This window comes from Centruroides vittatus, unplaced genomic scaffold, assembly GCF_030686945.1.
Source record: "Centruroides vittatus isolate TY-2023 unplaced genomic scaffold, ASM3068694v2 contig_10, whole genome shotgun sequence".
NCBI lineage: Eukaryota > Metazoa > Arthropoda > Arachnida > Scorpiones > Buthidae > Centruroides > Centruroides vittatus.
The window spans coordinates 1931915-2004003 of NW_027120658.1; the positions used below are offsets into that span (position 1 = coordinate 1931915).

The 72089-nt window shown below is 25.5% G+C and overlaps 1 protein-coding gene and 1 long non-coding RNA gene across 2 annotated transcripts; one reads left to right on the forward strand and one right to left on the reverse strand.

Moving 5' to 3' along the window:
- Positions 1–8829: 8829 nt before the first annotated feature.
- Positions 8830–10384, reverse strand: LOC136973836 (uncharacterized). The gene is made up of 3 exons (XR_010880563.1): positions 10270–10384; positions 9401–9541; positions 8830–8923 (listed from the first exon to the last, which is right to left on the reverse strand). It is a non-coding gene; the product is annotated as an uncharacterized lncRNA (long non-coding RNA).
- Positions 10385–17486: 7102 nt separating this feature from the next.
- LOC136979638 (histone-lysine N-methyltransferase SETMAR-like) lies at positions 17487–32023 on the forward strand. The gene is made up of 2 exons (XM_067275695.1): positions 17487–18024; positions 31953–32023. The coding sequence occupies exons 1-2, from the start codon at positions 17487–17489 to the stop codon at positions 32021–32023; spliced, it is 609 nt and encodes a 202-aa protein (XP_067131796.1).
- The last annotated feature ends 40066 nt before the right edge of the window (positions 32024–72089 follow it).

The window sequence follows — 72089 nt, forward strand, 5'->3', positions numbered from 1 at the left end:
GTAAAATTTATTATTTATCTTATAATAATGGGGAGAGAGTGGGATAGAGTGCCATTTATTTTAAGATTATATATCCTGTATATAGAATATAATTGTACTTTTATATATTACAACTTACATAAGTCATGTACGAAAATCAAGAATTAATTCTTTATTTTTGTATATGACTTATGTAACTACGAACGAAATAAGAGAATTTAAGAGAATAAATTTACATATGAGGCTTGCAAATGAGGTAATTTTTACAATAAACTATTCGATTTATATATTAATTATACTGTAAACACGACACTAAGAGATAGTCGATAGTTAGAATTTAAGGTTATTAATAAATTGTTATCGAACGTTATAGGAAAGATTTCTGCTAGAGGAGAGGCTTTATGATTATTTCTTCGATCGAAATACAGCGATGTTAAACTTTTACAAGTGCTTGAAGGCTTATAAGGAAGAGCGCAGACAGCAAAATGTTTGGATAAGAACTGCAATGTAACGCAACCACCTGGTTATTCTCACCAAAGGTGATGACATTAAGCTTACAGACCAACAAAATAGATTTCTGTCCCCCCTTTAGTGACTATAATCAACGTCGAGGGCTTTAGGACATTTCTGAAAGCCTTTCGATAGCAGAAGAGATTTTAATACATAAAATATATATTACTAAAAAGTTTCATTTTATTTTAAGTTTAAATATTAATTGGTTATGGTTTAAATGGTATTATTTAATGATATTTAGGGTTTTAAAATAAAGTTAAGACGTAATATTTGTGTAATTTTGTTTTATTATTTATCTTATGATAAAGGAGAGGGAATTAAAAGTGATTGCTAAGAATTTAAAATTTCCGAATTTAATTTGAAATATTTTAGAAAATAAATGGGCTTTATATATTTCTATAATAAATTATAATTTAAAAGAATCAAAGAGATTAAATCTTTCAGGAAAGTTAAAATACATTTTTCTTTAATAAACATCTGAATTGCAGATTATTATTATTTTAGAGTGATTAATATCGATTAAATCATTTACATTAAAGAAAAAAGATCTTAAAACTTTTAATTTTTAATTATTTAATTTTAATTATCCTCATAAATCATAAGATAGCAATCATAAATACTTCTACCTTGATTTACATGTAAATTAATAATTTAAATATTTACAATTTATTTGCATTAGAAAAATATAAAATTCTGTAAAAATCTAAATGAAATTTTATAATTTCTTATATTAATTAAAACATTATATAAATTAATTTTTTGGCATTTGAATTTTATGGTAATAATGCATTAAGCATTATTACCAAGATGAATTTTTTTATGAATTTAAAAAAAAAATAATTTTGAACGATAAAAATGACTTTTATTTTTCAGTTTATTGTACGATGAAGACGATTATTGTTTTGACTCTTTGACTGAAACTTGATTAAGTTATCTTAAAATAAATTATATTTTTTTGGACAGATAAAATTATTTGTCTTATCCTCTAATGATTTCCAATGACCAATACATTTATTGATCGAAAAAGTTCATATTTTACTTTCCCTGAAGTGCACTGTGAGTAGTGCAATCCATAACAGGATTATCATAGATCCTTACAACTCTAAAGATTTTTTTCATACTTATAGAAAATTAATATTTTTCAAATTTTAAGCTTCCAAATATAAAATTCTCTTATTTTTACTTGAAGTAATCTACTATTTTTAAGGTTTCCCCTTTAATTAATTAATTTTTATTCAATTTTTAGTAAAATTTTCTATATAAATTTGTTATTTAAGCCATAAAATACAGCAGATCCCGTTTAACTCCTTCCTGGAAAATCGTCGTTAAACGAGCCGTTGTAAATCGAATTCTAACTTCTCACAGACTTAGCATCATAAATTGAGATTCTATTCATGGAAATAAAGTTTACAGAATATAATATGATACCGAAAACATTCAACAAAATAAGATAGATCTTGAAATATAGCATTTCATGCAACTATAAAAGAAAATCTATCAGTTATGAGCGGGGAAGTTGTAAAGCGAGTGGTCATGCCAGTAGTCATAATTCACAATTCTATTGTATCTGAATCAATTGTACTCATTTATTTCAAGTTATACATCGTAATTATTCGGTTTCTCAAGTATTAATATACAGGATGATTCAAAAATCATCATGCATAGGGAACTGGATTGGTCTTTTGAATGGCCTCAGAGTCCTACTCACTTTAGCCCATTTGATTGTATTAATTGGAAGCAAATTAGAGAAAATATTATAAAAATTTAACACCAGATGGCAAAGAAATGACAAGTCGCATTTCTTAAATAATGAACAATTTTATGCAAATTTGAAATACTATAAATTAAGGTGTGGCTCTGTTTAAATTAATTTAAACAGTCACAACCTTACCAAATAGAGAAATTAATAACTGTTCAAATAATAATTTAAACAGTTATTATTTTCTGTTTTTTTTAACATTATTTTCGAGTTTCTAATTATTTATTAAATAAAATTGGTAAACATTTCTTAAAATGTGGCTTTTATCCCTTTTTGAAATAAAACTTTTTACTTCTTTAGAGAAAGATGCTGATCAAAATGTTTCAGAGATTTGTAGAAACTTCAGGAAATTTGGTCCATCCAAGCGAAGAAAATGTTGAATTAAGGAAAATACAAGTTGAAATGTAGGCAAAATTTAAAGATTTTGGTACATTACAAAGTAAAATAAGGAACTCAAAATGCAATAAAAGTTCTTGTGGATGTAAAAGAGAATGCAATGAAAAATTAGATAGAAGAAAAACACATTTTCTATTCATTTTGAGAGTTGGATCCACAATTAAGACAGACAAAATTCATGTGTTTATATTGTTTAGTTAAGTTTATCCCCAATAAAAGAGCTTACGAAAAGTAAAGGAGCAGGAATCGAGTCGAAAATTTACATATTTGTATTTCTTTAAAGTAAATGGATTCAATGTGCAAGTTTGCAAAGAATTTCTTTCTGTATTGGCCTTGAAAAAGCAACGAAACGAGTATAAAACACATTTGCAAACAAGTATCTAATGGAAGAACTTCTAACGAAGGAGAAAAACAACAATGGACCAAATAAATTATACAAAAAAGAAAAAAAAACATTCCTATTCGTTCCCCACTACATTAAGTCTTTTCTTTTCAACTTAAAATAGTCGCTACAGGAAAAGCCAAAATTTTAACAGAGTTTATCTTCAGCATGATTTAAACATACGCATTGGTAAGAGGGTTTTAATGTAAATTGGTACCAGGAAACGAATGTAAGCAGAGTAAGTGAAGATAGGTAAAGTAGAATCTTTCGTGAAGATTACAACATTGGCTTCAAGTTACCGTAAAGTGATACTTGTCAAACTTGTGCTTTATTTCAGAACATAATAGAAACAAAAGAAAACTCGGAAATTTAAGCGTTATTGTTGAACATTTCTACCAGAAAAACAAAGATGGAATTAAAGTTATACCTAAATAAAATAATTCATTGACTATTTTTACTTTCCCGGCTCTGTTATGTATAGACTAACAGAGGGAAAGTATGGTGATCGGTCAAACAAATGGCCTCCCAAGATTTTTATATTTTTGGACTCGAGGGACCTTTAAACGTCGATAAATGCAAAAAATTCGGAGATTTTTCTGTATGTATGGAGGATAGTATGGACGTGGGGGGCAAGATTTTGTTCACCCAATTTGAAGCTTAATAACTTTCGTGCTTTTTGTTGAAAATTTCTGAAATTTAGCAAGAAAGTTTGTGTAAAGAGCCATTTAAGTTATTAAATTTTAGTGGTTTAGGGTCGCGGAAGTGGGGAGATATAGGAATCGTAATCTCGGATGGGGTCGGACTTAATGAATATTACTTATTACCTACCCTTTCCTTACCTACCCTTATTACCTATTATTATTCCTACCCTTAAATATTAATAATTAATTATATAAAAAGTTTTAAATAAAATACCGTAACAAATGGCACTACATGCAGTTTTAAACGTTTCCTGGAAAGTGAGATAGATATATATATATATATATTCATTTATATTTATAATTAAATACACATATAAATATGCAAAAGTGTCACGATTAAATTTGCTAGAGTTCTTAATCTATATATAACACTTTAAAACATTTTATATATAAAAATACATTCTCGATTGCTGGTGAAATATTCTGAATAGTCATTATCTTTTCATAATTATTTTTATTATATGCACTTATAAATTGTAGGCGATATTATTCTTTTCGTACAATCAAAATCATTTTCCTTTGTTATTCTGGTCTTCAGAGTAAAATAAGCCGGAAAGTGATTGGGGACAACATCCTCTAACATTGTAAAATTAGCATATGTAGCTAACAATAATTCAGAGTGTAATAAATATAGTCTTCTGTGGAGGCCACTTTAAGTGACAAAAATATATACTAACTTGTGTACGCCCATTTAATTAATACGAATTATAATTTTGAATTATCCTTAAGAATTCTCTTCCCCCATTGTATACAACTCTCTATTTACTATTGCGTATATTATATATTACCAACTTATCACGACTTATCACCATAGTAATGTAAATCATACTCACATCTAATTCTTGCGTTATGGCCATCCAAAATTGACCAATATGAGATTAATTGCCACCAATTTTCAAAAAATTCATCCAAGGATTTACAAATTCATACTAATAAACCTTTGGACTTGCCAATGCTGTCTTTTTTAGCCATAGTTGCCATAACAACATAACTTCTTCAAATCTTTGTATTCTTTGTCTGTTAATCTTACTTACCAAGTTTCAATTAAGCCTATAATGCTGAATTCTTTTGAAAATAAACTAAATATTTTGTTTTTAATACCCTAATATTCAAATTAAGTAACATTACTTGTAGCAGTTTTAATTATCTTTTGTTAGAGCACCCTAAATCAAATTTAATTCTAAAAGTGACTTGGTATCTACTAAATACCAGACGTTAAAGTCTGTTATTTTTCATTTATTCTTATATAGATGGAGGCAAAAAGAAATGGTAAGCAGAATTTCTTTTTTTAATAAATTCCGCTTGCCATTTCTTTTTGCCTCCATATAATAAAAAAAAAAGTTTAGCTCGAAGTTCGCGTGACTCTTGAATGAGGTCGGAAATCATTTGCATTTCCTGCTGTTTAATCAATCGATTTTAGGTAAATAAAACGTTGATAACACTTGAGTTTTTTCGATGAAGTGATTTAAATGTTTTTATAATTTTTTAATAATTTGAACTTCAATAATTTTTTCACGTTTTCAATCTTTTAATGTTTCTTTTGTAAATTGAATTAATCTCTTGGTATTTTAAAATCCGTTATAGAAATTCACAATTTATTTATGGTTTTTTTTTGTTATATTGTTTAATTTCCCATTTTCTTTATAAATCCAGAATTTACTTTACCAAATCCATGCTTTTTTCCTCCAACAATCCAAAAATACCAATTCTGAATTGATCCATAAAATCTCTAAATTCTTTGAGTAAAGTATCAATAATATTACACCTCTTTAACGGAGGACGACCTCTCTGAGACGATGAACACGCTCCAACACCGTCCCTTATTGTTAAAAAAAATTAATGTAATCAAAGCTGTGAACAACAGCTACTGATAGGAACATAAAAAATGGTCGTTATTGCAGGTTCAACCGTGCTATTAATAAATAATTACACGAAACTAAATTGATATTAAGATAATTAATAATAAGCGACTATAAAGAACATAAATTTACAATAAATATGATAATTTTATTTATTTTAAAATATATATTAATTTAATTTATATACTTATACACCGTTTTCTTAATATTATAAACTGATAGAGTTTATATTATCTGTAAATACTATAAAGGTGTGAGAGTAAAACACGCAATTTTGTCACTGTAAATTTTAATCAATGATTATTAATAAGGTAATTTAAAGTTTAATTTTCAATTTTTGAATGTAAATTTATAAAATAACAACAAATATTTTAACTTTTAAAAGTCTCAAAGCGTATTTTTTTACCAGCGAAGTGTTAGATGCAAAATTCTACAATAAGGACGATTTGTGTTGACGTCATTGCCATCTCTTATCCACTTGTTCGATAAAAGTGTGCAATTCGTTATGATAGGCAAATGGAATATTCGACAAACGTGAAAATTAATGTCACGATAATAAGAAAACATTTTCTACAACAATTTATTTTTTGTCTTTCAAAAGATTTCTTAATATTTTTAAACCACTTCCTGTTTTCTATTAAATTTTCACTTTTTTTAATTTAAAAAGTTGATTAATTTAAATGTATTTTTATTCAATAATGAATGAAAAATAATATTAAAAAATTAAATTAATAATATAAATCTTTATTTAGTTTAAAATTAATTAAACGTAATTATGATCAAATTAAATCCTCGTTTTCTTCTTTTTTAATTGCAATTAATGTAGCATTTGGTATAGAAAATTTTAAGGGAAAAACGTCTTATTTGACATTAAAATTTTTTAATTTTTAATGTTAATGTTAATTAAAAACATTCAATACAACTCCTCATAATAAATACATTTATAAGGAACCATTAACTTCTTTATTGTGGTGTAATGCGTATATCTAGAATATAGCTTAATATTTTAAAAATTTGATTAAAAAGTTTTTAAATAAATAAATTCGTTTGTACATTAATACAGTAGGGTATTTTAAATTAATAATATTTTTACGAGGAGGAAGAAGAAGAGGGAAAAAATCAATTATTTACATTAAGAATATAAATATTTAATATTTAAATTGTAATATTTAAAATAGTAAAAAGAGATAAATTATCAGGATATTTTTTAAGGGTAAATATAAGTTTATTTATTACCAGTTCAAGAATACTTAACAGATAAGCATATCTTAAACCCATCTTTAAAATACCATCTATCTCAATCTATGTTAGTAATGTCAAGTCGCGGTTCTGAAGCATCGTATGGCTACTGATTCAAGTGAGGACTCTTCCAAAATATAATAAAAATTAAAGAAAAATAACATTAAAAAACAAGAGTTAAACAAAACGCTTTATACTTTAAACTTCAAAAGTAAGTTTAAAATCTTTTACATTGTAGAAAAATATAAATTTTATTTAAATAATTTTATTATATAAATTACTTTTTATGTCTTATATTTGCTACTTTAAATATTCTTTTATTTTTTCCTTGTAAGAAATGAAGATAAATATTAAAAGTTTCAACCCATTTTACAAGATTATAAAGCAAATCAGATTTGCAATTCTCTGCTTTAGAATTCTTTAAATTATAATTTTTTTTTTTTTCTAGATATTATTTAAAAGTTATTATAATTTATTGTCTAAATATATTTTATTCGATTTATTTTAACTTAAATTCTTCAAATACCTTAAATTTTATTCAATTTTGTAAGATTCTTTTAAGAATTTTTCAACTTTATCTTATGTTTTTGAAAAATTCTTATAGAAAGTTGCTGATGAAATTCAATCAATTTTTAAAATATTTCTACATTATTTTTATTTCTCAAAGTCTCATCTAAATAAATCTTAAATTATATTAATTAAGAGAATTTAATTTAAGAGAAGGAATACAAATTATCTTAATAATTATTGTAGGCGCACTTTGGTTAAAGTAAATTTAGTTTACATATAAAAATAATTTATTATTATTATTTTTTCCTAATAAATTAGTTAAAATATTTGTTTATTGATCAAGACACATAGGATGTTTTTTACTTGTTACAAGAGACTTAAAAATTAAGAAAAATGCTTAAACATTATTAAAAATTCTTAAAATGTTTTTTGAATAATAAAATATTCTAAACCTAATATTTTTTATTATTTATTTAAGCTATATCATACAGAATTAATAGAAATTTTAACTGACATTTTCAATAATTATCAATTAAAAACATTTAATTAATATTAAAATGCTCTGAAGTCATATCTTAATCAAAAGAATTAAATAATAAAATTTTTAATTGTTTAATAATATGAAATATTTTAAAATTCTTAAAGTTATTAAATATAAATTTATACTATTTTACATCTAATTAAGCAGGCAAAATAATTTAATTAATAAGTTAAATAAATTATTATGTCTGCTAAAATATCTAAAATTATTTTTATTAATTCCTAAAAATCATATGATATATTTTAGATATTTATAAATAGTTTAAAGATAAATACTTACTTTCTCGTTCCCCATCTCTTAATATCATACTTGTACTCTTTCACTTCCTCCCAATCTCTTCTTTTACTCAGCCTAGATTCTTGAGAGGATCTAATCCTTAATAATAATAATATATTGGAACAGAGTGAGGCTCCAGACTATTCCAAATTCCATTTCACCTCTACGAAACTTTGATTAAGGCTCCAGACTAGTCCAAACTCCGTTTCACCTCTATTAAGCCTTTTATAATTTTATTAATACTTTTTATAGTTTTAATTATGTTATAAACCTGATAACTTATATTTCTATATAAATAATAAAGTTAAAAATTTAGTATTCAAGATGATAGGATCAATGTTAAACATTTTTTAAGAGAATCTGAGCGAGTTATTGTAAGAATTTCACATAACATGTAACTCGAATTTCAATTATAAACTGTTGTCAAAATGTAATTTCGAGTGGTTCATGTAAATCAGAACCGTTAAATTCTTGTCGTAGCCAGCATTTCAGAAACGTTGGATACAATTGGAGCCTAATCATCTAATTCCAAGATTTGACATAATTAGACTACCATCTGCAGATAAGAGAAGACCCAACTTCCTAAATAAAATAATTAAAATTACTAAAGAAACAAACATTAAGCTTGAAAATACAAAAGAGAATAATAATTCATTATTAAAAATTATGCTAAAAACAAGATATTTATATTAATTAAATAATAAATCTGAAAATTCGTGTATCGTTTGTGTCGATGATAAATTAATATTGGAAATTTTTCTTCTTGATCTACCGATAAAATTAATCATCATTAGTACATCTGACAGAAAAAGCTATATATAAATTGATTTTATTATTATTTATCATAAAAACTATATAAATCATTAATTAAAATAATAATATTAATTAGATAAAAATCTATAAAAATGAAATAATATAAAACTTGATCTGTATGGAGCTAAATAAATAAATTTATTCATTAAATGAATAGATATTTTAATTAAATTTAATGAAAAATATATTAATTAGAAGCAAATTAAAAATTAAAACGAATAAAAGTTTCTTTTTTATTTAAGATTTAAATATTTTTTTAATTAATAAAACTAATTATTAATTTTATTCATTAATACAATATTATATAAAAAGGTAAACATGAAACAGGCTATAGAGAGCTTCCGAGGGAGAGATTTATAAAGTAAAATGCTTATAAACGAGATATTAATGCAGATTATTTAATTACTGCACCTCAAGATAATCTTTTCTGACCTTGCATTTAATAATCATTCGTGTTGCCTTTTATTGCTTTCTACATACTTCATCTTGATTGGTTTCTTATCGAATGTCACTTCTTAGAGACGAGAGTCGAATCTTATAAGTTAGAAGAGCCTACTATAACATTCCTTTTATCTACAGGAAAAAAGGAGAAAAAACCTTATGTAGCCTATAATAAAATAAGTTAATAAAATGATTAGATAATCTAATGAAAAAATTTCCATTAAAATAAAAACAAAAACTGATTATAAATTATTGGTTTGTCTTCTATTTATTAGATAAAGTTGTAAGGATCCTGAATGATAATGAGTTAAGGTTATAGGATGAGTTTACTGTCGATTTTTTACTACTTCCAGCAATTTACTGTCAATCATTCGATAAAAAACATGTTGGCTTTGATGGAATTTTAAAAAGATTTTTTACTGAAGAATTCTTAAAATATTTTACCTATTTTTTTCTAAATAAAACTAAAATTTTTACTGTATAAATCGGGATAAAACTACATAAATATTAAACAGAATTTTATAAAATTATAAAATCCCTAATCATAATTTTTATAAAATTATGATTAGGAGTAGAGCCTACTCGAAGGTCTATGTTCAACATAGGAAAGGGAAGAGGGGATGAGGAAGGAACATATAATTTATAAAACAATATTGAAAATTATATAAAATTAATAAGCACCTGGTATGTCATAAGTTTAACGTGTGGGCTTTTATAGGACTTACATTAAAATGTTTTAGAAATAATCAAGTAAATCCGCCTTGTTTACAAAAAATCTCCAGCTATTTGGGGATTTATTTTGGTTTTTATGATTTTATACTGCTTCAGTCATTTCAACAAAAAGATATCAGATTTGATACCATAAAACAAGATCGGATTTTAGTCTGGATTTATTATTTTCATTCTTCTATCCTTTAAGAGATACCAAAGATAACATAAACACATGTTAATAACCTTTTTTCCCCTTTGATTCTGGAGCTAAAAATATAAATGTTTAGATCAGAAAAATCTTGACATTTTATTTATTTTATAACTTAAATTTATAAATATTTAATACATTTTATTAATCGAATCTTATATTTTAATTAAAAGTAGTTTTGAAGTACATCATATTAACTTAAAAATTGGTTTAAAAATAATACATATTACACTTGATATTATAAATTAATTTTATTAAAAATATACAATTTAATAATACATTTATTATATAAAAATGTAATTTAATATATATTAGACTAAAAAAACAAAGATATTTTACAATGAATGTAATTGTAGAAAATAATTAAGAACAAATAAATATATATAAAAGTATAATTTTAATTACTACTTTCTTGTTATTAATACGATTAAAATATTAATTTAATTAGAATATTTGGGGAGAAAAGCGATTTTTACCAAAGGATTAATTTACAAAACCGATATTTTTAAATTAAAAAAAGTAGAACTTGATCTAATAACGACATTTAAGATGAAAACCAGCATTTGGTTGGGCAATTTCGTTGAAAAGCAAAAATCGATTCGCCGGAAACGTAATTACAATTGAAACATTCAATTCAACATTGGATGACAATTTACTGTAGGTGAATTGCCAACCTTAAAGCTTCCCAATGACTATTTATTGTTAAAGTATTTAAAATATAGAAAAGAAATTATTAAATCAATAAGTTTTAAAGTCTATACGTCAACACAATCTTATTTAATTTAATTTATTGAAATAAAAAATTATACATTATTTTACATATTTATATAAAAAGAAATTTTCGGGTTTATATTTTTTAAAATATGATAACATTTTTAGTGGAAAAAATTTATCAAATTTAAGAATATAAAATGTTTACTTGTAACTTGAGAATCTTTTACTCGTGAGATATCCGACTTAATGCTTCTGAATAAAGGTAAAAATTCTGTGCATTATTACATAGGCCTATACTATATTTCGATATATTAATCGAAATATTTTTGTATAATATACATATATATATATATATATATATGTATCAAAGCATCTAAAGTAACGTGAAATTATTTATTAATTTTTTTAGTAAAAAATATTTATAACGCAACTATTTAATTAAAATATAGCTTGTCACTAAATAAATATTTATATTTTATATACTTTCATAAAAATACTAACTTATTAATTTAATACTTAACATTTGATTTAGTATAATAACTATTACCATATTTATTATATATTTGATTATATAATGCTAAACATGGAATTAAATATATATATATATATATATATATATATATATATATATATTATTTAATTACTTATTGATAATATAACGTTAAATTAAAAAATAATATTGATATTAACTTTAACCTTCTACGCTATACGAAAACATTTCTTTAAATAGAAGCAAAACAAATAAACAAGACAACTATATAACTTTTTGAAAGCTATTTTTATTATTTTATTAATGAAATTATATATGTATTGTGTGTTTTCTAAATTTTATGTACTGTACATTGAATTCTTATTTAGGAGATAAAATAAGGTCATAAATTGATTATTGTATCCATTAAAAACATTAATATTTAAAATAATTGCTTAATGAAAAAAATAAACAATATGTATATTGTATAATAAACAATAAACAAAATAAAATATATAAATATAATAATATATTTGTGATATCTGTATATATATTTTATATATTGTATATAAACATACATATATTTTGTTAATCAGTATGATAATAAATTATACATATATATACATACATTTTATCATAAAAATTATAAAATTATTAGCATTAATATTTTTTAAATTAAATTTTAGTTATATTTTATAGGAAATCCATTATGTGCTATCTTACGGTATGTTTATGATGTAATTCTGATTAACACAACATTAAATTTTTTCAAATTTTAAAGTTCTTATAATAATGTAATATTTTATTTATTTATTTAAAAATATACAGGAGTAACATAATGTAATATATATATATATATATATATTATAATTTATTTTTTAATATCTCAAATTTATATGAAAGTTTTGTCATGGAAAGTTTTTAATAGAATATGAATAAAATAGTTTTTAAATAATTCTTTGTTATTTTTAAGTATAAATCCAGGGATCATATGATACAAATAAAAAATTAAATTCAAGCAAATTATAATAAAAATATAAATTTTTAGTAAATAATATTAACAACACATGCACTAAAATCGTTCTTCTTGTTTTATTTTATAATTATAGTTATAATTATTGATCATATTTATTATAAAATCTTATTTGTTCTTTGCAAAAATAATTTTTTAATCATTTTAATTTCGATTCTTGCAGAGGAGGATGAGAAAAATTGACATAACATCATTGCTTAGAACTTTCTCTTCCTGCCATCTGTTGGAATAATTCACAATTTTTAATAAAATATATAAATTCATTTATATAATATTTTTGTAATAATTTTTTATATAAACTTGAATGTTTACAAATAATAAAATATTAAATCAAATATTGTAATTCTGTTAAGTTTTATTTACCAAAATAAAAGTAGTGTACATTTATTAGTATAATTTTTTTTATAATTTATAAAAATTAAAATTTAATTAAAAAATAAATACTAACTGATTAAGCATGAGATATATATTTGGGTAAACTATATATTATCGAAATTATTTATATAATATATATTCGAGTCCATGTGTTCATACGTACTCAATAATATATAGTATCTACAGAAGATATGTTTTTAACATGTATATACATATAACATGTGTACATATATATATGTATATATACCAATAAGTATATGTAATATATATATATTGTTACTGTATTGTCACTACGTAATATACAGTATATTGCTACATATTGTACTGTAAGTATTGTTATCGATTATTAGTTAAAATATTCTACATTTAGACTATATATATGAAATTTGATAGATGAAATCCTAGACCACATATACGAATTTCTTATGAAAACCGGAAGTCACGTGATTTCAATTCAAAAATTTTTTCTGTTAGGAGTTAAATAGATGATGATATGACTCATTGGCTAACAGAAAGATCATGATGTACAGGGGAAAGCCACTACTAATTTGTGGTGGAGAGCATATATTCTAAATTAAATAAAATTAAAAATATATGTTTAAAAATTGCAACACGGAATTGTGACTATGTTTATCTTTAAAATTGATAGTATTTTTGAAGCAATATACTTTGGAGTAAGCAAATGTTTTATATATTTCGTAGTAAATTAAAAGCATATTGATTTGTAAACAATTTATTTACAAAACGAAACCACTTATAGCAATGTTATTAAGATAAAAACTCTTTATAAATCTTGCAAACTTGTTTCCTCGATCGTTTTCCATATTTTTCGGGCACACGTAAAATAAGAACGTGACTCGTGGAAATAAATTTAAATATAAAATATTTTCGAAAAATCTTGTGAGATTAATTAATTCTAATTTGCATTACCACAAATATTTTAATGATCTTAAATATATTAAAAATAAACAGCATTATACTTTTGAATACCCTTTACTAAGTCAATTAAGACCGGGAATTATATTTTTAATAATGTTTTACATTGAACTACGATGTCAGTTTCCATCGACAGTGTTTTATGTCCGTTAACACGGTCTCGAACAGCGACGTAACCCCAGTTTTGACGCCTGCAAGAATTTCTCGGGCTCCTTACAATGTAAGAAGTAATTTTTTCAATACTGTGTTATATATTGTATGCGTGTATTGTTTATTTGTAATGCGGGTGGGTGGGCCCGAAAGCTGCTTGGGCTTACGGGCCCACTCACCTGCATTGCAAACTTTTGTGGATCGAGTCGTACAAAATTTAAATAAATTATTCCTTTTTATATTCCATAATTTAAAACTTCGACCTCGTTCTTTTAATTCCCACTTTTTAAAAGACATAAAATAAACAATCTTGAATGAGATTATAGCAGAAGGGAATACAGTATTTCGTTTCGAATTATATAGTGTAGATTTTAAAAAGTTTTCAGGAAATATCTAGGTCTTTTCTAGAAAATTCTAGAAAATATCAGGTTACTCAAAAGTCAGTTAACTAGGTTTTGTTTTGTGTTTCAGGTATATTTGTGAACGTAAATCACAAACTGGAATGGCGTAATTGGATGAAGCAATACAATACGTGGGCGATCTATCGAGGGGTAGGTAGCTACTGGTTACTTTTATAGATAACTGGCTTTCATTCGGTTAATTGCTTTTTGGGTCGCTTTTTATAACATTAATTTTGTTGTATTTTCTTAAAATACCAGTTCAAAAACAACTAATATAAGAAATAGAAAATAAAAATCGATATTAAGATAAATAAAATAAACAAATTAAGTGTACTAAAACAAAACACTTTGCTATATAAATATAATGTAAGTCACATTAGACAGTTTGAATAAAAAAACACTAAAAATTCCTTTAAATTTTCTAGTAATAATAATAACAAATTGAAAATAATTATAAATTTTTTAAAATTAAATTATTAATTGTTTAAATTAAACTTTTGTTAAAAATTATTGATAATTTGTAAATAAAAATTAATAACTTCATTTTATTTATATATTTATTTTTATAAAATAAAAACATTTTTAAATTTTATTTTAAAAATAAAATATATTTAAAAAATTTTTATTTATAAAATAAAATAAATAAAACGTAATAATTTTAGAAAATTAAAAACATTAAAAAAATTTTAAAATCTTTAATTTTTAAATTAATTTTTGTATAAAACGTTTTATTAATTGATTAAATTAATTATATTTTATAAAATTAAATATATTTACTGATATTTAATCTTGTAATAATTTATTTATAAAATTTTTTAAAAATTTTTAAATATTAAAAGTAATATTTCAGGTTATATATATTTATTATATTATAGCCTATATATATGTATTTAAACAATAGCTTTATAAATGTTTATATTATTTTATTAATAAATTAATTATATATTTTTCCAAAATTTTATAATGAAATTCTTAATAGAAAATTAGCAATTTACAATTTAATATATTTGTATGTTAATAATAAAAGTAACAATTACAACTTATAATTAAAGTTTAAATCACGTATGACGCAATTACATACGAACACGTGAATTGAACTGGATCTCGTTTCGTGCTGTCAATAGCATAACAGCGCTATCTAGCGTAGATAAATAGAAACACTTAACACGTAAATAAATTACTCCTTTCTACTAATAAACATATTTAACTGACTTTGATATTTTATATAATTATAGGAAAAAAATTAATTTAAAATTTTAATTTAATTAAAAGGATGGTTTTATTTCTTTAATGCGTGTTAGAAAAATCGTTAAAATTAATAAAATGGATTTTTTCCCCTACATTTGAAACCTTTTTTATTCATATTCAAATTAAATAAAGAAATTTCAACGAGCAATTAAATTCTTTTTCAATACTTTAAATTAATTTTAAAGTTATACAAATTACATACAGTTATATCGAATTAAATTTTTAAAGTGTTTTTCTCTTTATTCATTTTAACAGAAATTATAATTTAATAAATTAAGTTCATTAAATCATTTAATTTAATCTAATTTAAGATCTGGGTTTTTTAAAATTAATAATTCTTGTATTTATTCGTGAGAAAATTCGATGATTATGGATTATAGACGAATATTAAAAGCTGATTGAGTAAATGAATCCCCATGTTATTTCATTGGTATCAGTTTCATCTAATTTTCAGCTTTACACTTTAATTAGTTAAGAGCTTCGGGAGTAACAAAGTTTAATGCTTTAAATTCTCAAGTACTGAGAAATTTTCTGTTGAAACTTTGTAACGATTATCTCTGAAAACGCTTTAATTAAAAATGTTAAATGCTTAATAAATTCATATTTAATTTTTTACTGTTTATAATTAATAATTTAAACGATAATTTTACGAATTTTTATATTAAAAAACTCATTTGTCTGTTTGTCTGTCCATCTAATGCCTTGGTTCATATCTTGGGCTCTTGGATAGATCTGAGGAAGTTAAATTAGAAATTACATCTTTATTTTCAATAATTTCTAATTCTAACGAGCAATTATTGTATTACGACGACGTCACAATGCCAAGCTTCAATTTTTTAAATATGAAAAGTATTTTTAATTTTTTCAATTTAAAATATATGACCTTTTCATTTTAGTAGAGCCTTGCCCCTGTAATACTTTCCCCGATAACAGTAGAATCATGCCAGTCATCTATAACGTAACTACCGATCTAAACCGAAAGTCACAATATTTTAATTCAAAAATAGTATAGTTAATCAAGGCCTACCTCTCCTACTATTTCCACCCCTGATCTCATTGTTCAACTACCTAACACCATTCTCAAGATTCAGAAAAAAAACAGACAGAAAAACGACAGTGAGAATTTATAGGTCTATTGCATTTAATTTGGAATTTATAAATATGCTGAATTAAATAAAATTAAATGAAGAAACTGTACATAAAATATAATTTTCTTCCATTAAATCGCAAGCTTACAAAGTAAAAAGAAATTATTAAATGAGTTTAGCCTACTAATATTAATTTTTCATTGAATAATTTTTATATATTTATAAATTTCTAAGTATATATTTGTCAGAAATATTAAACATTAACGTTAATTACTAATTTAAAATTTTAGAAATACGGTTATACGGAACAGTTCATAAATATTTATATGTTACAATGAAAGTATCTGTCATAAACCGATTCAAGTCGATTTAAAATATGGAAAATATATAGTTTACAATGTATAATTTTTATTATGTGTGGTACCATACCTTATATATATATATATATATTATTCTATTGAATAAAATTGATTCTTTCAGTCAATACGAGGGCCGTTCGGAAAGTTCGCGGCCTTGCCTATATGCGGCGCTGCGATCAATTTAATTTTTGGCGGAAATTATTCAGACATCTTTGCTAAAGATACAATACCAATTTCCGCTTGATTTGTCGTAAAGTTTTGCCACGACCGCTTAGCAGATAGTTAGTGTGCAAGTGCTTTGTCAAAAATGGAGAAGACAGAGACTCGTGTGGTCATAAAATACCTGACGAAAAAAGGGTTGACCCCATTTCAAATCAAAGCTGACATGGATGAAGTTTTGGGAGAGTCTGCTCCTTCGTACACCACTGTGAAAAAATGGACAGCCGTTTTTAAATCTGGCAGAGAGAGTGTGGAAAATGACCCTCGCAGCGGACGGCCGTCAACTGCTGTCACTGAAGAAAATATCGACAAAGTTCACGATTTTGTGTTAGCAGATCGCCGTTTGAAAACGCGTGAGATAGCTGAGACAACAGGCATCTCTGTCGACCGAGTGCACCACATCTTAACCGAAAATTTGGGTATGACGAAGGTCTCAGCAAGGTTGTTGCCGCATCTGCTGACTGCCGAGCAAAATTGGGTTCGTACTTTGATGTCAAAGGAGTGTTTGAACTTCTACCAGAAAAATCCACAGAATTTCTTGCATTGGTTTGTGACTACTGATGAAATGTGGATCCATTACTACACTCCTGAAACAAAAGAACAGTCGAAGCAGTGGAAACACCACAGTTCGCCACCACCAAAGAAGGCAATGACAGTTCCATCAGCGGGGAAAGTGATAGCTTCGGTTTTTTGGGATGCTAAAGGCATTATCTTTATTGACTACCTAGAAAGAGGAAAGACCATCAACGCTGTCTATTACTGTGAACGTTTGGAAAAACTGAAGAAAGAAATCGAAGAAAAGAGGCAACACTTGAAGAAGAAAAAGGGTTCCGTTCCACCACGATAATGCACCTGCACATTCCGCCAGAATCTCCGAACAAAGGATAAACGAACTTCGTTTCCAATTAGTTCCACATCCACCGTACTCACCTGATTTGGCCCCCAGTAACTTCCACCTTTTTCCAAACCTAAAAAAATTTTTGGCGGGAAAGAGATTTCACTCAAATGACGAAGTCATCTCTGAAGTGAATGAGTATTTTGCACACCTTGACAAATCGACCTATTGTGATGGCATAAAAAAGCTAGAACATCGCTGGAATAAGTGCATTGCTAATAAAGGAAACTATATTGAAAAATAAAAAAGTTTTAACATTATTTTGTTTGTTGTTCTATTTGAGGCCGCGAACTTTCCGAACAGCCCTCGTATACTATAAAATAAACAAATTTCCCTTGAATTTCTTATGAAATTGGATGAATGAAATAAATTTCTAAAGTTTCCTTTTGATTAATTCGATCTTTCTTGCGACTTATCGTAATAAGATTCCAATTTTTAAACGTAACAATTTTAGGTTTATCTAATTTAAAAAATAAGATTAAATATTTTTTTATTTTATATTTCATCTAAAAGATTAGAAACAATTATAGAAGAATTAAATTATTTTATAATTATTGAATTAGTTTTGAAAGAAAATTGTCATTTTTTTCCAAAAGAAAGAAAAAACAAACAGAAATTGGAAAAGAGAAAAATACAAACGAAAGATTTAAGGATTTAGAAGAGATTAAATTCAAATATCTTGAGAATTGTTAAATCTTGCATTTCCTATGAGAAAACATTGGAGTAAAGTACAGATTTATGATATTATAATTGGATCCCATGAGTTTAAATGCAATAATTTGAAAATTTTATTTCAGCTTTAAATTATATTCATTTATTGTTACGAAAATAACTTATAACTTACTTATTAGATAAAAGCATTACAAAACATTTATATATTTATATAAAACAGTAATAATGCTATTTAATATATTACCAATGATTAAGAATATTTAAAAATATATCTTTGTAGCCGAGCGATCTTAACCTTATAAGTGTATCGACCCCTTTTAAGAAAATTTTCTTCCCGTGTTCTATTGACCCCAAGGAATAAATACTGACCCCATTGGGAAACCCTGTTATAGCCAATGAGATGATTTTACTCTTTGTATTCGATGATATTTGGTTGATGCTTAAATATGTGGCAAATAAATTGTATTATTATTAAAACATTTCCTATTTCTGAGTTGAAAATAATAGAGAAATATTCTCTTGTATATATATATATTTATAATAAGAAAACCTCTTAATTTTAGTAGTATATTGCCCCTGTAAATCATACTTTTCCTGTTAACAACAGAGTCATGCCAACCATCTATCTAACTCTGTACAGGAGAAAATTTTTAATTGAAATAAACGCGAGTTCCGAACCAAACCGGAAGTTCTTATATAGTTAATCGGGACCTACTGCCATAAGCTTTCCATGTCTGGTCTCGACTTTCATATATCTAGCTCCGTTCTCGAGATTAAGGATGTAGAGACAGACAAACAGCAGGACGCCAGTGAGAATTTATAGGTCTGCAATATTAATATTTTAGATCATACTTTGAATGTACTGCTCCAAGTTTTGCCTAGTTTTCTCTTCCTTTAATATATCGGTTGTAAGCTAGCCTCAGGATGCTACTGTTCTATTAAAAATTCAGGATTTAGGATGTGCAGCCTAAATCCTGGTTTTTTAAAAGAATTAATTATAAAAGTCTGATACATTTAAAACAGACTAAAGATTTATATAATACAAATATAATATAATATAAAATCTTTAAATATCTATAAATATAAAATCTATAAAATAATATAAAATATAAATTTATATAATATAATATAAAATAAAATAAATAATTCAAACATGATATTTATATTATTAAATGAAATACGTAACTTTAAATAAATATCTGAATTAGTTTCTTAATTTATAATTACGAAATTGTAATAATTTGTACCAAATTATTACAAATTATATTTCCATACAATTAGTAAATATTGTTTCATCTGCAAAACAGAAATAAATGAGTTCATTTATAGAAAATTAATGAAAATATTTTTATTTTCATTAATTTAAATTAAATTCGCACATTTTACGCAAGTCGGGGTGCGCCTTATATTCGATTTACTTATTAAAACTTATTTTATTTTCTAAAAAATGCTGAATTTAAGTTTGTTAGGGACCTAAACTATAACATATTGATAGAAGTGGAATCCCTCTACCAAATGAGGCCTCTCATAGGGTGAGGTAAACATAATGTGAGGCAAATTGGGTCCAAGTTCAGAAGAATTGAAGTAAAAACCTGCAATAAATTATCGTGGAAAAAAGAAGAAAATAATCTATTTATATTTTTTTAACAAAAAATAATCCTATAGTTAATAATATTCTACTTCATATCGAGAATAAATAACCTTTGCCATTAAAAGTATAAGCTACGTGATACACAGGGGAACTAATTTACTTGATTTTTCATCTATAACCGATGGGAATAATCTTAAGCTAATAAACTAGAATTTAATTTTTTTTTAAAAAGGAAAATATATAATTAATTATATATATATATATTTTAATAGAAACATTCCTTTATTCGATTTCTCACTTATCATATTTTTATTAAATATAATTTAATTAAAATCGTTGCTAATACTTAACGTAACGAAATAAATTTAAATATATCATTGGCGTTAAATCGAATGTAGTGTTAAAACGAGGGAATATAACGTCGTTTGTGATGCAAGTAATTCACAGATACTGAAGAGCTGTGTAAAATTTGTTTGGGAAGATCCTGTTATAAGTATTCATTGAGGCTTTAAGAAAGTGGCACTATTTACGGATGTGTTCTATCAGGAGATTTGACACTACTTCTTTACGAATTAATGAAACAAAGAAAATATTTGTTATTTATAAAATACGCTTGCAATTGTTATTAATTTTTAAAGAAATTAATAAATTATGACGCTTATATAAGAAAATATATTTTCTTCTTCACTTCTGTTTATTTGGAAACGAAAGAAAACAAATTAAATCAAGGACACGTTTAAATAATAAGCAGTCAATAAGTGAACCAATCACGTGGTTCGTTTTATAGGAAATGGACCAATCATTGGCTTTTTAACTTACTCGCCTACACCTAGATAAATTCTTAAAGGAAACACGTAACCGCTGCCATCTACCGAAGTAAAAAGTAAGTAAATATTTCCGATCTCTCCTCACATTAAAAAATATATTTTTATCATTTCATTAATAATACTTGAATATATACATAAAAATTATTTTTAAATAAAAAGTAATTATTAAAAATTGTTATTAAGAAAAATATGTTTTTAATGTTTAAATATTAATTGAATATATTAATAGAATACATTATTTTATTTTAATGTAAAAAGTGTATTAATTAGCCAATTTTTGTATAAACAAATAAGTAAAATTTAAAAAATATTAATAAACAGTTGCAGAATTTACTCTCAGATGGCGCTAGAGGATTACTTTTCGTAAAGAGAGAGAGAGCGGTCATACAGATAAGCGCCGCCAAGTTTTTTTCAAACTGCTTATTTAGCAGCAGCCACATACTGTACTTGACAATTAATCCCACATTTTCACTATAACTAATTAGATCAAGAAATATATTTTTTTAAGACACAACCATCTGTTGAGTTGCTAGTATAAAATAATGCAACAGTTTGTTTCCACCTTGTAAATATACCACTTAACATAAACACTATTAAATGTATAGCCAAGTCTGTAGGATTTTTTAATGTTACCTCGCCATAATATGTATTAGTACGTGTATCATAACCAGTGCTTGGAGTTAGTAACGTTTCATCCAAAATTAAAACACATTGCTCTTCTTTATCTGTTTCCATAGCATCAATTTTAAGAAAATCGAATACTTCGTACAATATTCCACTTTAAAATTTTAAGTTTTTCAGTCATCTACGTAAAGTTCTTAAAGATGGATAAGGCAGATTGCATTTGAGTAAGCTGTCATAACCTTTTGAACTATAGCTAAATCTCAATCCTAATGCTGTACATACTGTTCCTTTGGACCATTTTTTAAAAACATTAATTTTAGAGAAATGCAGGCTAGTTGACCATCTTAAATTTTTCTTGTACAGCTGGTTAACTTTCTTATCGTTTTGGTAATCTTTAAATTTTTTCTTCTCTACTCCTAACTAATTTTTTTTATGAAGATTGATTAATTTAAATTGTAATTTAGAAATTATTTTATTAATTTAGCAAGTCCATTTTCGATTGGGCCAGGCCCCCATGGGCAACTAGGTTGACATATTCGGATGGACTAGCACTCGAAAAATTCCTGGGACTTACAGACTATTTACATACATTACAAAGATTAATACACGCTTAAGTAAAAATTTTAGAAAATTACAAATTAATTTTGCTACTGTACGTACGCTATCTATTTTCTCATAACAATAATATTTTAAAAAACGCATGTATTCATATAATACTCTACATCAAGAAATAGAAATCAAAGTTAGAATTTTTATTTTAACATTTACCAATATTGTGTAAATAAATAAAATAGTACAAAGTATAAATAGATGATAAGACGATTCTGTAGATAGACATTCCATATGTCTAACTATTTGCAACCACTTAATTTCTATTTGCCTATCTTTTATGAAGAATATTCAAGTAATGATCAGTATTCAAATGTAAAAATGTCGACGTAAAACAAATGCAAAGACGGTTGGGACCAGTAAATCACGTTTTCCATAATGTATTTAATTAGAACAAATGAAATTCTTTATAAAACATGACAGGACATAGTAGAGGATATTGAAAAGATATTGTAGAGAATATGATAGAGGACATTCGAAATATATAGTGGAACACAGTGCAGATCATTAGAACAACATAAAGGGACTCAGCAAGCACATTTAGCTGAGCACCAAACATTCCCTAACTATTTTGTAATACATTGATAAATAATAAGTACTATAAAGCCAAATTTCTTTTAATAAATGAATAAAAATACCTTCTTTGCATGTTTTATTCATATATTTAATGGATAAGTATGCTTACATTTGTGATAGTTTGAGCCCCCATCTCACTCTCTCAGCTCCTGTTCTTTATCATAAATATGATAATTTCAATAATTTTCAAATTGCACGAAAATCACCAACAGATACAATTTAAAAATGTCGTATCCTAAGCTACTTTTCTTTCTTTTATTTAAAAATTATTTCTTATTAAATTATTCTATGTCGAACTGCTCTTAATACAATTTAATTAACTTGTTAATTAAAAGTTATTATAAATATTTAAGTTTTTAAATTAGCAATTTTAATAATTTCTTCATAATATTTTACACAATCAAATGTATTTATATAACTTATATAATGAATATTATAATCTCTGATAATTAATTTATATTGATATTTACAAAGCTTATAAGTATAGATTTTTAAAATAACAAACAATTAACTAATTAATATCGAGTATAATAAACTTAATTTTAAAGATTAAAGTTAAACAGAAAAACCATAGACAATTTATTAAATTAACGAATTTAATATTTACAAAAATTGAATTGCAAATTGGGCAAATGTAGGCCTATATTATTTTTCAAGTAATATATATATATAGACTCTGCAATTTGTTTTATGAGTCACTCATTATTGTTAATGATAGAATCAATAAATAACGCTTCCTCACTACGGTATATTTCTATCGATGAAATCTATCAGAAAATCATTCAACGAACCAATATTTTGGTTCCACTATATCACATTTATGATAGAGTTTTAAAGCATTATTAAAAAGCAAAATAAACAGAATATAAATGAAAATATTTAATTAAAAGATAATGTCTCCAATGTTCCGACAATATTCTAAGTTGCTCGTGCAAGGTTTCAAAATATAAAACGAATTGCATGAAGAAACCAATTTGATAGAAGGCCCATCAGTGACAGAGTAGCCTAAATAACACCACTAAACACTGATTTGGACGTGGGTTCACACCTGATCAACTGAACATGTGAAGTTTTTCAAGATTTCCTCACGTGTCTAACATTTAGAAAGGGACAGTTTCCATAGAAAGTCTTCTCGGGAGCACCTTCTTGACAAATCGTCCACGTTGTATGCCATCAACAAAACCAATTTTATAGAACAGAAAATGTTGATGGTTTCAATAATGTTATGGTGTTGGTTCTGAAATATTATAATATGTGATTTTTATAACTTTTCTTTTAGTTCTCTGAGAATAAAACTCCATTTATAACATTCTGAGCACTGGGACTGCCTTAATATTGTTGTCTTTATCTCTTATAACAACAAAAATATTGATCGTTTGCACTAAAAACAATGACGTTGTTGAAAATTATGACAAAGCAGCAGTAACTAACACTGTACTAACACTGTATTCGCAGTGATCAAGAATTAACCAATTATCAATCACTTTACGTTTAGTATGTACAGTACAGTACACAATTATTGGTAACCCAAAGGATGCTTTCACCTGAGCGCATCTCAAAATCTAGCACAGATTTTTATCTGATGCCGTAAAGAAACCAGTTTCCCGCTTTAGAGGATCCGGCTTCGAGTTCGAACTGACTCAAAAATTTTCATAGTTGGAATGAACAGAATATATCGCTTTATATTCTATCACGCCTATCATGCTCCCATTGTCAGCGTGGCATTTGTTTTAACTTTCACCGCCTTGTGGGCACTAAGGGGTCTTTTCTTAGTAAGTCAATTATGGGTTCAGCCAGGCCCACAATGAGGCAGCCGATGGTAAGGGTGGATATATTTAATAATACTTTAGGTTAAATTAAACATAGGCTGCAATATGTTTAAAATTTGAATAGTTATTTTATAATTGAAACTTAATTAACTAAATACAGAAAATTAATAATTAGCATATCAATTTGTTAATAATATTACTTAATGAGTTTTGCCATTATTTTATTTACGTTAAAGAAAATAATTTATTATAATTATTTATTCATTTTTCTCATTATATAAATCCAGTAAATTTTTTTTCTTTACGAAACATCAAAAATTTCGTCTTATTTTCTCGAAACTAAATCTTGATTATTGCAAATCTAACGATGATGAGCAATCAATTATGCAAATTAATATTAATATGCATAGTTAATGACTGTTTATCATCAATAGAATTAATTTATTAAATTATTAAAATATATTATATAAAAGAATTCACTTTTCCCCTTCTATATTTATGAATTACTAAATTTTATCATTGGTAAAGGCTTTCAGCTGAAATTCTATTAAGAAATCATATCTTTTGTACCTTACTTTTTGTAATATTAAATCATATTTTTAAAAACTAGACAAAATAAAATTAGGATTACTGTTAATTTATATCTAGAATATAAAATAAGGAAGAAGATTGTTGTAATTTTAAAATTAAGATTAAATAGAAAAAAATTTCATGAACTGATCATTCTTTCATCATCACATCATCACCATCAGCAGCATCCTAACAAGTACTAGAGATTAAGATCTGTAATGGTCTCATTCCTTCTCCTTGGAGGGCGTAACTCTATCTTTTCCTCCATAGGGTTTAAGATTTCCGTTAGACAACCTGTAGTATCCATTCGATTGGTAACGATCCAAAATACTCATATATCAGTTAGATATGAAGTTAATTAATTAATCAATATTGATTAATTAACTTCAAATTTGATATAAAACCTAAAACAAAAGCTCAGAAGATAATTTAAAAGTGAGATATCAGAAATATCAACACATTGCAGAAAGCTTGAAATATCATAATAAGACCTAGTAGGAGATGGTGTCTAAAAAGCAAAAGTACAGAAACATCAAAGATGCCGACTTTATTTTAAAAACAATAAGGCAAATTTTAAAAGATGTAGTATTAATAAAAGTATTTTTCAGAGAGTTAAAATTCAATTTTATTACGCTACTGTCCATTTGTGGAGTCAGAAGCCAATCAATTACAGTATTAATTTTATTTTAACTACGTGAACGTTTATTGGTAAACTCCTGATTCTGATTCTTTTCTCTGTTATAAATTTAGACAAATCTAACAAATAAACCAGAAACACGTTCCTCAACTATCCCCGCGACATTTAAAATTTCGGTGGCGCCATCTGTTATCATATTTTTATATTTTTAATTATTATAAAAAGCAGAAACCTTAATTTTCAGGGTAGGAATGAGTTTTATAAAAAATTTTAATGCTAATAACGAGTAAAATTGTCATTAAGTCCGACTCTATTGGAGATAAATACGACCCTTTTATCTCCCCACCCCGATCTTTAATCACCAAACTTTATAGGCATCAACACCCTAATAATCAAACCTCCCTGCAAGATTTCACAAATTTTCGACAAAAAACACAGGAGTTATTAAGCTTCAAACAGGGTGAACAAACTCGTTTCCTCTAAACACACGCGAACATCCATACATACAAAAATTACCCCCGAATTTTTTTTTGCATTTCTCGACGTTTTACAGTGTCCTAAGTCCAAAAATGTAAAAATCTAGGGGGTCATTATTGACCGATTGCCATACTTTCCCTCTGTTATATATAACAGCCAGGAAAATAAAATGGCTTATCTAGAGACACCATTGACTGTGTGCATAAGACTACCGGACACTTGTATTTAGTCGCGGGTTCTTACCTGACACTAACGAACTGGCCAAGTTAAGTTTTTCAAATTTTCTTCACGTGTCTAACATCTGAAAAGGGGTCGTTCCCCAACGCAGTCCTCTCTTGAGATATTCTCATATCTCATCATAATGCCAATTTTGTTAGCTTCAATTTTAAAAGCTACATTTCCTCAGAATTTCTACATAAATTGTTTGCATTTAAATCATAGAGATTAATCCTTGAAGATAATAAACTTAAAAGTTGTCAATGACTTCTATCTTCAATTACTGAACAAAAAAGTAAAGAAGATCGTCTTATACAAGTCTCAAAAGAAAGAACCAACAATTGATTATAACATTATTTCTAGTTCACGAAACTCTTATTTAATCGATTAAATAAGAGGTTTATCAACCTTCCTGTTTATGTTAATTAATAATGATAATGACCTATAAAGTTTCGAAATTAGACTACAAAAAGTAACCAAGACAATCTTTATTGATTTGTTTTAATTATTGGATTAATTATTATTTGTAATTGAAAACTACTATCTTGAAATCGTAGATAATACCCAACATACAAGTCTCAGATTTTACTCTTTTCAGGTGGACAAATTTTCAATGAAGTGGGCAACATAATAAAGGGATAGTCTGCGAGATCCCGATCCGAACAATAGAAAACAATAAATTAATTTTGAATATATTTTAATAATTTATTTTTCTGTCAACAGATGGCGCTAAAACGTTATAATACAATAATATGTTCTCAAATAATGTACATCTTAAAGATAGGCTACGTATATCTGTTTATCTTGCGATATGTACAGTACCTCTTCTGGAAAATACACCTTATAGGTGTACTTTCTCTAGAAGGAGGCGTCCCTTAGGGAAATGTCTCAATTGGTTACTTGACACCTACCATACAGAATGTGTAAAGTGCTTCCCAAGATATTTTTTCAATTGCTTTCTTACTACATATAATTAGAATCTACAGAAGGAAGAGAGATTTAAACACTCATCAATATGTTAGGATAAAAATATTAAACATCCATGACTGCAGAGATTAATGATTCCACATTTTAATAGACTAACATTTGCAAAATTAATTAAGATTTCAAGCGTTATATTTATTCGATGCCTACTTGAATCTTCTACAAATCACATTTAAAAACAATATGAATCAGCTATTTGGGTAATAATAACCAACCTTCGGTAAGTTATCAAGTACAGTACCTGATCGAGTAAAACATTACCACATGCTCAAAATGCTGTTGCTTTATCAAGTGCTACTAAAATAACCTGTTGAATCCCAACTGTTTTAGCAGCGTGGTGAAGTATCTAAAGGCGTTCTCCGATATGGAATCTTGTAATCATAAGTAAATCTTTCAATTCCATCGGGTTTTTGGTGAAGGAGTGGAAGAATGAACCTTCCGTTGGAAACATGATGATGATCAATGGGGATGAGATCCGGCGAATTTGGGACCAATGTAACAGGCCACACGCTCGTGTGTTGCTCAAACCACTCCTTGCGGAAAGGTATATTGTCCAGTTGAAAAAGTCTTCTCTATCTGGGAATATTATGAAAAGATGCGTCTGGTCTGCAACAACGATTAGGTAGGTGTATCTTGTCAAAATGTGATCCACAGGAAGTATGGGACCTAAGGCTTCCCAACGGAACGTTCTCCAAAGCCTTACACCACTTCCACCCACTTGTTTTTGTCCAATAGTGAATTCTGGTGCCAGTTCTTCTCCTGGACCCTGCTTTAGAATCACATATCCCAATGCAAAAAAATCTGAATTCGTCGGACCAGACATCCTTCTTTCACTGATCCAAGGATTTAAGATCGATGATCGATGGTTACGTGTTGTATCAACGTTGCGTTGGTGTTAGTGTAGGCACCTTGATGGCCAAAATCTGCGTATCTAAACGCACAACAGTGTTTTATGCACTATACATTCGGAACTAGTTATCGTCTCCATTAAATTTGCTTCCAATTTGTGCCGCATTTGTATTTTGTCACTATAGCCTTTGTTTCCCTCTAGTGTCAACGAGACGTGATGGACAAACTCCAATCTGACGGTTGGAGAATTCTCCTCATAGGTGCTCACCACTGCTGTTATTTGCTTATAAAACAGTTGATATTTGCATGTTCGAATGAAACCTGCCTCTATCATTCATTACACCTTAGAATGATCAGTAGACAACTGTAAATCATTGTGTACTACATGCTATTGTTTATAGTATTATTGATTATTCTGTCGACATAAATATATAATATCATTCATGACATCTCGAAAAATAAATTGAATTTCTTAAAGAATAAATAAAAAAAAATAAATCCTAGAGAGTAAGTTAAAATTAATTCAGTATTCAATCTATTAAAAAATTGTATTGCAGCATTATTTTTATAATTATTAGGGTGTAGAGCTTAGTCAAGGGTCCAGGATGAGAAAAGGAGGACAATAAGGGATGAAAAAGAGTATAAGATAGAAGAGAGACGATTACAGTAGGGCACTGAGCAGATATAAGTTAAATAACCATACTTTAATAGAACTATAAAATTCTTAAATACAGTAAATTCATTCATAATATACACTGATGCAAATGTTAGTTAACACAGAAACATTTATTATTTCGAGATTGGTTAAAACCGGTTCGAAAGAGCTGCATGTTATTATTTGTGATTCTTACAAATTAGTTTTAAAAAATAGCTCTCTTTTGGCCAATTTCTATATACAATCCATAACGAAAATTCTTTAAAGTATACATTTTTTAAACAACATTATTTATCTAAATTTCATAATAAAAATTACTTTAAGTGTTTTTAGATAAGAAAACCAAGACCTATACTTTCAACGTAACTTTCTAACTATAAATTAAAGAACTAAACTCGAAACTTTACCTGAGAAACCTCTATAAAAACTGTCAAATAAATAATATGTACAGTACGTACAATCCATCTATAAAATATATTATATAACATTAAATTTATGATATACCTCTAATGTTGTTTATAGAATTTACTGTACATTTTGTTTTGGCAATAAAAAATATAAACTAACAAGGTATTGAGGAAAATTCAATGGTAAACTAAGGAACAGCATTTCTTATTATATAAAAATGAAGTAAAATATATTTTTTAATTAATTTAATAGTACAATTAACATAAGTTGCTATTATATTATTAATAAGAATATTAATCATATTCATATGAAAATTTCAATAATTAAACTCCAAGATATAATATGATTCTCAATCATATTATATCTTGGAGTATATAATAGGTACATATATGATAGGAACATATATGAAAGGTATTAAAGTACAATTTAATTATTATTATTTGTTCAGCTCTTGGATATCCCCTGTTAAGTGAGAGTTGCACAATTAACTTAGGAATATAATAGAAAATTAATTAGAATTTATAGATTCAAAATGTATATATTGGTCCCTTCAGTATAAATGATTAATTTCTCCTATAATTTCTAGTAATTTTTTAATAATAATTTTCCTTTCAATTCTTTGCCTTTTATTTAATTATATAAGTAGATATAGTACGGTTTTTTCCTATCTTTAGCGCATAACATCTCGTTTTTGTTATTAATTATCATTAAAAAATATTTTTGAATTCTTTCCCTCTACTCCACAAGCGTTAATTGGATTAGTTTATAAAACTGTGGTAAATTTCTTCATAATTAATTACAGTTAAAGCCCTGTAATCCGGCACGCACCGCACCGAATTATACCGGATTATGGGGAAATGCAAGATAATCAGACCCGAGTTGATTTTTGCTAGATTTTCTTAGATATGGCCTCTAAACAATTCAATAATTATTCTATAGGCTGCCTTTTATTCACTCTTACAATCGTACTAAGTATAGTACATAATAGAACAGCTATCTTATTTGTATAAATGTATTATACATATGAATTGGCTGTACATACTTTGATTTTTGAGTTCCAACTAAGACTCTCCAGTTTAATTATTAATTATTTATTTATATTTTTTTGACGGTCCATTTCCTTATTATGGTATAACACTCACGTGGTATCTCAGTCTAAGTGAGTCTCTACGCGATTGGCACCATAGTACCAATCTCAATCTTTGCCCAGAGACTCACGTGGTTGCTATTGTATTCTTCTTTTGAATATAAAATAAAATAATATATATATTTGTATATATATTATATTTTTTCTCTTGGATTTATTCCATTATTTTTTAAACCCATAAATCGAAACAGAAATCGAATTTTAAAAAAACGTTATTATTATTATATAAATATGAAAATTGCATTTATTTTAATAATAAAAAAGTATAAAGTTATAATATATTTAGAAAATCACTTTAATTCTCTTGGATATTAAACATTCATATAATTCTTGATATAAGAAATATAAGAATTTAAATAGAAAAAAATGTTAATTTTGCAAAAGAAAAATATATATATTTTGTAAATCTTTATAAATTCGAATATTGTTGATTTGTATATACTTATTTATAATAAAAATTTTTTAAAAATTTATACATTTTTTTAAGAAATAAAAGTTCTAAATTAATACACCAGATGGCAATATCAGTTAAGTGAAAGTGAATGTAAAAGTAAAAATTTTGATTATTATTTTTATAATTTTTTATTTAAATATTAAAACATTACTTAAATTAAATTTTTCTTTAACGTTTTGTAAATTATTATCACTGATTAAATTTCAATCATTAAATATATATATATATATATATTTTTTTTTAAGGTATTTAGATCTAATCTCTGCATTGTAGTATCAAATTCAATACTGCTAAACAATAAAAATTTATATTAAAATAATTTTTATAACATTTAAAAATATATTATAACTAATAATAATTTTATTATTTAATTTGTAAGAATTATCTTAAAATTTTAGAAATTTCTAAAAGGTAATCTAATATTTAAAACTTTACCTTTAAATCACATTTTTTATATAACTAAATAGAATTTTAATTGAATTATTTTTATGAAAAGGTGGTTATATAATAACACTTGCTGAAATTATTTACTTGAAAAAAATGGTTATTTTCCTAATAGAAGCTATAGAAAAAGGAGAATTAGATAATAAGAAAAGATCAAAAACATTATCCAGCTGTATTCAACATTTAAAGTTTAATCTTGTCTTTTATTTGTAATTTTTTTATATCCAGAAACTGGTTTAATGAGTGAAATAATAGGAAAAAATAAGCAAGAATTAGGAATAACAAAGGCTATTGAATGATCCATTGTTAAAATGGACACATTCAAAAAGGTTTAAATTATTCTTTTGTTTTATTCTCGATTCCCTTTCCTAGTAAATAATTGAAACAAATATTTTATCATTGAAAATGTTTGCTTTTTGCCAATGAAAGAATTGAAAATTCTGAATGGAAGTGGAAATGAAAAATTGTTTTATTTACTTGTTTTAATATTTTAATATTCGCTTGTATATAAATATAAAGACAAAACTCGACGAAATTATTATGACATTGTCGCAATGCTGGGCTGAAATATTTAGTTACATTTTTTAATTAATTTAATTTAAAAATATATGCTCTCGATTTTAGCGGTGTCTTCCCCTGTACATCATACTTTTCCTGACAACGGCGGAGTCATGCCGGTCATCTATCGAACTCTGTCCTGAAAAAATTTAAAATTAAAATCACGTGACTTCCGGTCCTGACCGGATGTTTGTATATAGATAATCGGAGCATCCCTAAGCTTTCTCTACCTGGTCTCCACTTTCGTGTACCTAACTCCGTTCTCGATATTAAGGAGGGACACGGAAGATTTAGTAAATTGGAGCCTATTCAATTCCTATATACAGGGTGGCCCAGAAATCAGTTAATCAAGCTTTTCAAGAAATTCGATGATTTATAAAGTCGCATGCTAAACAAGAAGGGTCTCATTTTGAATAGTTTTCTCATAATTTATAAGTAATAAGACAACAATCGAGTATTTAGAATGATTAACGAACTTATAGGGCTATCCTGTATGTTTTAAATCAATGAGAAAACTTAAAACTATATTATTATTTTATGTAATTATTTTAAAATCAAAATTATAAAAATAGAATTTTAATTCGAAATTTTTTTTTAATTATTATACATTAAAGTTAAAATAGAAATTCTTTGACGTTTTCTATTCTTATTTGGTTGTCACACATCTTCCACATTTCAATGATAACAAAGGAGAACGTTTCCAGATATATGAAATTCTAGGTATCAGGATATCGTTATCGACTAGATGTCATTTTAAATATATTATTAATTTATCAAGTGCTAATAATAGCTTGCTGATATTTATATATTTAAATATATTAGTCTATTCGTATTTATAAAATATTTATAATAAAAACAAACAAGTTTCCGACCTATTATCCGAATATAAATTTGTAAATCTAACTTAAAATAATTCAGAGTCGTTTTAATTTCAAATATACATTTATAAAATAATTTGGTGAGATTTTTTGGGAAGTGCATAGAGAACAGACAAACAGACAGACATCTTACTTTATAAACAGACAGACAAACCGACATATATATATAAAGAAGTGCAAATTGCTAAATGTTTAGAGGTGCAGACTGGTTTAGAAGTATATGGAGAGCAGACAGAAAGACATCCTAGTTTATATATACATAAACTAGGATGTATGTCTATTTGTATATATATCTGTTTACTAAACCAGTCTGCACCTCTAAACATTCTGCCTTTATATACGGTGTGTCTGCCTCTTTTTAAAGTAAAATGTCTGTCTGTTTGTCTGTTCTCTATACAGTTCTGAGCCACTCTGCACCAAATTTTTCACTCTCTTAGTCTTAAACCGTGCAGAATTAGGCTATAAAACTCTTACCCCCGATTTTATCCCTCCCGTAAACTCCTAAACCCTTTGACCGACCTGACGTATAGAGATAATAATAATAGGGAAATGTTACTACGTGAACAAGTATTACTATATTTATTATCATGTTACTGCGTAATTCGTGACTTATCTAAATAGCTCATATCGAATTTCCGATGTGCCATATTGTCGTCCATGTTAACTAAATTACTAAAAAAATAATCAAGTATTATATTAATTATTAAAATAGTTGTATTATTTATTATATTTGTAATTGTATTATCGTTTAATCCACTTTTAAATTGCAAATTTCTAAAGTTTAAAAATTTACGACAAAGTTTAATCTCTATATATTCAAAAATAAGAATTGTAGTTTTAAATAATACTTATAAAAAGATTGGATGAAAATATTCGATAAATTATTAATGTTTAAACTAAATTAGCATATATTATTCATGTATATTAGCGATTTAATATTAAATAATGGAACTTTATTAGCGATGAAAATGTCGAGAAAATTTAATATTTTATAATAAAAATAGAGTCGTATGCCTACACGAGGTGGTTTGAATGTTTATTTCTTTTAAAGAAAGGGGACAAAAAATAACCAATGAACAAGTGGAGAGTGGGAGTTTTACTTTGATATATATCGAATGAGCGAATAGTTTTCAAGAAATAAATTACGTAGAAGAATAATGATCAGATTTGACTTTATTCTAAACACGTCTGGAATAAATAAAAGAGATTCTATACTTTCTGTTCTAGTTGAAAAGAATAAAAAATACTTTTAGTTTTATTCTTTTTTATTCAGTTTATTCTTTAGTATTTCGTTGTTTAGTTGAAACCGCCTGGAAAAAAATCTAAATTTATATTGTAAACTACCATTTTTTTAATCACTTACCTTTATATACCTTTACATATAATTTTTTGTGAAAGTATGTATGGTTTAAAGCGTGTATTACAGCTTATATTATTCTATCTACAGTATTTTATTATATTTAATTAAATTTTTTGAATACTTTTATAAAATAAATATATGTACTAAAATTTAAATTTAAATAATAGTTTAATATTGAATTTTAAATTATAAAGGTTTAAAAGTTAATTTATTCAATAAGAAATATATTAATTTTAAATTTTAACGAAATAAAATCTATATAAAAATAAACCAGCAACGGGTTACTCAATATTCCCGGCAACATTTAAAATTTTGGTGAAGCCATCTGCTATCATATTTTATTTTAAAAAACACGTTTTATATTTTTAACTATTATAAAATGGCAAAAAACTTAATTTTGAGTGTAAAGATGAGTTTTATAAAAATTTTTAAATGCTAATAACGAGTAAAATTGTCATTAAGTCCTACTTTACTGGAGATACACACGACCCTTATTATCTCACCACCCTCTTGACCTTTAACTACCAAACTTTATATGCCTCAACCACCCTAATACATAAACCTCCTTGCAAAATTTAAGAAGTTTTTGGCAAAAAGCACAGGAGTTATTAAGCTTCAAACTGGATGAGCAAATTCGTGCTTACCACGCCTAACACCCACAGATACAGAAACTCCCGAGTTTTTTCTTTGTTTTTTGCATTTCTTGACATTTCAAAGTGTCCTGAGACCAAAATTGAAAAATCTAGGGGGGTATTTGTTTGCCATACTTTCCCTCTGTTATATATAACACCAGAAAAAATAATTAAATATAAAAAAAATTTTTTAAAGTTAAAAAATTAAATAAATTGATGAAAATTAATTAATTATGTTATTATGTAATCTAATTTAATCGATTAAAACGAAATTTTTAAAAAAATAATAAAATTTTTACCAAAAACAGCATCAAATTAAAGAAAAAAAATTAATTATAACGTAAGAAATTTTCTCTTAAAATAAAAATCTAATAAAGTGTTTTTTTTTTTCGGAATAAACGTCGACGTCCTTAAAAAATGCATTATTATAAATAAATTATGAATAAATGAAGTGCTAAAATGTAGTATAAGATTTATCCGTTCGGAGGTTTTCTAATCTTATTTAAAACTTTTTCCAAACTTTGAGAATATGCTGTACAATCCACTTGAAAACACCTTCACCACTAAAACAGGATATGAACAGAAATTAAGGAGAATAATAGGATAGGGCATACCTTAAGAGCTACCAGAATCAGATAAAAGTGTCTAACTTTATATTTCTTCTTATAGTTATTATTATCTAAAGATAGCAAAGCCAGCACAATTTTTCTTATGGTTTATACTTTTTCTTATCCACAAGAATAAAAAAATATATACTTTATTTAATAAAAGGTGTAATTATGTCAAAAAATATTAATTTCTTTAATTTTTGTTAGAAAAAAAAACAGTTCAATTCGTCAAATTTAAGACGAATTTCATTTTATAAATGGATTTTTTTTGGAACATAACTGGATAGTAATTAGTATTATGTATACTTTATTAAGGAGTAAAACCCTTAAAATGTATAGGAAAGGATAGGATTGATGGAATAAGGCGATCCAAAACGGGGGTTGTCTCGAGAGAGGCCTTTCTACGATAAGGTTGCTCCTATTTAGGATTTAGATACGAGAAGAACGATGGAATAAAGCAATTTAACACGGGGGTAACTTGGGGTCTTTCTATGATAAACTTGCCCCTTTTTAAGCTTATAATAAAACAATTTAAATATTTTATTTTTAAAAATTAAAAAATTAAATAAAATCGAAACAAAGTTTGACTTAAAAATTAAAGTTGTATAAAAGAAATTTTAAATTTGTAAAGAAAAAGTCAACTAAACACGTGTTAAAACTTTTTCCATTAACAAATTAATTGTATTTAATTTACTTATAATACAATAAAAAATGTAGAATTAATTACAATTTGAAATAAATTATTTCGATCATATCGAATGAAAATAATTTCATTTCTTTCATTTCGTTATTCTAGTGTTAATTACATAATGACAATTCGTGTTACAATAGAAATCACACGCTTGCTTCAATTGTTGTAATGTAACATGAATTGATACAATGAATTATAATTAACGTTTCCTTTAGCATTTTGAATGTTAAAGGTAAATAGTAAATTGGCAATTAAATACGCTATTTAATAATATTTATCAATTAACTAATTAAAAAATATATAATTCTAATTAATGTGTAGGTTTGGCATTCGAAAATTCATTTCCTTAATTAAAAATTAATTTATTTCTTAATTTTTTAAAGACAAATTTTTATTTCAAATATTAAAATTTTATTTTGTAAATTAATTTTTATAATTATTTAATTGCTTTAATTATTAAATATATTTAAAAATTATTAAATTATTATTATTATTATTAACAAGTAATTAAGTATTTTGTTTAAAAAATTCTTATTTTTTTAAAATATAATTTTACTTAATTAAAAGTAATTTTAAATTAATAATAATTATTATTATAAATTAATTTTTTTAGTTTGTTTATATTATAAAAATATATGGAATTTTTGTGTTTTTAATAAATAAATGCGATTAAAAATATTTTATTTAATTTCTTTTTTTAATAAATTTTAGAAAATAATATTCATTAATACATCAATATAAAAATAAATTGAATTTTATATAAGTTTTTAATGTTTGTAATTACGAGAATAAAATTACAAATCAATTCAACAATTTAATTATAAATTTTTTAGGTATTAAATTTCACTTATTTAAGAGAAAATAAATATAATTTTCATTTGGGAATTAAAAAAAATTAATCGAGATTTTTAAGAAATTCTCTAATAATTAAAGTAAAAAATTAAATAAAATATTATTAATAATAGTTTCAGAGATATCATATTTTTCAATTAATAATATAAATAATTTCGAATTAGAAAAATTATAACATATCATTTTGATTTAAAATATAACTTATACAGTTTATTATTACGGAATTTGTCATTTGATGCACTATAATTAGAAAAAATGTATTATTAAAATATATATATAATTATTTTACTTATTTATTATTGAAAATTCTTGTAGAATTTCCAATAATAAGCAGCATACTAGACTACATCTTGTGTTACAGACAATGCCATAAATCATGAAGTGGGTTTTACCTTTGTAATAATGTTAATAAAAATTTATTAATTTTATTAAAGAATTGAGCTTTTTAATAAATAAAATTCAATTTTAAAATGATCAAACCGTAATTTTCTTCTTTTGATGAATTTATTCTTGTGGAATCGATTGTTTCTTGTATTAATTCAATAATATATTTTTTTTATCATTGATAACAAAATCACTTTCAAATATACTAACAAGGTTTTATTTGTTACATCTAATAAAATTTAAAGTAAAGAATGCGAGAAAAAAGTAAAATTTCGCTTACTCTAGTATACTTTGCTTGAAAAAATTTGAAAAATTCTTTTATATTTTTTATATATTAATAATTAAATTCATACATTAATACATTAAAATGCATGTTTATGAGAATCAACGAGTCGAAGTTCTCCATCTCTATGTGTCTAAAATTACACTGAATTGAACGTGCATTAATTTGTTTGATGTGTACACACTCCTTCAAATGGTTTTTATAGAGTTCTTTAACTCATCCTAATATTATTTTATTTAATTTTTAATATTTAAATTATACATTTTAAAGACTGTTTAATTTAAACAGTCTTTAAAATGAATATGGAAAATAAAATTTTTTGAATTTAATTAATTAAAAAAATGTATTTATTTATAGAAATTATCTAAAACTTAAGTTATTTAGGATAAAGTTTTACCGTAAATTAAGTTGATAAGTTGAAAAAAGTATTTTATTCTTGATTGATACTTTCTAAACTTTTCAAAGACAAGTTTCAAATTTCTAACCTTTTTCTACCAGATATTTGTTTCCTCTTGACAATTTCAGCCCATGTTTTAGGAAGGAAAGTAAATAACAAAGTAGAAATAAGGATAAAATAAATAAATAAAAAATTAGAAGAGCACTTTTAATAGAAAAACATTAAAATTTTTTTAATTTTTATAACAATATAATTTAAATTCATTTAAAAAATGTTTTATTTGCAAATTTATTGTATAAAATCAATATTTAGTTTGTGTATAAAAGAGTTAAGTCGTTAATAATTAAATTTATCAAATTCTATAATAAAAAAAGAATAAAAAATATGAATTCAAAACTTTTAATGAAACTTTTTTCATACTCATGCATTATTTAATACTTACCGAGGAAAAAAGTTCTTAAGATTTGATTAAATGTTCACATAATAAACTTTACCCTTATATTTAATAAAGTAAATGTAATTATTTTTTAATCAAACGTCCGAATCAGATAAATCTTATAATGTTAGAAGTTTACTTATAATTCTTGTTTATTTGCTATTATCTCCATGTTATGATTTCGTCACAAATTAAGCTAAATAATTAAATTAATAGAACAAAGAAATGATGATTTGAATTATGAAAGTGACTAAGTTAATTTCATTTCTTTGTGATTAATTAGATTTGGCTTATTTCTGGAGAAGAATCACTTATCTATATCTTTTCATTTATCTTCAAAAGCTGTTAAGTTGTTTTGCTTATTAACTAACTAAATAGCTTTATTCACTCGGCGACTGCATTTATTTTTGTTTAAAGTTTATAATTAATAATAATTGAGCTGCAATTTGAAAATTGCAGACCTATATATTCCCACTGCCTGTCTGTACGTGTTACATTAATCTCGAAATGACCGGCATGACTCTATTGTTAACAGGAAAAGTATGATGTACAGGAGCAAGACACTACTAAAATCGGAGGATATAGTTTAAATTAAAAATCGCAACCCGGCATTGTGATGATGTCTCAATAAATAATTGCTCGTTATATTTTATATTTATATTACATTTAATATAAATATATATTATATAAAAGTTTTTTAATATAAAGTTGTTTTTTATTTTATAATATCTCATTGACAAAGTAGTGTCATTATAATTTATATATCAATTCTTTTATGTATAACAATAGAAATTTGATGATATTTATAAAAAAATTCTTAACGATTATCTTTTATTTCCAGGAAATATAAATAAAACCATAAGCATTTCGTAGTTATTGTCTGTTTTTATGTATGAATCGCATCCAGATGCTTCGATTACAGTACAACTGTTAGCAAGTATTGTATGAGAAAGAAGTTGCATGGAAACTTCATTGTCTGCTCTCTGACAATTCAAGGTATCGAGCAAAAGCATCAATCATTGGTACATTGTCGTCAGGCTATATATCAATGATGTTATTTCTGTAAGCCAGAGAAAAGTTGTATGATTTTTGTAACTGCAAAGAAGAATGAATATTTGATATCTTTAGCTTTTCTGTTTAAATACAAATCGCTCCTTCTTAACGTGTTAAATTTTATTTAATTTAATAATTCTTTTCAAATATATTCTTTTAATAATATACATAATAGTTATATAGTTCAGTTTAATATTTATCCAGGCGCAAAATTAGTCTTTCTAGCATTGTACTTATATGGTGTGTTAGTTTCATTACATCGTTTACTGTTTAATAAATTAATCTATCCAAGAAAGAGAATTGTATATACTGTATAATTGTATAAATTCCATGGTAATTTGAAAATTTTCCAATCATGAAAACAAAGGAAAATTTCACTCTTGTGAAATGATCATACTTTACGATTGCTTACATACTCGTTCAATGCTAGAAAGATTTTTTTTTTTGCCCCTGATGAAAGTTACAATAAACACCCTATATATATATATATATATATATATATATATATATATATATATAGCTGAATTCTTTTTTAACTTTTTCATATTCATTTACTCTACTTTTATTTATTCACTTTATAGGAATATTTTTTATAGGAAATATTCGTTTCAATATTTACATTCTTACACCTTTGTGTACTTATACTGTATCTACGTATCTATAAAGTACATATACAATATATAGTTACTCTTATATTTTATATCAGTACTATCTCATAAAGATATTTACAATTGCTATATAAATAAATTAAATAACTGTATTAATGTAAACTTTTATTTTAAACAACAGCACTGTCTAATAATAAAACTTATGTTTGTATATGAAACTCATGTTTAATTTCATGATAAAATAAGAAATAATACATAATTTAATACATAATTAAAATTTACTTTTATAGCATATTATTAATTAATTAATGTTCTAATGAATGGTTCAATACAATAAATTATGTGATTAGACTTGATTCTGTGTTTAAAAATTAAGTAAAACAAAAAAATATAGGAAAGGAACGAATAGAAATTTATATTCTGAACATTTTCAAAGCATTTAATTACAAAATATTTATAATTTTACACGAACTATTGAATTTAAGATCTATAGTCTAATGTTCATTTATGTACAGAATGTTATGTTTATTAAGATTAAGTTTATTTATATTAATTTCTATTCAATTAGATCCATTACATTATACTGTATTACAAACTAATTTAATTGTATGTAAACAAAATACTTTATCCGATAAAGTGATGTTTATTTATCGACATGATTTACATTGGTAACATGTTACTTATTGAGTATTCAGGCTTATGTATCCATTAATATAAATTTCTAACCTTTAATTGAGTTTATTGAAATTTAATACAACAATTCTCTTCTTTTAATAAAGGAATTCTAAAGATAAACATGTTGTTTCCATTTAAGTAAAGTGAAGAGGAAATTGTTTGTCATTACAAAGAAGGTCTCTCAAAGAGGTTCGAAATCTCTTCAAAGGCCTGAAAAATTAATTTTCAAGGCCTGTATTCATACATATACGTATAAGAATCTCAAACTTCTTATATAATTAACTTTTTAAAGAGTTAAATTAGCTGACAAAATAGATCTAAATTATTGAAAACTGCTTTATTTATGCAATTTGATTTTGCAATTAATTAGCTAATTAATTGCGTTACTTTTTATCTAATTTAAGATTTTTTAAGTTTTAATGTACCATTTAGTTTTTATCTAATTAATTAGTTGATTAATTAAAATTTGTTAATTAGAACAGATTTAAATTTTTCATTTTTTTAAATACAGTTTACGTAACTCAAACATATCTATGTTTAATGCATTAAAAGTTAAAGAATAGTTTGAGTTAGTGGGATAGAAATAATTTATATTAATTTGTTTTTGTCCTATTAAATTATTTTGTAAACATTAAAACATTTACTATTTATTTATTTAATATTAAGAAAATACACATAAAACGAAGGAGCAAAGTAACACTGTTTATCAAATGAATAAGAAATGATTAAGAATATAAAGTCCTTCTGCAAATTTTGGTTTTACGACAGAAACACACCGCAAACAGCATATGAATGCTTAATTTTTAAGATTTTGTTGAATCTACAGCTTTTATGAATTTTAATTCCGCAGTCCATAGCACAATTAATTAAACTTTGTCTCCACCGCTACAATTTTTGGATCTAAATTAATTAAAAACTAATCAAAGAAAAAACGATAAAATGAACACGTAAAAACACTTAAGAAATTAAGCTTTTATATTGCGTTTACAGTATATTTTTATCATAAGCCAAATCAAAATTATTAATGTTTAAAATTGTACAGGGACTAATCACCCTGTTTATTGACATAATTGAGTATTCCATAGTGATCAACAGAATTAAAATTAAATTATTTAGAATTAATTAATTGATTTTTAAAGCAAATAATTCATCCCACCCACACGTATCTTTTAAATTAAAATCTTAGAAAAAAAATTTATTTCCGCATTTCTGTTGTTTATTGAACATTTTTCGTTCAACTTTCCAGAAATAAAACTCAATAATCAGAAAGAACTTTTCTTCTGTTCTATTCTGATTATTGGTTTTGTAATTTTTATTCATAAAAATATATATTTTTTTAAAATAAATATATAAAGAGGAAACTTACAAAAATCTAATAAATGTGCATGCACATCTTTAAATGAAAATACTATTGAAATATTAGTGTCATTTATCTTCTTTTAGAAACTATTCACCCACTTGTAAGTATGCAGAGTGACTAGTGACAGAGAATTTCTTCGTAGCTACAGAATACATAAAGGATTTTTCTTTCAATGTGTCATTTTATCATAAAAATAGCCATTAGGCGAAAAATATTGACAACGAAATAACATGGCACATAATATGTGATGCACGAGTACCGAATCAAAATTACGTTATATCTATCGGGAAAAACAGCTTTCTCTTAGTTTAAATTATATATTTTAAATAAATAAATATATTTTTAGTTATATTTATATTATATTATAATTTTAACTTTTATACAGACTATCTTAGCATTATTAAACGGATTAATTGTTATTAATATTAAGAGGTAGAGCCTACTCACCCTTTAGAGTATGCTCTACCCCGTAAAGGAAACGAGTAGGAAGATATTAGGAGAGAAGGCTCCAAAATAATATAGCTATTTGTTTATTTTTATAATTAACCAAAATAAATTACATTTTTAATCTTTTTTTTTTAATTTCTTAGTTATAACACTTCATAAAAAGACTAGACTCACCAATTCTTTAATTATATTTTTGAGAAAGGGAAGGAAAATTTATGCTTGTTTTTTGTTATTTTATGTATTCATAATAAATAAATAATTCATTTTAATCCTCAACATTTAATGATATTAAAATTAGTATTATTATGATTTTAAATTAATTATCATAGAAATGAAATTCTAAAATTATATTATTTTAATTTTTATTAGTTACTGAAATATGAATGACACATTTTCCCCTTTTTTAATTTTTTATATACAATTATTTAAATATTATAATATAAAAATAATAATTAAATTATTTTGATTAAAGTAAATTTAATATTAATTTTTCGTTATCACCTGCTATATACGATGTTATACAGTATTTTATATAACCGGGCGATCGTAATTAAATCACCCCTGTTTAAGGCTGTCTAGAGAAATATTTAGCAGTGAAAATGCATTCAAATGTGGTATCGTGGCATGTCAAGAAAGGCAGAGGGTATCTGCGTAAAAAATTATTACAAAATCTTTCCATTGTGGCAGTTTTGGCGCTGCAAGCAGCAAGAACACTTCTCAAATGCAGTTTCAGACTCTTTCAAAGTCGCCAAATTTACAACACGTCTTTAATAAACCATACTTTTTTAAGTGTCCCCACAAATAAAACTTTCTTTTCGTTTCTTGTAGTGGCAAAAGTGCTTTAGTGGTGAGCTTTCGTAGTATTTTTTAATTTTGTAAGAGAAATATCTTCTCTATTATCTAAAATGTCACAACATCAGATTTTTTCGCATTTGCACTGCTAAAATCCCTCTAGATAGCGTTACATAGAAATATTTTAATTACGATCACTCGATATAATATAATTTACTATATTTCTTGACAATTTTACAAATGGATAATTAAATTTATTTAATAAGATGCTGCAAAACAATTAAGAAGATTTTTATAATTTTATTTAAAAAAATACATAAATTAATTCAATTTATTAAGAACAATCAAATTAGTAAGATTTAAAATTCAAATAAAACTTTAAAAAAACTTTTAATTTTTTAAAGAATTTATTAAATAAATATATTTAATAAATCTAAATAACCAGAAATTTTTATTTAAAGAAAATTAATAAATTTTATTAAATTTAGAAAATAAAATATAAATATTTTTATAACTTAATAATTGTTGGAACAATATTTTTAATTCTCATCACTTTATATGAATGAGAGTGTCTTTTTAAATCATAAATTTATAATTTAATTAAACTTTAATGTAAATATATAGTTTTTTAAATGATCTGTTTTTTAACTGTAATAAATCAACTTGTGTATTTTTTTTATTTAAGAATAAAAAGCTTAATAGGAAATAAAAATATGATTAAAAATTAATTATTAATGATTGTGAACATTTTAACATTTAAATTTTAAATTAATCCAAGTAAATAATTTGGAATTTAAGTATTTTTTTAGTAGAATTAATATAAAAAATCGTTAATTTTTTTAATTGAAAAATAAATTCAAAATTGATTAAGAGTTTAGTTCGAATTAAATTAAAATTTAAATATTAATTTAACAATAAAATTTTAATATAAATGCGAGCAACTATTTATTGTATATCATCACAATGAGAGGCTGAAATTTTTAATCAATTCTTTAATTTTATTTAATTTAAAATATCTGCTCTCCATCTCTAATTAGTAATGTCTTTTCCCTGTATATCATACTTTTCCTGTTAGCAATAGAGTTGTGCTGATCATCTATCTAACTCCTTTCAGGGGAAAATTTTTGAATTGAAATAATGTGACTTTCGGTTTTTATTGGAACTTATTGTGTTGTTAATCAGGGTCTACTGCCACAAATCTTTCCACCTGTAATCTCGAATTTCACTTATATGACACCTTTCTGAAGAGTAAGGAAAGACAGACAGACAGGCGACAGTGGAATTCATAAGTCTACAATTTCTTCAAATTGCAGCCCAATAATTTAAAATATTTTAAATGATATAATTTCGATGCAGAAAGAAATATTACAGTTTTTGCAAAAAAATTTTAAATTATAATTAATGATCTTGTTTAAAATATCTTTAAAAATACAATTTTAATTTAATATGTTTTTAAATATATTTTTACTGTCAATTTTTGGTAGCATATAAATTATCAAAGGAGACATACAGACAGTTAATCGATTGTATTAATTCTGTTATTCGAACTACTTTTTCATAATTCATATATTAAAATTTGGCAGTGAGTAATGTGTGTACACAAATTAAATATATTATTAGTACACAATTGTGTAAACAATATATATATTTAGTACACAATTTGTGTACTAAAATATATATTAGTAATTTGTGTACACAAATTACTAACATATATTTAATTACAATAATTATAATATATAAATTAGTAAATTGTATATGATTACAGTTATAATTGTGTAAATATAGAATTATTTTCTTTAAGGGTAGAATAAAACGAAATAAAAAAGTATGGAAGGCTTCGATTAACTTAAAGCAACAAATTATTGAAACAGAAAGGGGTGAAGATGACGATAATTAATAATATTACATAAATATTAAACGTTATTTGAATCTCTTCACTTTGTAACAGTCTATATCAGAGGTTCCCACCTCTGTCGACCCCTTCTCAAACTTTCATAGACCCCTATGGGGTCAGTACTGACTTCGTTGGTATGGCCTGATATGTACGAAATTTTGAAGTAACACTATTAATTTTTAAATTATAATATTGAATTAACTGAGATATTAAATTAGGATTATTAAACGGAAACTTCATAGTTTCATTTAAATATACTTGAAACCATTGAGCCACTTATAAATGTATTATATTTAACAGACATTTCATGAAATTCTAACAAGCAAATGGAATAATATATGATATTTAAACACAAATTTTTACAGGCGATAATTTAAAATGCTGATTTTTTTAGCATTAGTGATAATTCGCATTCGTTTTGTCGTGGGATGAATTCTGTTAGCAATCAATGGAGTAGAAAAAATACTAATGTAAAAATACCCATTCGTCTAAACAGAAAACTCAATTTACATAAATAATTGTATTAGAAGTAGCCTACAGTAATAAAAAAATACAGAAAAATTATGCATTTTAATTCATCATAAATTAAAGTTATTTTAAATTTATATAAAGAAAATATTTACTGGGTAAAGTTATACTTAAGAATAGATGAAGGAAGAGAGTGAGAAGGGTGAGAAAGAAGAGAATGGATAAGAAGGAGGATATTTAATCAAAATTACTGTTTTAAAATATAAGAAAAGTTTTATACACATTAATAAATTAAAATATGTGATTGGAAATGTTAAATTCTATCAAATAAATAAATAAAAATAATGTAGAAATTTATACGTTTTTATCTTTACAACCTGAAATATTAATTAGCTTATAAAATTTATTTTGTTTTTGCTTAATTTTATTAAAGTTTTCATTTGTTATCGAACTCACTAATCATTTTATTTTAACAATTTTCTCTTTAATTACGATAAACAACAACTTGGAAAAGCAAAATTATTTAAACTTTAACAAAACATAAACATTAGAAAACCAAAACAATAAAGTAATATCTTATTTGTCATTAGACGTGCTTTGTATATTACAGTTCTGTAATTACAATATGCAAATGAAGTAGTTTAATTTATTTGATTTAATTTATATTCAATTTTTAATTATTTACTAATTAAGTTAAATACCTTTTACCAAATATAATTGGTTTATTATTTTATCTGACGAATTCGAAATCATTTTAAAAATTCTACCAAAATGAATTAAATCAGATTAGTTATATCAAATTTAACAAAATAATACAATTAATACAAAATTGGCATCAAACATTAATTGCTTTAAACAAAAATAGGAAGAGGAGGAGGAGGAGGAGAAAAATATAATAAAAACATTTTTTATTTAAAATAAAATAAAAAATAATTACATTCGATTTTAAATTTTTGTGATATTTTAAATGTAGAATTTTCTTATCTAGAAATTTGGATTTAAGATAAAATGATTTATGATTTCTCCCCTCCTGTTTGAAGTATTTATAGATTTTAAATCTGTATCAGGTCCATAATTCTTTAGCTTGTTTTTCCATCTGATAAAGATTCACCTCTTGACCGATGAGGTGGCAAGTATTCCCAATACAACTCCTAGAAAGCTTTTCGAATCCTATAGCTTAATTCGCTAGAGACCTTTCGACAAAACTCACACATTTTCCAAATAGAATTAATTCTTTACTTCTCTAATGGAACGTTGACAGATTTCTGCTTCGTACTAGATACACGGCTACATCTTAAAACAAAAGACATTTCTATATTAACTTGGAAAAGAAAAACCTTTCGTACATATCTTGACAGTACAGAATCTGCATTCAAATTAAACTGAATTATGTATGGAAATTAAATTTAATAACTAAATTAATAAATACAATAAATTAGCTTACAAATTTTCATTTCTTTCTTTACACTTTTCAATTTTTTCCACTTTCTTTCTTTGTATTATTCCTTTGATATTTTAAATTCTTTAGTGTTTTGAAGAATATCGAACATGTTCGACAAACATTAGCTTCACAAAACCCTTGGTGAAATATTTAACAATTTGATTACAAAAGGTGGAATAATTAAATTAGTTGCAAGTGAATGATAGAATTTACAAAGATAAAAATTATTTGAAATTTTTCTTTCTTACAATGAAAAAATAAGATGAATAAATTTGGAAATTTCTCAAAAATTTTATTTTTAGCAATCAGTTGTTAATAATTTAAACGTTTATCTGTTAAATTTGATTAAAGTTTTATATTATTTAATGTATTTATATAATATAAACTTTGTCTTGTAATAATTGTCGAATTTTTACAATTAAATAATATTAATTTTTCGTCATTTGATGAAAGTTCTTAGTTGTAATCTCATTAATAATCAACACTAATTTTTAATCAAATTTCGAATTTTTATTATTAAACTTTGTAAGTCTAAATTTCTGATTTATGTAGTCAAATAATTAGCAGATATATTAATACCTAAAGTAAGTTTTAATTTAGTAACGAGCATTTATTTATTTTGACATCTTCAAATTGCCGAACTGCAATTTTTAGTAATTTTGTTTTAATTTAAAAAAAACACATGACTTTTTGATCTGGATTGGAAGTTCAAATGTAGTTAATCGGGATCTCTGACCCCTAAGCTTTCCATATCCGGTCTCGATTTCAGTAGTGTCTTGCTCCTGTACATCATACTTCTCCTGATAGCAATTGAGTCATGCCGGTTACTCCGTTATGGAGAAAATTTTGAATTAAAATCACATTACTGCAGGTCCTTTCTGGAAGTTCGTATATGGTTACTCTGGGCATCCTGTTTATATGCTTCCCATATCTGGTCTCTATTTTTATTTATATAACTCCGTTCTTGAGATTAACGTAGAGTACAGGTCAGCAGTACAGGTCTGCAATTTGAAAATTGTACCCAAAGATTACCTTCTCATGTTTAATTTAACGTAAAGTTATATAAATGTGTAGATTTGTAGATTTACATTATACTAAGACACAAGTTCACACCCTTTCTGTATAATTTCAACGAGACCCCATATTTGAAAGTGAAAACAAATGTGTAAATTTTTCTGTATGTAGACTATATATTATTTACTTGTCTTTGGAGAAAATATTTGTTTATATTTATAGAATAAACTATTGCTTTTCTTAAATGAAATCCTATTTATGTTATAGAATTGAATTTATTTGAAGTGTACCTAATTATAAGAAGATTTTAAATTCTAATCTTGTTACTGTATACATCATTTTGTAGAAAGAATTAATTAGAAGTATTATAGGAAAGTTTCATGCTTACATTATAATTTTTAAATTTGATAAAATAGACTTTAATGCATATAATGCTTTGACAAAGTCTACATCACTAATTATTAAGGAATTGTTTTCTATTGCTGTATATTTGCAAATGCATGCTTATAAATCTTACGCATTGTTATGTAAATGAAGGAGTAAAACTTAAATCTAGAATTGAGAAATCTAAACTGATCATTTCCTCATTCTTTCACATGTCTTCTTGGTTTTAATAATATTTACACGATTATAAAAGAATCGTTGAACTATCTAATCCTTTTCTAATTTTAAATGCCGTATTAATTTGAAATTAAGATGTGATACGAATGTCAAACGCACCTAACTTTTATAAAGGAATTACATGATAATTAGAATAAAACATAATCTATTAAAGAATAAAAACGTTAATACTGTAATGTATATAAAATACAACATACAGGAAAATCATATTTTTAATTTAATTTAAAATATATGCGCTCGATTTTAGTAGTGTCTTGCCCCTGTACATCATACTTTACCTGATAAGAACAGAGTCATACCGGCCAGCTATGTAACTCCGTTCTGGAGGAAATTTTTGAATTGAAATCACGACTTCTGGTTCGAATCGGATATTCGGGTATAGTTAATCGAGGCCTCCTGTCGCCGAGCTGCCCATATGTGGTCTCGACTTTAATTTAATTCCGTTCTGAAGATTAAGGAAGGAGAGAGACAAACGCCAGCGAGAATTTATAGATCTGCAATTTGAAAAGTGAAACCCAATTATAAAATTTTCATTGTAGATAGATATGGAAAGAGTAGAAGTATACCCTGAATTAAAGAAGCATTCTAACTTTGTATTTTTTATTATAATTTATGGTTATTGCTCTGACGTAACTAAGATTTTGCTCTGGGGGGATGATAAAAAATACAATCAGAATGAAAAAATACTTAGGCGTGCCATAATATACCGTTTATTTACAAGCAATTTTATTTATTTAATTAAAAGTTTTTAATTTAAATTATCTTCCTAAAGCCTTGGAGGATCCAAAAAGTACATCATCTCCCATAAGTACGCTGTAGGGTAATTATGAAGAAAATTGCCGATAAAATTTAGATTTAAATATAAATGAATTGTTGTTTCACGTCAAAATTTAATATATTTATACCTTTCTACTTAATTATTATTATGTTTCTAATTATTCTTTATTTTATGTATAGATAATATATAGCAGCTCTTACACTATAACAGTAGAATTTTAACTCTCATCAAAAATAGTTATAAAAACATTAATAGTTAGCTGTAATTACTGTACGAAGTTTTAAATTATTTTATTTTATTAGTTAAAGTAATAAGACAGTTATTTCTAAGTAAACAATGACGTGTTTTATCCATAATTATAATTTTATTGAAAAATATATTCGATTTAATAAACAAAAAATGAAAATTATTGAAGTCCTTATATATATTATAGATACAGCATATATGTGTGTGCAGCATACATTTATTAATTTTTAAAATTGCTGGATAAAATTTTAATGAATCTAGTCTCTATTTTTAAAAATAATTTTTAAATCTAAACACAAGAATTCTCAGATTAATGATATAGAATCTTTTACTTTCTCTAAATATCACTTAATTAAAATATTTTTTTTCAAATCTTCTATAATAAATTTTGAAAAATACTGAGTATGAAAAAATTCTATAAATAAAATTTCATAGATTTTAAAATAAATGAAAGCAAGAAATTTAATTAATTATAAATTCAAGAATTAACCCACTTAATTAACCATTCACTATAACTCGTATTAAAATATCTGTAAATCAAATAACGAATATGTTTTTAAATTAATAAATATCTGTTTAATTAATTTCTAAATATTTATATATATTATGAGCAACATTTTTTACTTAATATAACTGGAATAGCCCAAATGTTTATCGCTTTTAATTCAGAACCACTCATTTCTTTGACTACTTCACACACCTGTTCGATTTAAAATTTAATTGTACTTACAAAATGGAATAATTTTGATATAAAGATTTAAATTTGATTTATTTACTTATTAGTTTATTATCTGTTTTTATTTTATTTAATAAATTATGTGGCATTCGGATCCGAATCGGCTTATAAAGTCTCATACCTATCCCTTACAACACTGTGGATCAGGTCGAACCCGTGACAGGCCCTGAGAAAGATGTGCTCTTAATGTATGAAAGCAAATTAATTTTTAAAGTCATTAACCAATTCATTTATTGTGTACTTATTATCTTACTTTGTAGCCATTGTATTAGTTTATAATAATCATCAAATCTTAATAAATAAAAAATCAGTTTTATAAAAATAGCTTATATTAAAAAATCCTCTTTTTTAGAAATCGAATTATAAGCTGGAAAATCCGTTGAAAAAACAATTAACAGTTGAGATGCTGAGTTAATAGTGAAAACTTTTCTGAGTAAATAAGCTTCTTTAATGCTCTTCTTCCACGGATGCTTAGATAAATAAAAAGCTTTAAAATCGTAAAAAAGGGGAAACGACTGTATAAAATGATTTCAGAAATACACACGAAACTGTGAAAAACAAAAGAAATTCAATAATTAAACTGTATAAAATACTTGACAAAGGTTATAATCTGTTAACAACAAAGTCACTCGATATAATCATTGGTAAAGTGAGAATTATTTAAGTGTTATGCTATATAGACGTGAAAGAAGAACGCTAACAAAAGATGATGGAAATTATAGTAGTAACATCAATAAACGATATGCAAGAAAAATTTTGAAGATAAAACTGGCGGCTCGATAGAAATGAAGAGGTGCGAAAAAATAGGATGGAGACGAGTTCTACAAGAAAAAGAATAGAGAACAATATATCGGACACATTAGATAAGGATCATGAGAAGAGAGATTGTTAATGTCACTGGAGAGTTGGATAAAGAAAAAAATAAGAGGGGAGTTCAAGAATAGAATAAAACATGTTAGTTCGAGTTACTCTTGATAGAGTAACCTTCCAGAAATTTCAACTAAAGAACAAAAATAATTTATATATTATGTACTTATATTTATGTATTGTTTCCCATTTTCAGAAGAATTATAAATTTAATTGAAATTCTGTCGAATTTTCATTTGATTAAAAAAATATTTTAATTAATTACTCATCATTATGCTATGTATTTTAATTATATCGTTACAAAATTAATGAAATAAAAGAATTGTTTGTTTTAATCATATTCTGACGAATTATTCTGTATCAAGTTACTTTAAGAAATAATTTAAAAGTTTATTTATATAAAATTTGAATATTTTATTAAAACATTAATTTCAAAACAGGCACAAAACACAATAAAAAATCTAAAAATATTATTATTATTGTGAGAGACTCGATAATAAAGGTTGATAAACTCTAAGGACAATCTAAGAGATTAATTTTTTAAAATTATTTATGTGTATATAAGATATTTAAATATCTTTAACGAATTATAAGATTTTATTTATGCTTTTCAAATCAGAAAATTAATTCTCTGTTAATATATAAATATAAGATTTATATTTTTCTAATTTGTATCTTGGCCAATGTACTAAGTAGGGCAATTACTCATAAAAGTATATTTTTAACACATAGAAGTGTGTTTTATAATAATAAAAACGATCTTATTACAATTTTCAACAAATAGATCGAAGTTCCAAGATTTTTTAGAATTCTTCCTTTAGTAAAGCATTACCTTTTGCTATAGTCAGCAAACACAACAAGAAATCTCTAGAAGACAACCACTCCACAGACAAAATTGACAATATTGCAGTCAAGAGGAGAGAGTGACACACTCGTGGGGACAAATTACCTAACGGCTTGGACGAAATTACTTTCCTCTTTTGTTCACTCTAAACACTTAAAGATTTGATACTGACAGATTGTTTCTTTTGGAAATCTACCCTGGATCTGATGAAATTACAAGGGAATGAAAAGAACTAAAAAGAACTTATAAGTATATCAGGATATTGCCATTAGAGAAGCTAATGTTAAAAATTAAATATACTCAGGTTTTATATTATTACAATAAAATAGTAAAAAATCCCTTATAAAATATCCACCATGTTGTAAAGATAAACGGAATTCCATGCTTATGAATTTCAATTCGAGTGATTTTTTTAAAAATGTAAAATAATATAATAGCTTAAAGATTTCAAATTTCTATTACTGTATTGATATAAAATTCAAATTTCAGATTAGATAAAAATCTGAATTTCTACAGAATTTCCTTTATAACTTTTTATAACTTAAAGATAAGAATTTAAATATGCTGAAATTCAAAAAAATATTTTTTAGTATTGATGGTAAGATTGAAAAGTTGATAATTTTAAAAATAAATTCGTACAATATGTTCAGTAAACTTTTATATATCTATTATAAATTCATTTTTCTACAAAATGGATAATATAAAGCAAACATTGATTTAGAAAAATGTAAGTAACGCCTCGAATTTATATTTGGAAGTGCATCCAGAATAGTAAAGACCATCAGAATATTGCATGCTCTGCTTAAAATTACTTATATTTTACGTTACTTGAAATATATTTATTTGTTTTTTAAATAATTTTGATTATTTTATTGTCTATAACAATACAAAATACAGAGGACACAATGAAAAAATGTACTGATTTATTTATTTTTTAAGTCACTTATCTCGACTATTTTAATTAATAAGAAAATTATAACAAGTTAAACCTGCAAACAACTATCACCTTCGAACAGAGAACATTTCGCTCCCTTTAGTGGCCGTTGTTCAGAGGTTTGAACATAGTTACAGTATCAAACAAATTATAAAAATATGTATTGATCTCTAACAACTAATACTTTAACACATTTCAGATTTTGTTTTTTAATAATTATACTATAGTAGAGCATATAATGGGGTTCCTGTGCATACCCACAGCACCTGGTTACGTCTATAGTTACTAATATAGATGTGATCACGTACAGTACACTGGGTATGCAGAGTAATTCCATTAAATGTACTAGGTAGCCTACCACAGGTAAATGTTACTCCTGAAGTCCTGTCAATTCTTTGTTTCACGTGGAAAATTCTAAGTTGGCAGGTAAATGTTTTATTTTAAGATAATATAAGAATATATGTAGACAGTAGAACTTTATGTTTAAGAGGATTGACAGTAAATCAGAACTAGGACCACTCATTACTAGGATTCTGATTACGTGTATGATTATATTTTGTTTTTTTTTTATAAAGAAATGATGATGAAATATCACGATTAAATGCTGTTTTATTCATCTAGAAACATGCTTCCATTATCGAAAATTAATGTAAAAAATAATTATCGATTCTTTTAATAATTTCATTAAAAAATTCTGATTTATATAACTTCAATACATTAAAAAAATTAAATCGATTTGATTCAACGAGAATTTCCAGGCGAAACCATAAATATCCATAATAAATAAATTAAAATCACATTTGTAATTTAAAAATACTTAAAAACATATTTTTACTTAAATTAATTTATCAATTATTTTAACATTTGAGCAAAACGCCCTTTTAATAATCTATTAAATAAATTATATTTTAATCAAATTAATGAAGTATTATTATCGATAAGTTTAATTTAGCTTATAATTAAATGTTAATTACAATTAAACGTGGCCACTTATCGAATTATAACTAATTATATAATAAGAATTATTACTTTTTTTTATTTTTAAAAATGTTATCCTTAAATATATTTTTATAAACTGTTATACGAATATTTTATATCTCATTTTGTAGAAATGAACGTTTTAAAAATATTAATAGGTGCTAACATGTTAATATTAAACTAAATTTACTGATTTTCTGCACGTTTAGAAATGTCAGCTGTTTAAAAGTTTCATGGAAGACCTCTCAAGTTGATTTGAATCGGTCACAGCTGCTAGAAAACTTGAATATTTCTCTTGAGTTACACACCAGGAATGACTAGAATTAGAACTAGTATTGTGATTTTTCGTACGCTCATTTTAAAAAAGTTAATTTCTTTTTTGATTTTCTAACTTAATAAAGGTATTTATCGTGTGAGGATATAACACAATTATATATAAATATAGTAAACTAAGTTTTTGGAAATAAGTTTGGGGGAGAAATCAAGAAGAAGAAGACATAGAACAGAATACTTGAATGACGTCAAGGAAAAGTCTTAGTTTGTGATCAAACAGCTGACTATGTAAATTAAATGTTAGAAAAGCGATACGAGGTAACACAATTCTTCTTTCTCTACTCAGTATATGAGAAAACGAAAAAAATTTTAATTAATAAATAGAAATAAGAGCAATGAAAAATGAAGATTATTCAATTAAAAGAAGGTAGATTAATTTTCAAATTTTCTGAAATATTTTCATTTTTTCCTATTAAAAACAGAATCTGATTATTGATATAAATATTTCATACTGAAAATAATACAGACAAAAATATGTTCTTATAAATTTTGTGAAAAATGCAGCTAATATTATTAAAAATTAATTGTTTTTATTATAATTACTGAGCTGTACTTGATTATTTTCTGCATTCATTTACTTAAATTATGATATTTAGAATTGATCAGACTGCAGCATTTTAATGTAGTCAGACGTTCTAAAAAATTTCCAAATCAATTTCTTCTGGAAAACATTCTCGAATACTTATTAAAACTTTTAACACAACTTCATATGTAAGCAGTTACGATTGTTTATATTGTTTTTGATATATTATTCTAGTAATAAAAGATAAAATAAACTAGTTTTACTTGGCAATCTTATTTCATTACTAAGCTTTTATCTGGTCTTTTATTATTGCCATTTCCTATTATCTATCAAATATTCTTTTCCTCATCACATTTTCTTTATTCTTAATGTCTTTAAGCGGTCGATTTATTCAAGATATTCTATTTTCGTATTCTTAAATTTATAAATTTTAATTTTTTTTAAGCAATTTTAAAGAGTTGCGTGGGAGTGTATAATCACACTACATCCTAAACACACGTAATATTTATATTATGTAATTCTACAAATTCTTTAATGAAATTTAGCATTACTAATAAATGTTAATTATTTTTTCAAAAAGAAAATCAAGATTAAACGTCATATCTCTTTGCTAATTATTCTAACACAAACACTACGATTTCAGCTTATTCATCATGGACTTAACAATATCTGTCAGCTTGGAATATTATATTTACATTGGTATAAATATATTAATTAGCAAAGAGAGTGAACTCGTTAACACCATTTACCAAATTGTTCTGTTTAGAAAACAAAAATAAAAACTTCTACAATTTTATTACATCGTAATTTATTTATTTTTATATTTCTTTATACCTTTCTCCCCAGAAAATGTGTTGATAATGTTCCTCATTATTCTCAATATTTAATTATTCGCGTATAGAATACGAATTGGAAGAATTTAAACAATATTTTTTTTGTTATTTATGTATTGTATGCAGTAAAACCTGTCCAAAACGGAAACCTGCCAAAACAGAAACAAATATTCGGTACCGTGCAATTCCGGTTTACACAGGTTTTGCTATACAACACACCAGAATACAACTAGTGTTTAGTGTTTCAAGAAGAAAAACGTTCCTTACATTAGCAGAATCTGTTATTTATTAAATAATATTAATTAAATATATTAAAATTTTAAACTATTTAATTATTATAATACATTAAAATATTAAAAATAATGGAAACTAAATATTCGTTTGATTATTTGCTAACTAAAACAGAATATTTTATATTAAAATGAAAAGAAATAAATATTTTACCTGAAAATGGGATAGAAATGTATAAAGAAATACATCTCGTAGGTATATATATATATATATATATATATATATTAAATGAAATTTTTAAATTTGATTTTCTTGTTCTTTCATAAAGAAAAAAAAAATTAATTCTAGAAGAGAAACCTTAGGGAAATATTTCAATAGTATTTTATTTAGGAAAGCAATGCTTATTGAATGATAAAATTGGAAGCCATCAAACTATGAAAATAATTTACAACAGTATCATATAAAATAGAATGTTTTGGCCTTCAAAACCAGGTTTCCTTTTGAGTGAGACTAATGTGTTGAGATTTCCGTAAAAGAACAGTTTTGTGGTTGCACAATGACGTCTCACTTAACCACGAATTAAACACGTGCTAATGAACAATGTATTTACATAATATATAAGTCTGTATAATTATATATTATATAAATATATTGTGAATTAGCGCGTGCTAATTACAAGCATTATCAGTTGATGTATTTATTTATATATTATAAAAATACACTAGATAGGCCTATATATAACTGTAGAAATTTCTAAAAATATTTAAAAAATAAGTACGTTTCATAATAAAAGTAACAAATAAAGAAACTTTTTCTAAACATGAAAACAAAACAAAAAATATATTTTTACTACACTGTATCTTGTTTTTTTTTATAGTTTAATGAATTATTTTCTGTATTTTATTTTATTTCTAAAACTTTAATTTTTCTAGTGATAAATTTCTTATTTTATTATATGTAAGATAAAGTGTTAAAAGTTTTTTAAAGTGTTAAAAGAAGAAAAAAAAGTTTAGAATCGAGGGAGTTGAATAGATTAGAATACTCAAGATAAAAATTCTTAGTCAACGAGTTATTAATTTTAGTATATTGGGAAATAAGTGAATAACAATAAAGAAAGCTAAAAAAAAAATTGGACTCTTTACAAAACAGAAACCTGCCTAAATGGACAACAAATCTAGGAACGAACGAATTGCTATCTAAAATACTATTTAAAAGCCAGAAACCTGTCTTACGCGGAAACGGGATCGTTTAGATAACACAACCCGAATAAATGTGTAATTTTTCGGCATAACAATACTAAATTTATTAAATCAGAGCCCTTTCTTGAAAGTGAAAGTGCTTTTTAATGATACCTAAGAGGGATGTAGTCTCACCCACATCTTCCCATCCCGAAACCCGATAAACAATCGAATAGGAGCATAATCGTTAATATCAATTAGGAATGATTGTGTATGTAAAATTTTATTACAGCGAGTTGAAGGGAGTTGAGCCACCACTGCCCTCAATCCCTTAAAAATTATAAAAAGTAAAATTTAATCAGCAATATTATTTGTAAATGACATTGTAATTATGTATGTGATAAAGACTAGCACCGTCGTGTTTCGTTTTAAACAGGTTTTACTGTATTTAAATTTTATTAAAATATTATAGGATAATTGAGACACATCAATAAATGTTAATTTAAAAATTGCAAAATTATATTACTATTTTTATGCTGTACTAAGGATTTTTTCAGCAAGTGGCTCAAGCTATAAGTCTTCGCTCTTTCTGTTTTTAAGGGTTGTTTATTGTATTTTTACGACTATATAAGTATACATTCAATTGTAAATTATTAAATTGAAGAGATGAGTAAAGAGGATAAATATCATCTTATATAACGATGTTTATTATCCTTATTCATCTTTCCATATAAATATTAAATTTATAACTTACATAACATTATTCTTATTTGCTTAAAGTAAAAACATTAAACATCTTTATTTTTAAATTATCTGAAAATTGAAAAGACAGAAACCTTAAATATTGCTTTCAATTTATTATAATTAAGGCACTAAAAATCATACAAGTTAATAGGTTTTTAGTGCCTACACGTCTTAGCCTTAACTATAATAAACTTTAAAATTCTTCGATTTTTCTATTTATATCAATGTATTTGAAGTTTTGAAATGTTTAAATTATGAATCATATGGCATTCATGTCCCGCTTTTTAATAAAACAGTTGTTTAATTTTATTTTATTGAATTCTTTTTCAATCAATAATTCATACAATGCACTTTCTTATTATTACATTTACGCGAAATATTCAATTTTAACTTCTGTTTGTTAATGGAATTTACGTCATAAAATAATATTTTTCTACAATTTAGATAATTCTTTTCGACTTGCAAGTTGGGCCGACTGATTTATTATTTGTATTATCTTTGTTATATGCATCATTAAAAGTATCTCCTTCAAAATAACATTAGTAATATTTTATGTTTTATTAACTAATAGTGTATTTTTCAATCTAAATCTCTCTTTACGTTCTGTTTTTTAATTAAATTCTTAAAACAGATTCGAAATATCTAGAATAAGAAAAGGAAAGTTATATGTAATGCTTATGTATACAAATTTAAATTTATGAGCATTCTTAATTATTTCATATAGGGTAATTTCATAACTTTAATTAAAAAATATGGAACACTAGCAGACGGTACCGATGGAATAAAGCATTTAAATATAAAAAGTTGATTTGGAATTAAAAATTAAAATTTAATGTCTACCAAAACTTACTTGTAGTCTGGATTACGAGAAATTTAATGTCACCACTCAAGTAGAAAAATGGATTACAGAATTATTTTGTATTTGACGTTTAAAATGCTAAAACCAATAGAACTCAAGTCCTTCTGGCTACTCTGGCTCTCAATGAATATCTTTAAGCCATCAAAGGATCTTGAATTCGTAGAAACGTAAAGTTTGGAGCAAAGACAAGAGGAAAAAAAAAGGTAGACCACGACATTGCAAAGAGATTGGTCTTGTCTTCTGTTGACAATCGTCATGGCAAATCACGAGTTACCGGATACTATACCCGATAGCGACACATCTTTTAAAGAAGAGTAGTGTCCGATGAAATGAACCATATGCACTGTCAGTTCTTCGATCCTGTCAGCATTTTGCTTTTAAGCGATTGACTAAGAATTAATGTGATTTTTATGCCAGTTCCATTGATGAGACCCTTTGCAGTGTTCGTGTTTCGCCAAAGAAAAACAATTGCATCGATCTTACGAGTGAATCGATGGCGAAAGAAACCGTTCACATCGAGAGGATTTCGTAAGAATCTCATTAATGGAACTCACATGCAAATCATAGCAATGCATGGCACTCGCTTGACTGAAAAGTGCTTACAGAGTCAAGTAGTAAAAAACGCATCTGAACAATCCGACACAGAATTGCTGCAAAATTGAACTGTTGTAAAATGTTTCTGAAATTTCCTTATACAAAATGTTAGAGAAATTTCAGTACTTTGCAACCCCATATGTCCGAAATGAATCTTCGAAAACAAACATCTTTCGAAATTCGTCCGGGGTGGGTCTTCAGAATGCAGACTCATCCCGGACGAATTAGGTGTAGATAGATGGTATCAACACCTAATTTCGGCGATTACTCCAAGAAATCTAAGAAGACGTCATCTAACAAAAAATCTTTTTAACGTAATGTTTACATAAATTAAGCAAATATGAGTATTATTGACAGTTGCCAAACCAAATTATAAAAGTAAACATTTTATTATTTTCTACAGAAATTTCTAAAATAAATATTTTCGTCTTTTAGTTTGTTACAAAGATTATATTTCTTTGTAAAGTTCTTCGTTTTTTCAAAAACTTTTATCATCTGTTGATTTGGTTAGGCTTCATTTGATGGGATACGGCAACGCAACACGTGGGCGACCTGTCAAGGGGGATGCCTCCCGAGAAGACTTTATATGGAAACTGACCTCTATTCAGGTATTAGATACGTAAAAAAAAACCCAAAAAATTTCACTTGGCCAGCTCGAAATCAGGTGTAAATTTGCAGCAAACTGGTGTTCAGCGTGAATTATCCAATCACTGGCAGATTATCAATAGTTGGACGTTCAGCATCTTTCCTTTTATTCATATTTTTTGTTTACGAAATAAAACCGGAAAGAAATATATCACTCAAAATTGTATTTACTATTGTTGATTTAGCCTATGAGTCCATAATGAACCGCTCTTATATACAATGGGATTAACTAGCACGACTAGCAATCGTTGCGGCACGATTAGTCTTGCCCTTGAAGTAGGGGAGTCTGGACCGGTTTGTATTTGTTAAAAACTTTACAAGTTACAAATTACGAGCAAAATGTTATAATAAGTTTTGTAACAAGCTACAAGTATTGTAGCTTGTAACTCGTAATTACTATGCAAATGGGTCCACACCAAGTTAGGTCTTAAAAACAGTTTACTTTAGAAACTTTTGAAATTTGGAGGTAAACAGAAATATAAATGCAAAATTATTGTTACAAAGAATTACGTGTTTACATTTTACTTACTTCAAATAAATGTTTTTAAAAAGAGTTTTATCCTATAAAATTTTCTTTAACTTGTAATAAGTAAAGTTCTTTATTTATTTATACAAAAAGTGCAAACACAATAGTAAATAATGTAACGAATTATAAAAATGTTTTGATAAAGTTAAAATTTTTAAACAAATTATAACATTCACTTAATTTTGTTTAAACGAATTGATATAAATGCATATTTGATTTAAGAATTCATAAAATATAATTTAAAATTACGTATTAAAAAATTATTTTGTATTATAATAGAATACAACAATGTTACTTATGTTATTAAAATAAGTTACATTTCATTTTTATGATTTTAATTTAAATACATTAAGCTGTTTACAGTTTATGTCATAAAATTTTCAGAAAATTTTTGTTGTTTTGTGTAAACAATCATTTGTTAATAAGTTACTTACAATAAATAAAATTTTACATGTTAAAATCAAATATATTCATATAGGATTAATCTTCGACATCTTATTATTATTAAAACTTGTTTATAATTAAACACTTATAAAATATTTATGTAATTATAATTCAAAATTCTTTTCAAAATCAACTTCACATTTCATATATATTTGAAAGCAATTCAATGTAATCCTTTTAAGTTAATTTACTCTTTTGAGAATTAAAAATTTTTTAAAATTATCATATAAAAATTTTATATATTCGACTTTCTTACTTGTCACACTGATAAGAAATTAGTAAAAATCTGTTTTGCATACTAATCAACTCGAATTTATATTTAATTCTTACAAGTATTTCAAGAAATGAGTTAGAAAATTAACGTATTAATTATATATATATATATATATATATATATATATATATATGTGTGTGTGTGTGTGTGTGTGTGCGTGTGTGTGTGCAGTAAACGTAATAAATACTTAATGTATGTATAAATCATTAATATATTAACAGTTAAATTACATCAAATTTTTATTTCCTGCGTCTTAACGATAATTCTTTATTTTTCTGTTAATTTTTGATATTAATTATGGCTCTTCAGTTCTAAATGACAATCGAATATCTCGTATGAGTAGAAATGTCATAATAGAGGTGGCCTAAAGGTTATTCAACCAAATACCAGAAATGCCAGCTGATTGAGTTAACTGATTTGGGATTCCTGTATATCTGAATAATCAATAAGAAATACTTTAAAAATCCAGGTTTATTTACAAAAATAAGGATTTAATTTAAAATTTTATATATTATTTAAAAATTTCCGAATGGAAATAAAGTCTTACATAACAATAGATTGATTGATAAATCGTATCATATCAGTCAGTTTAAAACTGAAATGAAATTTAAGCAATTTCATTACAACAGATGAAATGTTAAATTTTATCAGATCGAAAATTAAACTTAAATGTATTGAGTAGTGAATGCTCTATTTATGGTGTATAAATTTTATTATTACATTTATTTAAGCATCTTCAAATAATACGTATTCATATTTATTGTAGAGGGTTCGGCCCATACCATTATGAAGACATAAAATTAGTTAATTTTCTAACAGCAAATTAATTTAGTGCTTCAAAAGAGATCTGCTAACAGCAATTTCGTTAATAAGAAGTAAATTTGTAATAAAATTAAATGAAATGGCTGCAATAAGCTGACAACAGGCTGCAAGAAAAAAGAATGAAAAGGTTGCAATAGGCCGACAATAGGCTGCAAGAAAAAAGAATGAAAGGGTTGCAATAGGCCGACAATAGGCTGCAAGAAAAAAGAATGAAAGGGTTGCAATAGGCCGACAATAGGCTGCAATAAAAAATAAATTAAGTGACTACAAACAGCATATGGCTTTATAATATTGGTTATAGAAAATTCTGAACTGCGTAAAATTATGTATAAAATTATAATTCCTTCACAAAATAAACATCTCTACAATAAATAGCAACCACCCACTCGCTTCCTCTCTCTAGTAATTTATTATACATGACTTAATTTTAAGTATATTAAATAATCTTCTTAGTTAATGAAATTAAATTTCGATAGTTTCATCAAATGGTACAGAATATTAACAAACTGTCAAATATTTTCATTTTAAATCTATATATAATGCGGAATATTTTAAAGATGCTCCTTGACGTAAAAGTTAGATGATGTTTGCAGCAATCAATTCGCTCAAGCAAAGTAAATAAAACGCATTTGATAGATTAATTTAATATATTTAATAATTAAAATGTAAATAAATTGAGACGTCTGTGTTTACTTATTTAAGAAAAATTAATAGATAAGTTAAAAATTTCTTACAAAACTTTTTAATGTAAATTTATTCTATAAAGACACAAATATTAAGTTTACTACTTACTTAAATTTAATTATATCAATGTTTATTATAAGTCTATTTTCTTTGTTATTTGAAGTTGAAATTCCATTAGTGAAGTACAGTAGAGCGTCGAAAAGTGGAACCAATTGGGGACTGGGGTCCTTCCAGTTAATGATTTGTTCCAGTTTCCGACTTTGTACGAAAAAATACATTAACCTGTCCGATGTTCAAATTTTTCTCCGTTGCGTATCGCTTCCTGTTGAATTTTTCTCCGTTGCGTGTCGCTTCGTGTTGAATTTTCGTCGATTTTAAGCCTAACGAAAATTCTTATAATAATCATCGAGGCTATCGTATCGTTAAAAATTATTTCTGCATTTTGTACAAACAAAATAAATATATTAAAGAATATAAAAAAACATGAAAATTATACTTTAGAAGTAAATTTAGTATCAAAAACATTCGATTCAGCACGACACAGTCCGACTGAAAATCGTTCCACTTTCCGGCCATTCCACTTACCGACGTTCCACTTATCGACGCTCTACTGTATAAATTTTGTATGTGTAATTTTAAAAAGTAAAATGTACAGTAAATTATTTTAAATTCCTCATATTAATTAAACAATTTTTAAAAGACATTTAACGACATTTTTATCTTTAAATTAACACAAAATACTATATATATAATAAATATATTTATATACATACTAGGTTCCTGTGTTAGCCGGACACTTCTTTCCGCTCGCCCATAGACTTAACATTGTGAACTTCGACCTTGTATACTTGCGGTTACAGGTCGAATTTTAAAATTCTGTTTGCGTCATGACCTAGAACGAGGTGAATTCTATTTGTATGCAAGAATTCATTTAAATCTGTTAAGCTGTTTCGAAGGGGTTGACCGTTAACTAAGAGAGCACCGCCTCGCTCCCCTCAATTATACAAAATATAATACTGATAATAATAGCTACGGTATTATGTATTTAAATCGCATCTAGGTAAATTTTATATGTAAGTAGAGAAATCTATGCTAAACGAAAAGATATTTTACTTCTAATTGAAGAAATGGAAAAATATGAAAGACACATTAATTTTAAAAGAAAACTGAACTGAAGAAAGGAAATCGATAAAGATCCATTAATAAAAAAGCATGAAAACTATCAAATTAAAAATGTAAGAGTGAAAGGTTCACATAATGTAAAAAGTAAATGGATAAAATCCGAATTTATATAATTATAGAAACACAAAGTGAATGCAAGTCGTAATAAGATAAGAACTAAACCCATTAGAGCTTTCATACGAAAACATGTCATTTTAAAGTAGACGAGATGATGAAATTATTTTGTTAAACAAGAATGAAATAACATAAATATTTGATAAATTTGCTTATATAAAAATATTAATTAACTCCAGGTGAGAGAAATGATGTTTCTTATGAAAGGAATTCTAAGAATTACAACACTATGTGGCAGTTTAAAGGTATCACACAATTATTATTATTACACATGCCCAAGCACAAAGTAATAAGGACAAACATTAAAATATTGTAAAAACAATATTAAAAGTCATGTTATTTTAACCTCCATTGTTATGCTTATCACGAAGTGTCAAGGGGATGAAATCAGGGGAAGAAGTGGGATGTCCAGGTTTTATGGTAGCACTATATTTTCTGCAGGATCCTGGAAAGTAACTATAAAAATTTGATGCAGTTTGGTCAAAGAGATTATAAGTGTATAGAAGACAGACAGACATACAGATATTTTATTTTGCATATAGTGTATAGATATAAAAATAAGTGGGTCGAAGCAGGAATTTAATTCATCTTTTCAACTATAGGTAAGGTAAATTCAACTGTAGTTTGCAATTGATATTTTTATATGGAGTTTATATAATAGCCTATATAAATTAAGATTAAAGAAAATATTCAAAAATGAAATGATAAAAAAAATAAATAAAAACTGTTTTTATTTCTACTAATTGACTGGATAAGTTGACTTTATGTTATTATAGTCGTAAATTTAATACTTAGTTTTCTAATTTTGTGCTTTAATAAGCAAAATTGGAATTGGATTTTAAAAAAGAATTACTGAGTTAATTATTTATAAAATATAAATACCTTTTAATAATAATAATATTTAAAATTATAATATTTATAAAATTTTAACTAAAAATAATATGAAATTTACAGTACCTCGTAAATTTTTCTTGTATATACAAGTGTATATATGATGTGCTGTATGATGACTATAAGAGAGTGTATGCAAGAAATGTGCATAATTTGTTTTTTGCATTATTTTCTGTTTTTGTTTTTAATTAAATTCATTCATATTTTAAAAATAATTCTTTAAAATAAGTATTTAATATACAGTAGTGTAAGGTATGGAATCGCCAAGACGCGCGATTTCCACCTGTTTGTTATAACGAACTGTCATAACGGAAAAGTCGATAGGATCGGCCGGTAGAAACGACCGTTGGGAACTTCCGTGGGAAGAACCGTTAAGTTTCAAATCGTCGACCATCGGACGATTGGCCGGCGGGAAGTGACCGTTGGCAGCCGTTGCGGGAACATTCAAATTTGATTGGAGCAGGGTTCGAACGCCGTCGACTATTTAAGCTCGGATCAAAGTTCGTAACGGGATCGTGTGATCGTATCGGAGGTGATCGGATCGGATCGGATCGGATCAAGGGAGATCGTCGTTATCGAGGTGCTAACTAACTCTCTCGTTGGAAGTTACGTGTTTGTGTACGAACTTGTTCCTGACTCGGAGGTTTTGTTAATTACAAGTCTGTTTGTTCGTAAGGAGTTCTTTCGACGAATTTGTACGGGAATAGTCGGTTGTTGTTCAGACTAGTGTTTGTGCCTGATTAATTGTAACTCTAATTTGGATTATTTTGTACATTTACTGTAAATATAAAATTTGTGTTTTTCGTCAAACCGACTGAGTGGTTATTTTGAACATTACTAGTAGATTCTCGATTTAACGTATCAATTGGAGTGAAGAAATGTCCGCTATTGCTAAAGTCCGCTATTGCCAAAAATCCGTTAAATCGAATGTATTTTAAAAACATGTACAGTACAGTACATGTTATTATAATGTAAAAGAGGAAATTTATATTTATTGATTTATCGTCCCAATCTTTTATAGTGTTCATAAAACATAAATTTTTCTATCCGTTAAATCGAGGTTCTACTATATTTAGAAGAGTATTAGCTATTCAATAATTTGATATTTTTACTTACCTATGGAGAATGGTACGTTTAATCGATTCATTACATCACGACAATTGACAAGTTTTATTTATCCGGATATTTATTTCCATGTCAGGGATTATCTTATAAATTCTTGGATCAAGTTTTAATCCTTTTATAATTTTTATGTATTCCTTGATACAGATATCAATCAGCAAGATATTCGCTCGTTCTCTATTAGACCAATGATGTAACACAAATTTTTTTTTTATATTTTACGTTAAAATTCTGCATAATAAATTTAAATAATGAGTATTGTATAAGAACTATACAAATAAACGAGTTTTAAAATTACTTATACTTTAATGGTTCCGAGTTCGAGTTCGGGTGGGAATCTCAAATAGTTTAAAGTTGTTTAAACCTGGTATATCGGATTGTGTCTTCTCCATTATGGGGCTAGTCGAACTCATCATAAGCAAGAAAACGTTCATGCTTATCATGAGTTTGTCATATCCAAATTTAAGTATTCTTAGTTTTCTACGCAGAACAATGTAAAATTTTTATGTAAAAGGTTATATATTTTATACATATTATCACTATTATTTTAATATTAGGCTTGCTGCTGTTGTAAAAGAGAATTTCAAATTTTTTTTGTCAGAAATGTATAGTAATGAAACATAACTAAAGATTAAATTCTAATTCTTACATATTTAGTAAACGTTTGATTTAAATTATTTATTTATTTAACATTACTTGAATTTTAATTTAAAATGTTCTTTATAGATAGAGTTTCCTCACAAGGAAATTAATAATAAATCAATAGTTTGTTGTGTAATATATCACAAAATTAATTTATGAATTTATCACGAAACAATATTTCATTTGAAATATGAATTAAAGATTGAATATTTCTCATTGAACCTTTGAAATTAATTATTCAGAAAGTAAAAATTTGCCTGTAATTCTCTTAAATTAATCATACTTTTTATTATAAATATTACAATAATAAAATAAAAATTTTATCCTTTTTTTTAAGTGGAAGTTTCTTGAATAAACATGCGAGGAATGTGATCCTGTAAGGCATGTTGTTTATGATAATCTAACACAAAAATGTAACTTAGAAGAGGAAAGCGGTTTAAAACTCGATTTTTAGAAGAAATTGCAAATGTTTCTTTAATATATATTTTTTTAGCTAAACAAATGGCAAGAATTAACCAGAAACACTTAAATAAACATTTATAAGTAATTACAGAAATTATTTTAACGCAGAAATGTCATCTTAATTTAGATTTGGTATTCAGAATATTCGTAGAAAGTAAATACAAAATATTATTTGAAATTTTTTCACTTTGTCTAATATTTTTATAAATATAATTTATATGTATTTTATAGAATATAAAAAAGGAGAAAATTTTAATTAGAATTTTTTCAATTTTAACAGATAATAACGCGTGCCACAAGTGGTCAGAATTAAGCCTACATAAACTAGGCAATTGCGTACAGAGATTCGTAAATCGATTCATAAATTTACGTATAAAGAGAAATAAATTAAAGTATGTAGTGAATGTATATAAACAAAGTGACGTTTGTTGTTTTTCTAACATGTCCTATGATAAATTTAACAAATATAATTACTTTTTTCTGGGAAGATCTTGGTCGGACGTTATGTGCAATACCTTAAACCGCACTCGGAATTTTTGAATTTCTTTAATATTTTCTTCAAAATTTAAGCTTCTAGTTCGAATTTTCAAAACCAAAGTTTGAATTTTGAAGTGTTGTTCGAAAATTCGAACATCATTTCAAAAAATTTTGTTTATGGCAAAGGAGTAATACTCTTTCAAGATCCAATACATCAGCTACTGTGAACACTATTGAAAAGTTTCCATAGTACTTCCCAGACGTTTTATAACGAATTATTTAATAGTTTATTTCAAGTGTAATGACAATTTTAAACTTTAAAGTTGTAATGTCAAAGACTCATAAAAATCCTATTTTAAATAAATTATACATTGACACATTAAATGTAAGATTTTATGTATGAAAGCTTCGATAAAATTTTATAAATTTTGTAAAGGAATAAATTTTAAATAACGAGCTGAAATTTTTTAAAACAATATCTATTTTATTTATAGGTTGTTGTTAATGTACGGTTCGTAAAGCTTGACAAAATTCTAATTTTTCACTGAAAAAAGTTAGAAAGTGGCTGAAGTGAAACTATTAAAACTGCTAGCGAGGAATAATTTACTAGACTATATGAAAACTGAAGAAATTCGTCAATGGAAGCCAAATTGATAGCTGATACCAGCGTGTACTGAGATAGAATTCTTTTCAAATTTGCGCGTTATAAGCCGATTGGCAGAACATATACAGTTAAATCCCGTTTATACGTTTCTTACTTGTAATTTTATAGCGATTATATGTTAAATATTTTCTGTAAAGTTCCTACTTCGTTATAAAACACTTCAGTTATACGTTTTCATTTACAAGATTTCTCACTTAGGTCATATTTTTCGATATTCTACAGCATTTTTTCTCTCTTATACGATATCTTTCTGGTTTCCTTCCAGAACAGATTGTCTTCAATGAGACAGAAGGACCTGTTGTTTTTAAGACAGACAAGTAAAATGGCCTAAGATGTAGTTATTAATGATAATATCTTATATATGTCGAATATTCTGTTGAAAAATGTTGACGTATGTTAAAGCTGGTACAATATTAATTAAATTCTACACGGAATGATAGTGAAAAATGATCTTAATATAAAAATCGTGTTTATTGGTGATGTTTTTTGAGATTGAGAGGAGTGGCTTCACCCCTCCTCGTATACATTGCTATAGTGTATTTGTATCACGATTAAATTCTGCATTTGGCTGTCTTTATTGGGTTTCGGGTGGAGATCCCTTAAAACATCATGTATTGTCATCGAGATTAGGTACTGTATGTCCTCAAATTTAGCTTTCTGTCTTAATTAGAAGTGGATGAAATTTGAGTTGCAAGATATGAGAACACGATACAATGAAAGTTAAATAAATGCGTTAAATGGTAATAAACTTATACCTTATACTTATAAACTTAAATAAATGCGTTAAACTTATTAAATCATCTCAACACAAGGATATATCATTTAAGAACAGTTTCATCACAAATCTACAAACTGAAAGATGAATATTCTGAAATTCCTTTCTGTTTAGCAGCAGAGATGAAGAAAATATATGTGAGGCCACGATCCATTTTCTGTGGTCTCGTGTGAATCTACAGAAAATAAGATAATATCTTATCAAATCACTAATAATTTTTTAAAAGTTCCACTAAAACTCAAAAGTTCATAATGTAAAAAATCACTTCACTTTATGAATTCTCTACAAATTTTTTTAGTTTAGAGAAAACGTTTTTTTTTCCTGCAACTTTTTAAATTATTTTACTATTAACTTAATTAAAATTAAAATATTAATATACTAAAACTCTTAATTCAACATATATTTCCATAAAAATTAACTGAAATTATGTAAAACTGATACTTTATACTGGGAATGTAATATGCAAAATAATTTAATTTATTGATATTTAATAATAACTTATAAAGTGTATGTGTATGTTATTGATTTTATTTAAAATACTTGCCAATGAATTCGGCTTCCACTCTGTAACTCGACGATTGTAGTTAGTTTTAGGGATTTTTCTTTTGTAATCCTGGTTTCATTATAATACATTTCTGTGTTTAGATGTTTGTTTTGTACTCTCATCTACTTGTGGAATGAATGGAAGCTCTGGAATCTTAATATTATCGTTGAACTAGTCGTCTCCTGACAGTTTTGCTGTCGTAATTTCCAATTACCGCATTCGAAGGACAATACGGAAGATGTATCTAGACTTTAAGGTATAGCTAAACTAGAAGATGTGCCTATTAAAAGATATGCCAACATGAGGTCAACAGAATATACAAGTAGAATCAACAAGACAAAGAACTTTTTCAAGTTTAATAAAGTAATTTCTTCTCGTTTAAATCTTAGACGGAGAACACTCCGGAGAACTAATTTACTAGCCACAATAGGTGATTTGATTCTCACCAATTTTTTACTGTAGGAAAATGTCAGAAAACTGTAGACGATGGATCAGCAAAAAATTTGATATAATTTTCTTTGATTCTTATATTTTAGCATACATCAAATATCTGTCGTGTCGAACTGAATTGTGTCTGTCAATACAACTTCTGTAGGAAATGTTCTTGATTTCTAACATCCTGCATAGTTACTAATAGCCACATTACCTCAAACGAACTTCTGTTAGCATCTATATTTCATTTTGTTCCCATTTTATAAATGTCTTAAAGCAGAAATATGCTTTATTTTTATTCGTGTTACTTTGATATTTACTGATATTGATGATTGTTCAGTCCGTTTTCAACACATCTTAACTTGTTAGTTACTTGTTGTCGTCCTGTCGAAAATGACTTCGACAAAGTTTAAAAAGATTTTACTCAAAACCAACGCAAAATATAATATAAACTACATTAATTTTCTATCATAGCTTACATTTTAATCTGCTAAAGATATTTCTACTGGTTATATATTAATTAATAATTTAAATTCGAATGCTTATTACTTATACCATATTTTAAATGTTTAATTAGATTTTAGCATTTCGTTAAGAAACTGTACATTAAATTAATCAACACTTGTGTTATACTATAATTGACATATTATGTCAATTAGAGAATAACACATGATATATTGTACGTTCCCGAAAGAAAAATCAGAAATTATTTATATATCTTATCTAAGTATATACTGTATAAAAGACATAAATAAAGTACATTTGATATATTTTACGCAGAAATTATATATTTTATCTCATCTGTGTATTTGATTTATACTTTAATCCCTTAGAAGTTTTAATCTTAAAGGAAAATTTTAATGGGTTAAAGTATGAATCAAATACATAGCAATTAATTTTGAGAGAACAAAAATATATCTGTAAAATAGTAATAATCAAATAAAATATAGAAACTTTACTATATATTATCACATTGTAAATAATTTTATGAAAATTATATAGTGTTCGAATATAGAATGCACAATACACTCCTTTTAAAAAGAGATTCCAAGAGAAAAATATATAGACTTTCGAAGAGCTAAAATAAATACTTCGGATTTAAGAAACATTCCACTTTTAAAAAGAAATTTTCAGCAAAATTACCTCAATAATAAATCTAAAATAAAGTATAACGAAGAGAAAATACTATAAAATTTTTATTAAATAAAGAATTTTGAATACAGACAAGCAAACACGTTCTTTCAAATATATATTAATAAGTAATTATAGCTTCAATATTAATAAAAATACTCATAAAATGATAAAAAATATAAAATTTATTTACTATAAAAACATTTTTGCATTATAGTTAATAATTGCATTCAGTTTAATGTCTTATAAATCATAGAGTATGAGGCAATAAATTTCAGAAAATATAAAAAAATTTGTTTTATTTTCTTATATTTTTTAATAATACAAATGTGCATTTATATTATCTTTTTACAAATTTGTAATTTAAACATTTACCTAATTTATTGGGAAAATTATTAATGGAG

Excerpts from the sequence above, each read along its gene's own strand:
- LOC136979638 (XM_067275695.1), top strand. The coding sequence starts at position 17,487 with ATGGATGAAGTTTTGGGAGAGTCTGCTCCTTCGTACACCACTGTGAAA. Across the intron at positions 18,025-31,952 it reads GGTTTTTTGGGATGCTAAAG|AAACTGGTTTAATGAGTGAA; the intron begins GCATTATCTTTA and ends TTTTATATCCAG.